Consider the following 59339-nt stretch of genomic DNA (forward strand, 5'->3'; position numbering starts at 1 on the left):
GAGGTTTAGGATCTTCCTCCATTTTGCTTAGTAAGTACAGAACCTTGCTGACTTGAAGGACCTCCCTCTGTAGTGCCTAGTACAGGACCATGCTAGAGGTAAAGGACCTCCCTGTCTAGTGCCTAGAAAGTACAAAACCTTACTGGGGTGAAGGACCTCCCTCCATAGTACCTAGTTAGTAGAAAACCTTGCTGGGGTGAAGGCCCTTAATCTGCAGTGCCTAGTAAGTACTAGGGCCTTTCTGGGGTGAAGGATCTCCCTTGTAGTGCCTAGTATATACAGGACCTTACTGGGGTGAAGGACCTCCCTCCATTTTGCCTAGTAAGTACAAGACCATGCTGAGTTGAAGGACCTTCCTCTATAGTGCCTAGTAAGTACAAGACCTTGCTGGGGTAAGGAACCTCCCTCCATAGTGCCTAGTAATTACAGGACCTTGCTGGGGTGAAGGACCTCTCTCTGAATTGCCTAGTAAGTACAAAACCTTGCTGGGATGAAAGACCTCCATCTGTACTGCCCAGTAAGTAGTAAACCGTGCTGGGGTGAAGGACCTCCCCCTGTAGTGTCTAGTAAGTACAAAACCTTGCTGAGGGGAAGGACCTTAATCTTTAGTGCCTAGTAAGTACTAGGACCTTGCTAAGGTGAAAGGCCTTCCTCTGAAGTGCCTAGTAAGTACAGAACTTTGCTGGGGTGAAGAACCTCTCTCTGTTGTGCCTAGTAAGAACAAAACCTTGCTGAGGTGAAGGACCTCCCTCCATAGTACCTAGTTAGTACAAAACCTTGCTGGGGTGAAGGCCCTTAATCTGTAGTGCCTAGTAAGTACTAGGACCTTGCTGGGGTGAAGGATCTCGCTTTGTAGTGCCTAGTATGTACAGGACCTTACTGGGATGAAGGACCTCCATCTGTACTGCCCAGTAAGTAGTAAAGCTTGCTGGGGTGAAGGACCTCCTCCTGTAGCGTCTAGTAAGTACAAAACCTTGCTGGGGTGAAGAACTTAATCTTTAGTGCCTAGTAAGTACAGGACCTTGCTGAGTTGAAGGACCTTCCTCTATAGTGCCTAGTAAGTACAAGACCTTGCTGGGGTAAGGGACCTCCCTCCATAGTGCCTAGTAATTACAGGACCTTGCTGGGGTGAAGGACCTCCTTCTGTAGTGCCTAGTAAGTACAAAACCTTGCTGAGGTGAAGGACCTCCCTCTGTAGTGCCTAGTAAGTACAAAACCTTGCTGGGATGAAGGACCTCCATCTGTACTGCCCAGTAAGTAGTAAACCTTGCTGTGGTGAAGGACCTCCCCCTGTAGCGTCTAGTAAGTAAAAAACCTTGCTGGGGTGAAGGACCTTAATCTTTAGTGCCTAGTAAGTACTAGGACCTTGCTAGGGTGAAGGACCTCCCTCTATAGTGCCTAGTAAGTAGAGGACCTTGCTAAGGTGAAAGACCTTCCTCTGTAGTGCCTAGTAAGTACAGGACCTTGCTGTGGTGAAGGACATCCCTCTATAGTGCCTAGTAAGTACAAAACTTTGCTGGGGTGAAGAACCTCTCTCTGTTGTGCCTAGTAAGAACAAAACCTTGCTGAGGTGGAGGACCTTCCTCTGTAGTGCCTAGTAAGTGCAAGACGATGCTGAGGTAAAGGACGAGAAGTAGATTCTCCTCAGTATATACACATAGAGGTGACGTAGTGTTACGTTCCTGTGGGCAAATAAGCACAGAGCCCACACTAACGTGCCCAAAACAGAAGTTAGGGACCACCAGAACAGTGTGAGGAAACGGACTCAGACTGGACAAACTGTCAGAAGACACAAACAGGAACCAACTGACAACACACACTCGCCATGCAGACCTGTACACATAGGCAGATGATATAGCTATAAAGTACGAGGTATTGGTTCGCACATTGCCAATGAACTTAAGCCACAAAGCCACGACAAGGCTCCTTGTGTCTTGCGGTCCCTACACTAGCAAGACACATCTACTAGAGGACCCTAAGGGCCACCCTAGTGCAATGGCAAACAAACTCAGCAGAGCAAACTGACACACAACTGACAGAAAATAAATGTACAAACGGACATGAACCAAAAACACACCAAACACACTACAAGCTGCAACGGACAAGGAAACATTACTCAGCAGCACCAGACACAGTTCACACAGCAAGCAGCAACAGCACAGATAACAGGACACAAGTCACACCACAAGCTGCAACACAGAAGTAACAGGACTGCTCACACTGGACACCAAACAGACCCTGATAGGAGCTGGGTATATATGTGAGCAAAGACCCAGGGGATTGGCTAACAGGCGATCACCACACCCAGCCTGCTCAGTCATTCCACACCTGTGGGCCTGTGCTGCTAGAAACCATAGTACTACAGGTCCCAGCCAGCACAAACCTAACAGTATCTCCCCTTTAAAAAAGGGGCCTCTGGACCCTTTAAGCATAAAAGAAAATTATGCAACTCCTCCTGAACAGTAGCCTGCACAGAAATGCACCAGTCCAGAGGGGAAAAAATGGAAACCCTTCCTACTGACATAGCGTGCATAGGACTTATCACTACAGGCCTGATGCGGACGCCAGCCAGTCAGCAGGAGAAGGGAAAAAGCTCAAGTACATACCACACAGGGGACTGTGGAAAACGGAAAGGCTGGTCATTCATTACGTCCGGTGGGCGCACCTCGCCGCAGGATGGACACCGGGACAGAGCTAGAACTCTGAACACAGGATGGGAGACTGACCCTATGCTGCAGGGAGAATGGCAAGGTCCCTACCTAATAGGCAGAGCGATCGCCTCGATACAGGCAGCCCCACGCTGGAACCTCAGGCCTGCTATCCCTGAAAGGGTGATACTTGCAACCAGGCGGAACTGACACATTATGCATACAACATAGCAGGACCAATACCCCTTACACCAAAAGGCAACCGTACAGTAGCCTGCAAACATTCAACATAATCCACATACTGCAACAACATTATGCATGCCACCTAGGCTGTATGGAGCCACCACACCCACCGTACAAGGGAAGGAAAAACATGGCCGGCATCACCTAGCCTGCACCACACACAAGAAAATCAGATGTTTGGAGGCCGCACCTGCCAAGGGGAGAGAGAGAAACCTGCGAGTGAAATGGACCTGTGTCCCACTGTACCACACACTACTGTGGTCACTACAGCTCCCCCCTACTTAAAAACACAGCCGCCCTTGACTGTACTAAGCTGCAAGGGGCGGAAAGGTGTGCCTACCAGGTAAGTGTGACAGTACATAAGTTGATGTTTTGTTAGGTTAGTGGTTTGGTTGTGTAAGGACGGAATCCTAACTCTCAGCTTGCTATGGGGCACTTACATAGCTCTTCTTCCCAAAGGCACAAAGAAAATGCATTACATTTGATGCAGTAAACATGTAAGAAATGTACTATATGGTAGGCAACCTGTAAGGAAGGGAACAAACGCGGCACAACATTACTTTAGAGTCCTGTTCAAGGTTCAGCATGTGCATCCTGGAAGAAAATATGCAACAACAGCTTAATTCTTGACAAACCTTCTGTTGACGGCATAACAGCTGGCAGGATGTGCAAGAGTCCATTGGAAATGTATCGCGTCCACAATGTGATGGTGCGGTGCACTACTACAAGCGTCTCAGGAAAGAGGGTAGAAGGATGTGAGCAACAACAATAACAACAAAACTGGAAGCAAACTTCAAGTAGTCTCTTGAGGCACATATCTTAAACGTTGCAATAACTTTTAAACTTGGAACTAGTAGGACACTCTGAGTAGTCTCTCAGGGCACAGAGCTTGGATGCGGTAAATGTTGCAATAAATAAATAAAGGTATTTCTGAATCCATAGGATTAATAAACTGAAGCTTGTAGAACAAGTTTATTCCTGAAATCTTGGTGGTGGTAGGCCACATGTGGACCTTGTGGATCTTATTAGGTCTGTAGGCAACGCTGGTAATCTTCTAGGAGTTGGTGATGGTGTTGGAGAAGCTGGCGTGGAATTGGATGAAGTGGACAAACTTGGGGGTGAAGAACTCGAAGCTGAGGGACTTGGTGATGTTTCTGTGGAATTGGGTAGTGGTGCTTGGTATACTAGATGCGAGAATGGATTCAAGTACCAGAGCAATTGACTTTCCAGGCTAAATGGAGAAGGACATTCTTCGGCTGATTGGGAAGTAGATTTGGTGTTTTCCACTTCTTCTTCTGAATCTGTAGGTGAAGCAGGTTGGGCACGGCAAATTCTAAGACGGTTACGGCGGACAACTTGAATTTTTCGGTCCGGATAGGCTATACGGTAAAGTCCTTTTTCTGGGGATATGGCTGTGATGATTGTATAGGGGGTGAGTTCCGAACAGGTATTTAATTTTCTGATGTGGTGTTCTTTCTTCAGCCAGAACCGGTCTCCAATTTGCTTGTCTGACGCGTGGGCATGTTTGTCAAAATCACAAGCTTGTTTTTCTTTTTTCCTCCAAACCGGTGTCGACAATTTCTTGGGCTTCTTTGAGTCGTCTTTGGTGATCCTGGATCCAGTCGGATTTGGGCATTGGGTTGTGATCATCAGCTACTTGGATTCCTAGTTTTAGGTCTGAGGACAATCTTCTTTGGCAGCCGAACATCAGATAATAGGGAGTGTATCCGGTGGAACAATGTGGGGTATTGTTGTATGTGTAGATCAATTCTGGTAATAATGTGGGCCAATATTCTCTCTGCTTGGTTGGGATGGTTCTGAGTAACTCTAGTATGGTCTGATAGGCTTTTTTACAGAGTCCATTTTCTTGAGGGTGATAAGTGGTGGTACGAAGCTTCTTACACTCATAGCTGTCACATAATTCCTGGAAGAGTTGGGATTGGATCAGGGCATCCACAACTGAGAATGAAGTGTTTCCAGATGATGGCGGCAGTGGTTGGGGCGGTGAGATCTTTGATGGGGATGGCAACTGTAAATTTTGTGTAGTGATCAATTAACGTGAAGACATAGCTATACCCGGACTTACTGGTTTCGACTTTTAGATGGACAATGGCGAGGATTTCCAAGGGCTTGGTGGTAATGATGGGATGTAATGGGGCTCTTTGATCATGTTGGGCTCTCCTTTTGATTTCACAAACTGTGCACTCCTGACACTATTTTTCTATTGCTCTTCCCCTTGCAGTATTTGACCTGGAAAGTACGGTCGTAATCGTATTTCGGTCGCACAAATACGCTGCATATTTGCGCAATCGAAAATCGCTTAGGCCTGTATATTTGGGCATGCAAAAAAGAACGCAGATGGGCCCAGTGAAATGGTGCGCAAATATGCAGTGAATACATAGGTCTCCTGCGCATTTACCACATATTTGCGCAGCCCATTCACCTCAATGGCCCCTTTTGGTGTGTAGTACGCGACAAAATAGGTCATGCTGTGTGAAAATATACATCATGTGAATAAACTTATTGAAATCAATGGCTTCTTTTCACTGCATATTATGTACGCAAATACGCTTGTGTGAACAGGCCATTAGTATACTGTCTTACAATCATCCCTTTGAAGGCCCCCATAAGCCTGATGTGGGCATCGGTGAAAAGTAGTTTGACACCCCTGCCATAGTGGGTGAGGTAGATTCTCCTCAGTATATACACATAGAGGTGAGGTAGATTCTCCTCAGTATATACACACAGAGGTGAGGTAGATTCTCCTCAGTATATACACATAGAGGTGAGGTAGATTCTCCTCAGTATATACACAGAGAGGTGAGGTAGATTCTCCTCAATATATACATAGAGGTGAGGTAGATTCTCCTCAGTATATACACATAGAGGTGAGGTAGCTTATCCTCAGTATATACACATAGAGATGAGGTAGATCCTCCTCAGTATATACACAGAGAGGTGAGGTAGATTCCGCTCAGTATATACACATAGAGGTGACGTAGATTCTCCTCAGAATATACACATAGAGGTGAGGTAGATTCTCCTCAGTATATACACAGAGAGGTGAGGTAGATTCCGCTCAGTATATACACAGAGAGGTGAGGTAGATTCTTCTCAGTATATACACAGGTGAGGTAAATTCTCCTCAGTATATACACATAGAGGTGAGGTAGATTCTTCTCAGTATATACACAGAGAGGTGAGGTAGATTCTCCTCAGTATATATACATAGAGGTGAGGTAGATTCTCCTCAGTATATACACATAGAGGTGAGGTAGCTTATCCTCAGTATATACACATAGAGATGAGGTAGCTTCTCCTCAGTATATACACAGAGAGGTGAGGTAGATTCTTCTCAGTATATACACAGAGAGGTGAGGCAGATTCTCCTCAGTATATATACATAGAGGTGAGGTAGATTCTCCTCAGAATATACACATAGAGGTGAGGTAGATTCTCCTCAGTATATACACATAGAGGTGAGGTAGATTCTCCTCAGTATATACACATAGAGGTGAGGTAGATTCTTCTCAGTATATACACAGGTGAGGTAGATTCTCCTCAGTATACACACATAGAGGTGAGGTAGATTCTCCTCAGTATATACACATAGAGGTGAGGTAGATTCTCCTCAGTATATACACATAGAGGTGAGGTAGATTCTCCTTAGTATATACACACAGAGGTGAGGTAGATTCTCCTCAGTATATACACACAGAGGTGAGGTAGATTCTCCTCAGTATATACACACAGAGGTGAGGTAGATTCTCCTCAGTATATACACACAGAGGTGAGGTAGATTCTCCTCAGTATATACACACAGAGGTGAGGTAGATTCCCCTCAGTATATACACATAGAGGTGAGGTAGATTCTCCTCAGTATATACACACAGAGGTGAGGTAGATTCTCCTCATTATATACACACAGAGGTGAGGTAGATTCTCCTCAGTATATACACATAGAGGTGAGGTAGATTCTCCTCATTATATACACACAGAGGTGAGGTAGATTCTCCTCAGTATATACACATAGAGGTGAGGTAGATTCTCCTCAATATATACATAGAGGTGAGGTAGATTCTCCTCAGTATATACACATAGAGGTGAGGTAGCTTATCCTCAGTATATACACATAGAGATGAGGTAGATCCTCCTCAGTATATACACAGAGAGGTGAGGTAGATTCCGCTCAGTATATACACATAGAGGTGACGTAGATTCTCCTCAGAATATACACATAGAGGTGAGGTAGATTCTCCTCAGTATATACACAGAGAGGTGAGGTAGATTCCGCTCAGTATATACACAGAGAGGTGAGGTAGATTCTTCTCAGTATATACACAGGTGAGGTAAATTCTCCTCAGTATATACACATAGAGGTGAGGTAGATTCTTCTCAGTATATACACAGAGAGGTGAGGTAGATTCTCCTCAGTATATATACATAGAGGTGAGGTAGATTCTCCTCAGTATATACACATAGAGGTGAGGTAGCTTATCCTCAGTATATACACATAGAGATGAGGTAGCTTCTCCTCAGTATATACACAGAGAGGTGAGGTAGATTCTTCTCAGTATATACACAGAGAGGTGAGGCAGATTCTCCTCAGTATATATACATAGAGGTGAGGTAGATTCTCCTCAGAATATACACATAGAGGTGAGGTAGATTCTCCTCAGTATATACACATAGAGGTGAGGTAGATTCTCCTCAGTATATACACATAGAGGTGAGGTAGATTCTTCTCAGTATATACACAGGTGAGGTAGATTCTCCTCAGTATACACACATAGAGGTGAGGTAGATTCTCCTCAGTATATACACATAGAGGTGAGGTAGATTCTCCTCAGTATATACACATAGAGGTGAGGTAGATTCTCCTTAGTATATACACACAGAGGTGAGGTAGATTCTCCTCAGTATATACACACAGAGGTGAGGTAGATTCTCCTCAGTATATACACACAGAGGTGAGGTAGATTCTCCTCAGTATATACACACAGAGGTGAGGTAGATTCTCCTCAGTATATACACACAGAGGTGAGGTAGATTCCCCTCAGTATATACACATAGAGGTGAGGTAGATTCTCCTCAGTATATACACACAGAGGTGAGGTAGATTCTCCTCATTATATACACACAGAGGTGAGGTAGATTCTCCTCAGTATATACACATAGAGGTGAGGTAGATTCTCCTCATTATATACACACAGAGGTGAGGTAGATTCTCCTCAGTATATACACATAGAGGTGAGGTAGATTCTCCTCAGTATATACACATAGAGGTGAGGTAGATTCTCCTCAGTATATACACACAGAGGTGAGGTAGATTCTCCTCATTATATACACACAGAGGTGAGGTAGATACTAGAGATGAGCGAACGTACTCGTCCGAGCTTGATATTCGTGCGAATATTAGGGTGTTCGGGATGCTCGTTACTCGTAACGAGTACCACGCGGTGTTCCGGTTACTTTCAGTTTCCTTTCTGAGACGTTAGCGCGCTTTTCTGGCCAATTGAAAGACAGGGAAGGCATTACAACTTCCCCCTGTGACGTTCAAGCCCTATACCACCCCCCTGCTGTGAGTGGCTGGGAAGATCAGATGTCACCCGAGTATAAAAATCGGCCCCTCCCGCGGCTCGCCACACATGCCTTGTGAGTTAGCTGAGGGACAGTGGTATCGTGCTGGAGCTGCTGTAAGGAGAGCGTTAGGAGTTAGTGTAGGCTTCAAGAACCCCAACGGTCCTTCTTAGGGCCACATCTACGTGTGTGCAGGCTGCTGTTAGCAGTGGAGAAAATTTTTTTTTTTTCTCAAAATCGGCAGTGCAGAGCATTGCACCCGGCATTAGGGACAGAAGTGGTGCTTAGGCAGGGAGAGTGTTAGGAGTGAGTGTAGCCTTCAAGAACCTGAACGGTCCTTTCTAGGGCCACATTTAACCGTCTGCAGTACTGTGCTGGCTGCTGTTAGCTGTGTTCCTTTTTTTTTTTTCTCAAAATCGGCGGTGCAGAGCATTGCACCCTGCATTGATACTACAGGCACAGAATTGTGTAGGCAGGGCCACAACACAGTTATCAGTCATCGAATAGGCACAGTGGGCCTTTCCTTTTAAACAAAAGGGAAAAAAGTATATTTGCCCTGCCTCTGTCAGTCCTAAGGGCTCTGGGTACGTGTGTGCTGCGTGGAGAACGTAAAAAAATCAGACGCAACCAGCTACGGTTGAGTGCAGCCTTGCGCCAATTTCTTTCCTGCCTGGGAAATACCTGCTCTGCCACAGTTAGTAACTCTGCAACAGTAAAGTTCTGTGACAGTTTTGCAAGGCCGCAACACAGTTATTAAAATTATTATTCAGTGAATAGACGCAGTGGGCCTATCCTTTTAAACAAAAGGGAAAAAAGTATATTTGCCCTGCCTCTGACAGCCGTCAGGGCTCTGGGTACGTGTGTGCTGCGTGGAGAACGTAAAAAAATCAGACGCAACCAGCTACGGTTGAGTGCAGCCTTGCGCCAATTTCTTTCCTGCCTAGGAAATACCTGCTCTGCCACAGTTAATAACTCTGCAACAGTAAAGTTCTGTGACACTTTTGCAGGGCCGCAACACAGTTATTAAACTTAGTAGTATTCATTGAATACACGCAGTGTGGCTTGTCCTTTGAAAAACAAGGGAAAAAATTGTATTTTGGCTGCAGGCTTGCGCCACTTTCTTTCCTGCCTGGGAAATCAAATCACTGGTAATACACCATGCTGAGGGGTAGGGGTAGGCACTATAGGACGTGGACGCGGGCGAGGACGCGGAGGCCCAAGTCAGGGTGTGGGCACAGGCCGAGCCAGTGTGGTGGCCAGGGGTAGAGGCAGGGCCAGACCGAATAATCCACCAACTGTTTCCCAAAGCGCCCCCTCGCGCCATGCCACCCTGCACAGGTCAAGGTGCTCTACGGTATGGCAGTTTTTCACAGAGACGCCTGACGACCGACGAACAGTGGTGTGCAACCTTTGTCGCGCCAAGATCAGCTGGGGAGGCACCACCAACAGCATGCGCAGGCATATGATGGCCAAGCACCCCACAAGGTGGGACGATGCCCGTTCACCGCCTCCGGTTTGCACCACTGCCTCTCCCCCTGTGCCCCAACCTGCCACTGAGATCCAACCCCCCTCTGAGGACACAGGCACTACCGTCTCCTGGCCTGCACCCACACCCTCACCTCCGCTGTCCTCGGCCCCATCCAGCAATGTCTCTCAGCGTAGCGTCCAGACGTCGCTAGCGCCACAGTTTGAGCGCAAGCGCAAGTACGACGCCACGCACCCGCACGCTCAAGCGTTAAACGTGCACATTGCAAAATTGATCAGCCTAGAGATGCTGCCGTATAGGCTTGTGGAAACGGAGGCTTTCAAAAGCATGATGGCGGCGGCGGCCCCGCGCTACTCGGTTCCCAGTCGCCACTACTTTTCCCGATGTGCCGTCCCAGCCCTGCACGACCACGTCTCCCGCAACATTGTACGCGCCCTCACCAACGCGGTTAATGCCAAGGTCCACTTAACAACAGACACGTGGACAAGCACAGGCGGGCAGGGCCACTATATCTCCCTGACGGCACATTGGGTGAATTTAGTGGAGGCTGGGACAGAGTCAGAGCCTGGGACCGCTCACGTCCTACCCACCCCCAGAATTGCGGGCCACAGCTCGGTGGTGGTATCTGCGGCGGTGTATGCTTCCTCCACTAAAGCACCTTCCTCCTCCTCCTCCTCCAATGCAACCTCTGTCTCGCAATCAAGATGTGTCAGCAGCACGTCGCCAGCAGTCGGTGTAACGCGGCGTGGCAGCACAGCGGTGGGCAAGCGTCAGCAGGCTGTGCTGAAACTACTCAGCTTAGGAGAGAAGAGGCACACGGCCCACGAACTGCTGCAGGGTCTGACAGAGCAGACCGACCGCTGGCTTGCGCCGCTGAGCCTCCAACCGGGCATGGTCGTGTGTGACAACGGCCGTAAGCTGGTGGCGGTTCTGCAGCTCGGCAGCCTCACGCACTTGCCATGCCTGGCCCATGTGTTTAATTTGGTGGTTTAGCGCTTTCTGAAAAGCTACCCCCACTTGTCATACCTGCTCGGAAAAGTGCGCCAGCTCTGCGCACATTTCCGCAAATCCCACACGCACGCTGCCACCCTGCGGACACTGCAACATCGGTTTAATCTGCCAGTGCACCGACTGCTGTGCGACGTGCCCACACAGTGGAACTCTACGCTCCACATGTTGGCCAGACTCTATGAGCAGCGTAGAGCTATAGTGGAATACCAACTCCAACTTGCGCGGCGCAGTGTGAGTCAGCCTCCTCAATTATTTACAGAAGAGTGGGCCTGGTTGGCAGCCATCTGCCAGGTCCTTGGAAAATTTGAGGAGTCTACCCAGGTGGTGAGCGGCGATGCTGCAATCATTAGCGTCACCATTCCTCTGTTATGCATCTTGAGAAGTTCCCTGCAAAGCATAAGGGCAGACGCTTTGCGCTCGGAAACAGAGCCGGGGGAAGACAGTATGTCGCTGGATAGTCAGAGCACCCTCCTGTCTAAATCTCAGCGCGTTCAGGAGGAGGAGGAGGAGCATGAGGAGGATGAGGAGGAGGGGGAAGAGACATCTTGGCCCACTGCTGACGGTACCCATGCTGCTTGCCTGTCATCATTTCAGCGTGTATGGCCTGAGGAGGAGGAGGAGGAGGATCCTGAAAGTGATCTTCCTAGTGAGGACAGCCATGTGTTGCGTACAGGTACCCTGGCACACATGGCTGACTTCATGTTAGGATGCCTTTCTCATGACCCTCGCGTTACACGCATTCTGGCCACTACGGATTACTGGGTGTACACACTGCTCGACCCACGGTATAAGGAGAGCCTTTGCACTCTCATTCCCGAAGAGGAAAGGGGTTCGAGAATGATGCTATACCACAGGGCGCTGGTGGACAAACTGATGGTAAACTTCCCATCCGACAGCACTAGTGGCAGAAGGCGCAGTTCCAAGGGCCAGGTAGCAGGGGAGGTGCGGAAATCGAGCAGCATGTACAGCGCAGGCAGGGGAACATTCTCCAAGGCCTTTGCCAGCTTTATGGCTCCCCAGCAAGACTGTGTCACCGCTCCCCAGTCACGGCTGAGTCGGCGGGAGCACTGTAAAAGGATGGTGAGGGAGTACGTAGCCGATCGCACGACCGTCCTCCGTGACGCCTCTGCCCCCTACAACTACTGGGTGTCGAAGCTGGACACGTGGCCTGAACTCGCGCTGTATGCCCTGGAGGTGCTTGCTTGTCCTGCGGCTAGCGTCTTGTCAGAGAGGGTGTTTAGTGTGGCTGGGGGAATCATCACGGATAAGCGTACCCACCTGTCAACCGACAGTGCCGACAGGCTAACACTCATCAAGATGAACAAAGCCTGGATTTCCCCAGACTTCTCTTCTCCACCAGCGGACAGCAGCGATACGTAAGCAATACGTAGGCTGCACCCGCGGATGGAAGCTACGTTCTCTCTCACCATCCAAAACGGGGACATTTCTGCTTCATCAATCTGTGTATAATATTCCTCCTCCTCCTCCTCCTGCTCCTCCTCCTGAAACCTCACGTAATCACGCTGAACGGGCAATTTTTCTTAGGGCCACAAGGCTCACTCATATAATTTTTCTAAACAATTTTTATAAGTTTCAATGCTCTTAAAAGCGTTGAAAGTTTAACTTGAACCAATTTTTCGTTAAACTGGGCTGCCTCCAGGCCTAGTTACCACTTAAGCCACATTAACCAAAGCGATTAATAGGTTTCACCTGCCCTCTTGGTTGGGCATGGGCAATTTTTCTGAGGTACATTAGTACTGTTGGTACACCAATTTTTGTGGGCCCTCGCCTACAGTGTAATCCAATTAATTTTTTGCCCACCTGCATTACAGCTGACGTTACATCAGCTGTGCTGGGCACTGCAATGGGATATATTTATGTACCGCCGGTGGGTTCCAGGGAGCCACCCATGCCGTGGGTCCACACGGAGTTGTAACTACATGTGTCCACTTCTAAAGAACCCCAGTCTGACTGGGGCATGCAGTGTGGGCCGAAGCCCACTTGCATTAAACATGACATTACCTCAGCTGTGATGGGCAATGCAATGGGATATATTTATGTACCGCCGGTGGGTTCCAGGGAGCCACCCATGGTGTCGGTCGACAGGGACTTCACAATAGGGAATTGTACCTGCCTGTATCTATGAATTAAAAAGCCCGGTCTGACTGGGGCATGCAGAGACACCTTGACAGAATGAATAGTGTGTGGCACATAGGTTCCCCATTGCTATGTCCACGTGTGCAGCTCCTGATGGCGGTGGCACAGGATTCTATTTCTCATTGCTTCTGTACAGCATTGTGGGCTATCGCCCCGCCCCTTTTAAAGAGGGTCGCTGCCTAGCCGTGCCAACCTCTGCAGTGTGTGCCTGCGGTTCCTCCTCATGGCAGACGCACTTCTAAATAGACATGAGGGTGGTGTGGCATGAGGGCAGCTGAAGGCTGCGCAGGGACACTTTAGTGTGCGCTGTGGGGGGGAGGGGGGGCGGTTGGGCATCATGTAACCCAGGAGAAGTGGCAGCGGAGTGTCATGCAGGCAGTGATTGTGCTTTGTTGGAGGTAGTGTGGTGCTTAGCTAAGGTATACATTGCTAATGAGGGCTTTTCAGAAGTAAAAGTTTTTGGGAGGGGGGGGGGGCACTCTTGCCGCTATTGTGGCTTAATAGTGGGACCTGTGAACTTGAGATGCAGCCCAACATGTAGCCCCTCGCCTGCCCTATCCGTTGCTGTGTTGTTCCCATCACTTTCTTGAATTGCCCAGATTTTCACACAAGGAAACCTTAGCGAGCATCGGCGAAATACAAAAATGCTCGGGTCGCCCATTGACTTCAATGGGGTTCGTTACTCGAAACGAACCCTCGAGCATCGCGAAAAGTTCGTCCGGAGTAACGAGCACCCGAGCATTTTGGTGCTCGCTCATCTCTAGTAGATACTCCTCAGTATATACACATAGAGGTGAGGCAGATTCTCCTCAGTATATACACACAGAGGTGAGGTAGATTCTCCTCAGTATATACACACAGAGGTGAGGTAGATTCTCCTCAGTATATACACAGAGAGGTGAGGTAGATTCTCCTCAGTATATACACATAGAGGTGAGGTAGATTCTCCTCAGTATATACACATAGAGGTGAGGTAGATTCTCCTCAGTATATACACATAGAGGTGAGGTAGATTCTCCTCAGTATATACACAGAGAGGTGAGGTAGATTCTGCTCAGTATATACACATAGAGGTGAGGTAGATTCTCCTCAGTATATACACATAGAGATGAGGTAGATTCTCCTCAGTATATATACACATAGAGGTGAGGTAGATTCTCCTCATTATATACACACAGAGGTGAGGTAGATTCTCCTCAGTATATACACATAGAGGGGAGGTAGATTCTCCTCAGTATATACACATAGAGGTGAGGTAGATTCTCCTCAGTATATATATACATAGAGGTGAGGTAGATTCTCCTCAGTATATACACATAGAGGTGAGGTAGATTCTCCTCAGTATATATATACATAGAGGTGAGGTAGATTCTCCTCAGTATATACACATAGAGGTGAGGTAGATTCTCCTCAGTATATACACAGAGAGGTGAGGTAGATTCTCCTCAGTATATACACACAGAGGTGAGGTAGATTCTCCTCAGTATATACACATAGAGATGCGGTAGATTCTCCTCAGTATATACACAGAGGTGAGGTAGATTCTCCTCAGTATATACACACAGAGGTGAGGTAGATTCTCCTCAGTATATACACATAGAGGTGAGGTAGATTCTCCTCAGTATATACAAATAGAGGTGAGATAGATTCTCCTCAGTATATACACACAGAGGTGAGGTAGATTCCCCTCAGTATATACAAATAGAGGTGAGATAGATTCTCCTCAGTATATACACACAGAGGGGAGGTAGATTCTCCTCAGTATATACACAGAGCGGTGAGGTAGATTCTCCTCAGTATACACACAGAGGTCAGGGAGATAATCGAGTTGTGACGGCTTACTTAGCACGTAAAGATTGGTCGTCCCATATGTCACTCCTTGTACGTGATGTTATGGCGCTGTGGAATAAGTTGGCGCTATACAAGATTATTATTCTAGAATTGGTGGTCGCCTTTCTATCTATAGATGTGTATACAGTTGGGGCTAAGGATGGCAGGGGGCAGTCTGAGCCAGATGCCATGCCATAGACACACACTACAGCCACCCTGAGCAGGGTGATACCAGAGAACAACAGCACTGTCCTTGCTCCCTCCCCTGTCATGCCTCCTCCCTCCCGCCCGGTGACGCTGTGGTGACATCGCTGCTCCTCCCCGCTGACATCTCGCCGGTGCCGGCTGTCTCCCGCCGTCTCCCCGCCGTGCTGTCTCTCCCCGCTCAGTATGTCTCTCCTCCCCGCTGCCTCTACTACTCGGACATGAGCTCCAAGAAAGGTGAGGACCGCGGGCCGCATGTGCCCGGTGAGCCTGCAGTGTGTGGGGGGACCGGGAGATAGTCTCATTAACCCCCTCCTGCCCGGCTCTGTATATAGCGCCCCTTCCCCCCAACATACAGGCGGGAGCCATTGTAACGGTATCCCATGTGCCCCGCGCTGTATGAAGTTCCCACAGATCTCCTGGTAGTATCACAGTGTACCATGATATCGGCCCCTGCCTGATATTATCCCGTGTATGATATTGTAGGTCATGTCATAATATACTGTGTAGGATATCCGGTGTATTATATTGTACGTGGTGTCATTATATCATCCTCTGTATAATATTGTACGTGATGTCATTATATCATCCTCTGTATGATATCATTATATCATCCTCTGTATGATATTGTACGTGATGTCATTATATCATCCCGTGTATAATATTGTACGTGATGTCATTATATCATCCTCTGTATGATATTGTACGTGATGTCATTATATCATCCCGTGTATGATATTGTACGTGATGTCATTATATCATCCTCTGTATGATATTATACGGGATGTCATGATATCATCCCGTGTATAATATTGTACGTGATGTCATTATGTTATCCTGTTTGATATTATCCAGTGTATGATATTGTACATGATGTCACTATATCATCCCGTGTATGATATCCGGTGTATGATATTGTATGTGATGTCATTATATCGTCCCGTGTATGATATCTGGTGTATGATATTGTACGTGATGTCATTATATCATCCTCTGTATATTATACGTGATGTCATGATATCATCCCGTGTATGATATTATTCAGTGTATGATATTATAGGTGATGTCATAATATACTGTGTATGATATTATCCGGTGTATGATATTGTGCGTGATGTCATTATATCATCCTCTCTATGATATTATCCTCTGTATGATATTGTATGTGATGCCATTATATCGTCCCGTGTATGATATCCGGTGTATGATATTGTACGTGATGCCGTTATATCGTCCCGTGTATGATATCCGGTGTATGATATTGTACGTGATGCCGTTATATCGTCCCGTGTATGATATCCGGTGTATGATATTGTACGTGATGCCGTTATATCGTCCCGTGTATGATATCCGGTGTATGATATTGTACGTGATGCCGTTATATCGTCCCGTGTATGATATCCGGTGTATGATATTGTACGTGATGCCGTTATATCGTCCCGTGTATGATATCCGGTGTATGATATTGTACGTGATGCCGTTATATCGTCCCGTGTATGATATCCGGTGTATGATATTGTACGTGATGCCGTTATATCGTCCCGTGTATGATATCCGGTGTATGATATTGTACGTGATGCCGTTATATCGTCCCGTGTATGATATCCGGTGTATGATATTGTACGTGATGCCGTTATATCGTCCCGTGTATGATATCCGGTGTATGATATTGTACGTGATGCCGTTATATCGTCCCGTGTATGATATCCGGTGTATGATATTGTACGTGATGCCGTTATATCGTCCCGTGTATGATATCCGGTGTATGATATTGTACGTGATGCCGTTATATCGTCCCGTGTATGATATCCGGTGTATGATATTGTACGTGATGCCGTTATATCGTCCCGTGTATGATATCCGGTGTATGATATTGTACGTGATGCCGTTATATCGTCCCGTGTATGATATCCGGTGTATGATATTGTACGTGATGCCGTTATATCGTCCCGTGTATGATATCCGGTGTATGATATTGTACGTGATGCCGTTATATCGTCCCGTGTATGATATCCGGTGTATGATATTGTACGTGATGCCGTTATATCGTCCCGTGTATGATATCCGGTGTATGATATTGTACGTGATGCCGTTATATCGTCCCGTGTATGATATCCGGTGTATGATATTGTACGTGATGCCGTTATATCGTCCCGTGTATGATATCCGGTGTATGATATTGTACGTGATGCCGTTATATCGTCCCGTGTATGATATCCGGTGTATGATATTGTACGTGATGCCGTTATATCGTCCCGTGTATGATATCCGGTGTATGATATTGTACGTGATGCCGTTATATCGTCCCGTGTATGATATCCGGTGTATGATATTGTACGTGATGCCGTTATATCGTCCCGTGTATGATATCCGGTGTATGATATTGTACGTGATGCCGTTATATCGTCCCGTGTATGATATCCGGTGTATGATATTGTACGTGATGCCGTTATATCGTCCCGTGTATGATATCCGGTGTATGATATTGTACGTGATGCCGTTATATCGTCCCGTGTATGATATCCGGTGTATGATATTGTACGTGATGCCGTTATATCGTCCCGTGTATGATATCCGGTGTATGATATTGTACGTGATGCCGTTATATCGTCCCGTGTATGATATCCGGTGTATGATATTGTACGTGATGCCGTTATATCGTCCCGTGTATGATATCCGGTGTATGATATTGTACGTGATGCCGTTATATCGTCCCGTGTATGATATCCGGTGTATGATATTGTACGTGATGCCGTTATATCGTCCGGTGTATGATATCCGGTGTATGATATTGTACGTGATGCCGTTATATCGTCCGGTGTATGATATCCGGTGTATGATATTGTACGTGATGCCGTTATATCGTCCGGTGTATGATATCCGGTGTATGATATTGTACGTGATGCCGTTATATCGTCCGGTGTATGATATCCGGTGTATGATATTGTACGTGATGCCGTTATATCGTCCGGTGTATGATATCCGGTGTATGATATTGTACGTGATGCCGTTATATCGTCCGGTGTATGATATCCGGTGTATGATATTGTACGTGATGCCGTTATATCGTCCGGTGTATGATATCCGGTGTATGATATTGTACGTGATGCCGTTATATCGTCCGGTGTATGATATCCGGTGTATGATATTGTACGTGATGCCGTTATATCGTCCGGTGTATGATATCCGGTGTATGATATTGTACGTGATGCCGTTATATCGTCCGGTGTATGATATCCGGTGTATGATATTGTACGTGATGCCGTTATATCGTCCGGTGTATGATATTGTACGTGATGCCGTTATATCGTCCGGTGTATGATATTATACGTGATGCCGTTATATCGTCCGGTGTATGATATCCGGTGTATGATATTATACGTGATGCCGTTATATCGTCCCGTGTATGATATCCGGTGTATGATATTATACGTGATGCCGTTATATCGTCTTGTGTGTGATTAAATCCAGTACATCATATAGTCTATACTTTTATTGCACAGTCTGTGATTATATCATACAGTCTGATTAGACTGCACATGATATGATTATATTGTACATTGTATGATTATATGGCAAGATCTTTGTATATCAGACGTTACATGTTTATATCATATAGGCCGCCTGCAGACGGCCAGGTCGGATCCGGCTGCGAGAATCCCGACCCAAGCGCCTGCAGAGAGCAGCGTAACACTCACCTGCTCCCGCGGCCTCGGCTCTTTCATGTACCGGCTGCCGGGTAGCTGGCGCATGCGCAGAGCGGAGCCGGCGGCCGGTAAGTGACGTTTCTGGGCGGGGCTCGCATATAGTATGCCGCGGTTTGTTTGCCGCGTGAAATTTCACGCGTCCAAATCGCGGCCGTCTGCATAGGATTGAGTTTGTTAACGCAATCCTATGGCAGCTTTCAGGGGCGGGAAATCCCACCGCGGAATTTCCGCCCGTCTGCAGGCGGCCATAGTCTGATTAGATCGCACATTGTATGATTAGATCGCACAGTATACGATTATATTTTACTGCCCATGTATATGATACCTGATTATATTGTACATTATATGACCATATCCTACAGTATCTGAAATTGATCATTATTATTATTTTGTACGGTCTGCGATTATATCGTATGTTATATGATATACAGTCTGATTATATAGTATACTGTATGAGTATCGTACAGCCGGTGATGATAATGTACACCCTATGATTATATTATGAGCTCTAATAATAACAAATAAAGATATTTATTATGATGTGATGATATTGTACATTATATAATTAATCGTACAGCTGGTGATTGTATTGTCTATGATTAAACTACGGTATATGATATTATACAATGTATGATGATGTTGTGCGCTCCGTGATGATATTGTACATTATATGATTATATCGTACAGTTGGTGATTGTCTTGTTGTCTATGGTTAAACTGTACGATATATGATATTATACAATGTATAATCATGTTGTGTGCTCTGTGATTATATTGTATATTATATGATTATATCGTATATTCTTCGCCTGAATGTTGGTTCCCTCACTCTTTGGCTTGTGTGAAAGGAGTGTATTGTACGTAAGAGTGTATTGTACCATCCCCGCTGATATCGCCTGCAGCAGTCGGCACGTATGTGTTATCCATCGGCTGAAATCCTTTTAGTGGTTGTTCGCGCTTCCATTGATGTATTATTATTGGTGACTGGCATCTGTGCCCGCTCATTTACCGCTGCCCGCTTCTAGTTTCAGGTAATAGTTCAGGAAAGAAGAGCAAAAAGAAGCAAAGAAAACACAGGAAGGCGTCTGAGCGGGAGATCGCGGGGGCTCCGGAGGCGCGCAGCCCCAGCCTGGACAGCCAGACCGGGTATGTACTGCCACCAGTCACTTCACACAATGCTATCTCTTATGGCGTGCCAGCTGATACCAAGGCTGAGAGCAGCGTGCTGACCTCATCCTTAGGAATTCACATGCACCCCGCTGACAGAAGTATTGGGACACGTAGAAGGTGACCACATTCGATTTTATTCACATTTTCCATCCGCTGTTGGCCACCTTTGGCCTCCATGATGCAGTAACAACTCGGCCGCTTCCCACCAAACTCCAGTAGATGTGTGCTGGGATTTACCTCCATTCCTCGAGCTTAAGATAGTGAGGGGGGGAAGATGGCCATGTTGGGTGTGTATGGATACGGCATTCTAGTTTGTCTCAAAGATGCTTGATAGGACTGAGATCTGGACTTTGGGCTGGCCAGTGAAGTCTGCAGACAGTCTGCTCCTCAAACCAATCCTCAACACTGCGAGCCGTATGCCATGGTGCTCAGTCATGTTGGTGGAGACCCAGAGCTGTACCAGAGTATTACCACTGGGTAGGTAATGCCACATTGACCAGAATGTCTATGTAGTACCCATTGGGGTTGAGGGTGGGCTTCACTATAACCAATGGCCTTAGTCCCTTCCCAACTCCATAACAGAAACTCCTCCAAACTCTACTGTTGGGACAATGCAGTCACGTTGAAACCTCTCTCCAGGCAACTGCTACACCCAAGTGCGACCGTCTAAGTACCATCGCAGATGTCGCTGTGCATCATCCGTGGTAGCCCTTCACAAGCTGTTCCCTATGGATGGTTGTGGTGCAGGTGGATTTTTCAATGGCTTGTGAGCCCCCCTGAGTGAGTGCTTCAGCAGTCGCTATACAGAATTCCTTCACAGCTCGTACAAGGCTTCGTTGTCCACGTTGTGTCAGTATACAATGTCCCGCTGTTCGTGGCTGCACTGCGCATACCGTACGGTTTCCATTTCCGAATAACGGGGCCAACTTTAGACTTTGGAAGGTCCAACAATGCTGCAATGTCCCGTACTGATTGGTTGCTCAGGTGACGTCCCACTGCCGGATCCCGCGGGAAGCCTACCAACTCTATAAGGTTGGGGTCACACGGGGCGTATTCCCGCCGGAAATCCCGCGGTTTGGCCGCAGCAAAAACCGTGAGATTTCCGCCGGGAGAACCACCGCGGAAAAACCTGCGGCGGCTTTGAAGCGGCCCGGCCGCTCGCTCTTCCGCTGCGGCCGGCGCTTTCATAGAGGAGAGCGCGGCCGCAGCGGAAAGAAAAGATAAATAGACATGCTGCATATTCTGAAACCACGGCTGCGGCGGCCGCAGCCGCGGTTCCAGCCTGACTTACCGCAGCGGATTGGCCGTCCCGTGTGGATGAGATTTCTGAGAAATCTCATCCACATGGCTGGCTAACCCCCGAGATTAGCGGCCGTGGGCGGATTTGCTGCAGCGAAATTCCGCGCGGAATTTCCGCGGCAAATCCGCCCTGTGTGAACCCAGCCTTAGTGTGGCATTCTAATGGTTTCTGTACTTTATACCTAATGCCCACACATCTGGTTTACATATCCCCTTCGCGGGACACCACAGGATCAACACTGTGTATATTCTGTGCATGCATGCGTGCGTGCGTATGTATGTATGTATGTATGTGTGTGTGTGTGTGTGTGTGTGTGTGTGTGTGTGTGTGTGTGTGTGTGTGTATATATATATATGTGTATATATATATATATATATATGTATGATCATGTATACGTGCACTTGTATATCTGTTGTGTACATGTATGAGGGTGTTTATATATATATATATATATGTATGAACAGATGCATATATGTACATTACATATGTCAAGTTTCCATGTGGATATACAATATGGCATGTGTTCATCTACACACAGTGCACATACATGCTTGTATATCTAGAAATTTGGTTACACATATCTGCTAGTTTGTAGAAAATGTATACATACGTGTTCTGAGGTTACGTTCGTGCATTTTCCACCGGCAGAGTCGCATCAAAATCAGCGTGAAAATCTGCCTGTAAGCTTATGTTCACGGCTAAAGCATGAAAAAAAGTTATGTCCTCCAAAAAAAATGTTTTTTCCTACTTGTACAGCTCCGTGTGTCTGTTTTTTTTTTCTCCTCTGTATGCCATGAGTTTTTTCACACAGTCGGTGAAAAAAAACAAAACAAAAACGGTAGTATGGGTCCGTAGGCTATACGAGTGTCGTCCGTTTCTTTTACATTTGACATACGTTTAAACAAAAAGAACCGCTGGCGTGTCGGAGGCCACGTATTTCTGTCACATATTTAGGCCCGTTAGTGGACAGAATCCCTGCGCCTCCACATGTCACCGCTTCATGTGTATCTGCGCGGAATCGTGTCAGAAATCTGCATGCCGTTTTTGCTCGTTAACAAGGCTAAATCCGCGTGCAGACAGATCCGCAGCAGAAATACGCAGCTCAGCCACAGATTTCTGCCGCGGCTTTACAGGTGGAATCCGTGCTGCTAATTCCGCCATGTGAATATACCCGATAATGCGGATTTCACCCCCTCATATGAATGGGTGAAATATGTGCCAAATCTGCGTTAAAATCTAGTGTGTGGAACATTCGCATTCAATCCGCTATGTGTGAGCAGACCGTAAAAATGCCTCTAAACTGGACATATCCCGCAATGTACAGTGCGATATATTAAACGAACGTGTAAAATAAACCGCATGCATCCTACACTAGTTTGCTGCCGTCCATCATCCATAAACCCCACCGGAAAAAAAGTATACTTTTTTTTTTTTTTTAACTGAGCTTTGCAAGATTGTATTAACTTACCAAGCAAATCACAAGCAAAGGTAAGTGAAGACACATCTGTATATAGACCAGCGGCGAGAAACGTCCGGGATTACAGTAATACAATATAAATGAAGCTGGTATGTGGGCAATATAATGGGCATATATGGGTAGCGTGATAAGTCAGACAGTATATTGCACCTCTCATGTTCATCTGTATAGCAGCAGAGTACGTAGTTGCAGGCAGTATATAGAGGTAACGTTGCTGGCACGTGTTCGCATTACTCGGTGCCTGGAACGCGGTCTGTTGGTTGCCCAGGCTTTGCACGCTGGAGCTCTGCACTGGATCCCAACCCCCACCGGCCGACGGCAGCTGCTGTGTATTTATAACCCTGATGCCGCTGCCAATCTATCTGTGAGCTGTGAAATCATCACAGACCCATTCAGAGCCAGGAGACACATTGCAGTGATACAGGACGGTGTCAGGGGCTCGTCGGCGGGCATTGTGAGGGCATGTAGCACGGGTTGGGGCATGGGTTGGAGGTATCCTTCACAATTAGGTCTCATTCACCCGAGTGTATATACGCCACAAATTTACTTATGCTTTTTTTGCGCATTTAATTCTTGCGAATAGAACTGATTTCAAAGACTTCATTCGTATTTGCGTATTTTTACAGCGTATTTCGGTCGCATTAAAAAAATCGTGTCCTATCTTTGGAAGTATTTATTAGCTGAAATACTGTATTAAGTATATGGAGCACGTAAATACCGTGCGCAAACAACGCATGCAATAGCGTATATACACTGCATTTTCGCGCAATATTCCTGTGAATGCACCCTTAAGGGGGGTCCCACATGAACGGATTTTAATTGTGCAATCCGTGATCACTGTCCACCGCAAAACACGGGCAATTGAAAAGCATGTAGTTTTTTTTTCATTCACATTCACAAATATGAATTGCGTATTGGGCAACCGGAAGAAAAATCGCAACATGCTCCATTTTGCCACGGACTCTGCACGGACAGCCACCATTGAAGTCAATGGGGGCATTCGAACCGCAGCCCATACACAATTAACATTGCATATGGGCTGCGGGGACCCAAAATACAAAAAAAACCCAAAAAATCTGTACTGCGCATGACCGCCTGGGAGCCTAGGCGGCCATACACAATACAGGTTAGTGCCGTATATAGGGTCAGCAGCCGGGCCTCCTGCATGCGGAATCTGATCTGGTCGTGTGAGCCCGGCCTTATACACAGTATATGGCTACACAGTTGCTACTACACTATGTTGATAGAAGTATTGGGACACAAAGATGAAATTCGATTTTAATCACATTTTTCACTCATTGTTTGGCAGTCCCATTGACCTGACCATTACTGCACCTTCATTGATGGTTGGAGATCCTTGAGGTCAGATTCCACCACCGGTTCTAAGGATAGACCAGTAAAGGGGTTGTACCCCAATGGCTTTTATCACTTATTCATAGCTCATTGCTGAGACCACCATCGATCTTGAGAATGGGAGGCTCATGTCCCCCTCTCCTGCTCACTGCGGAAGGTGCAATAAGTCCATAGTGACCAGAAGAGGGGGCACAGGAACCATTTTCCTGGGATTGGTGGCGGTCTCCGCAGTGAAATCCCCACGATCACCTATTCTATAGTGCAACCATTTTAAAGGCACTTATCCCACCAAAAACATTTATCACTCAGCCGTAGGATAGTTGATGAATGATCGCTGGGGTCTGACCAGATAGGACCCCTAGGAATCATGAGAACTGCGCCCCAATTTCCCAAGGAGGATTGAGCAACAACCGCCCCTTCACTGTCTATGGAGATTACTGAACGGTGCGCTCAGCTACCTTCCTTCCATGTGACTAGAGAGCGGTGTGCAGGCGTGACCACCAGTTCTTGACCAAGCGCATCAATCTTCGCCTCTCCCATAGAAGTGATTGAGGCAGTGATCATGCATGCACACCTCTGCCTCAGTCTTAAAGGGGTTGCGCCAAGCTTTAAAGTCATCCCTATCTAAAAGATAAGGAATAACTTTATGATCATGAGCGTCTGACCGCTGTGACCTTCACTGACTCCAAGAATGGGGTCCGGTCAGTTCCCGAGTGAATGGAGCAGAGGTTGCGCATGCACTTCGGCAGTCACTGGCACTCTCACTGAAGTGCTTGATTGCAGGAGCAGAGTTTAATCCTGCGCTGTATTTTTGCTATCGACTGGGATTAAAGTCCAGGACAAAGCGCTGTATATTTACCGCATTTGGTCCTTAAGGGGTTAATTTTCAATCCCTTTTACATGGGCCGATTATCGTTCAGTATAAATGCATGCACCGACCGAATGACGCATGAGAACTCATTCATTTTTTCTTTCGCCGTTCAGTTTCTGCACGCATTCCTGTGAATGGAGGCGGTCAAGCCGGAATGATCCCCAGCCCGCTCTGCCGCCATTCACTGAGCGATGGTTGTTCCTGCGTACCCTGAAAATAAGACCTAGCATGATTTTTCAGGATTTTTGAGGATGCTTGACGTGTAAGCTCTACTCCAAAATTGAGCCCTAGTTACAGTTAATAAAAAGACAATATAAATAGTGTCCAGGCAGCTATACATGTAAAAAAGGAAAATCAGTTGGAGCAAAAATTTATAAGACACGGTCTTATTTTCGGGGAAACAGGGTAACAGTACATGAATGATTATCTCTGGGCATCTACGCCCAACTTGTCGCCCCATGTAAGAGGACCCTTGCATGGAACCAAATGTCCCCATGTAGCCCTCCAGTCTTGCGGCTCATCGGTGCCTGCAGGTTGCTTTGACTGATTTGGGAGGGCTTGTTTCCTACTACGTAATAAAACATGTAACATGTAAATGCAGCCGAACTCAGTGTGTCTGGGGAACGTGGGGTGATATTTTGTGTAGATTTATCGCATCTCGTTGCTTTTCAATCTCCGTATAAATACGAGTGCAGACAGAATCTCATCACCAGTAAAGTCTCCATAAGCTGCTGACTGCATCACACCATAAGCCAAGTGAGGAGCGCCTGCAAAATACGTCCTTCTCACCCTATTATCAAATTAAAATAGCCCTACATGTGAGACGTGTTATTGTGCCTGCACACTAATTAGTCATCTTCTCATCTGCGTTGGATCCTCCGTCAAAAAGCCGGGCAGCTGGGCAGAAAGTGGGCAGGCCGCATTATAGTCAATGGAGTCTGCCTGGCACTGTTCGGTTCCGTCCAGATGCAGGGATTCCCCAGAGCAGGAAAGCAGAATCCCCAACGCAGATGGGAAACCACCCTAAGTCCCTTTTGGTTATCCCATATGGGATTCCAATAGAGCAGGTCTGCAACAGCAAGAGCATTGGTGACCCATATCTGGTAGAGGAGAGGACAGTCTGAAATTGGTTTGTCCCACTGGGCCAGCCATTTTATGTAACAATGGAAGAGGGGTATCCCTGCACCCTACAAACTATACTAGGTGTATGGCCCCACTTTATTAGAGGCCCCCATCTAGTAGGGCGTTGAACCTCCTTTGGCCTTCAGAACCAGAGCAATTCATTGTGCCATAGATTCCACTAGGCATTGAAATAATTTTGTAAGAATATTGGCCCCTGCGGACAGGAAGTTTCCTGTAGTTGCTGTAAATTAGATGGAGGTACTGATATGTTCTGAACAGCTGACAGAAATGGTTCGGCGATTCATGCTGCCTGTGTCAAATTCTGACCTCCCATCAGCACGGTGGAACAGAAATTTGGATTCATATGACCAGGTGATTTTTTTTTTTCCCCGCTGCTCAGTGATTCAATTTTTGCGCTCTTTTGCCCTCTGGAGTCTTGTCCATCTGTTTCTCTTAGACAGAAACGTTAGTTGGAGCAGCAGTGTTGTATTTGGTTGTAACTTGTTTGACTGTGCACTGCCTGTTCATCAGAGCAATTCCCGACATCCTCCTCTGACCCCTTTTGTCGATGAGTTGTTTCCATCCACAGGATCCCCTTTTGCTGGATGTTTTTCCTCGATCACACCATTCTCTTTATACTCTCCACACCGTTGCATGAGAAAACCCCACAACCTTGGCAGTATATAAAATCCTAGGTAGTCTAGCACCCATGACCAGGTCTCAGTGGAACTCGCTCAGATCGCTGGATCCGTACTAATGTGGATTCATAATGGTAATTTTCCCATGTAACCGTGACGGACAGATCTCACATGGGATAAAAATCCAAGTATTCAATGGGTTAATTCACACGAGCAATTTTTATCTTTGCTCTATAGATCGCCATCTTTCCTCCACCTAGGTAGGTGTTTGCACCTTAGTAACCCAGGTCCAGACTTGGTGGTAAACTTAGGAAGTCTGTCTATTATGGCAGCAATAATTCATAACAAAAGGTAACAAGTTTCACGCTGTTGTGTTTAGTCACAGTACGCACATGCATGAAATAATATCAAAATCCTAGCCATCTGGCTACTAACTGACATAGGATGCTCTCCTCTCTAACATGGTGGCCACTACACGGCACAGCACTGTCCATCAGCGTAGCCAAATTGGTGTCAGTCTAGGGGCGTCCTTCCCTGTCAGACCCGTGACCGTACCACAGCCTGGTCCACCACTGACCTCAGGCTTTCAGCCTGCTCCCAGCTTTGCTCTGGCTTTCAGCAGCCAAACTCAGTGTGTCTGGAGGTTTTACTTCCTTCAGACTCTCCCATACAGCTGTCCCTGCTGATTAGCACCTCCACATACTTGTTCAATGAGTGTGGGGTGGGAGGAATGTGCGCGCAATACGCAAGAACATTCGTGAAATGCTGCGTGATTGCGCCGAAAAAAAAGATATCTGGAACTCATCAAGACTATCATTTCAATCGGTGCGTCTTCGTTTGCTGCGCACAAATCATAAACAGTACAGTAAAATACCCCAATGCGTGCACAAAAAAAGCACCGTTCATTTCTCAAAAACGCTTAACTCAGCCATGTGCAAAGACGCGTACGTCCGTGTGAAGGGGAACTAATGGCAGCTTTACCAAGACAGAAGCGGAGATCTGCGAGCATCACGGAGCGGCCATACCGTAAGGATCCTTTTACATACGGCGGATTGTCTGCTCGTGGTAACGATTGCGGACGGACAATAAGCATGGCGGTCAGCGCTGGTTAATAATGATCACACGGGCGGTAGTGTAGATCGTTCACCCCCTTCTGGGTACAGTTGGCGGGCTGCACCTCTCCCCGTTTGCATGTAGACATATAGAGCCGACCCGCAAGCATTTTATGTTCCTAAAAACTAGAATATCGGGCAGGCGGGCGTTTGCGTGTGAATAGCGGGGCGCTGCTTTGGCATATGACCCACATCCAGAAAGTCGATATATATATGGCTGCTCTGATTCCTTCCTACTCGACTACATTTGGGCTTTCCATGATACTTTCTGCAGAGAACACATGTTGGTGTCCGGGACAGGAAAATTACATCTCATATCCATGCGCTTTTGTCTTTATTACACTTACTGGTGTGAAACCTCATATCCCCCATGTAATAACACTCCGATACAGAAACGTGATATCAATGGAAACAGAAACCCAAATATTTTCATTTAACAAACCTGTCTAACCGTAAGACTGTCCTCGTTGCCCATCGCAGCCAATCACAGCACAGCTTTTATTACTCAAGCTGATGCAGTAAAATGAAAGCTGCGCTGTGATTGGTTGCTACGGGCAACAAGGACAGTCTTACGGCTAGGCAGTTTTACCAAATGAGGCCAAAAACGTGTTCTTATTTAGAAGGACACAATGGTGGCCAGCGAAGTCAGGAGAGCGTTTTGTATGCTTGATTTTCACGGCTACCAGTCTGCGCAATGTTATTTTCGAATAAAGTCTGGTGAAGACACCCCCCCCCCCCCCCTGCGGACGCACAATTTGCAAACGGTAATTCAACTTTAAGGAAAAAGGTTACATCTGTAAGAGAACCTCATCCGGGCCGTCCACCAGTAAGCGTGGAAACACTGGAGCGCGTCCGTGCAAGTGTCACACGAAGTCCTCAGAAACCCACCGTCAGAGCGAGCTGAGAATTGGACGTCCCACTGCCGACTGTAGGGGAGATTCTGCGCAAATGTTTGTGATGTTATCCCTACCGATTGCAATGGTTACCGGCCCTGAAACCGGGCGACACAACGATGAGACGTTCTTTCTGTTACAGTCTGTAGACTATACTAGAAAGCGATGGCTTCATGGAGTCTTGAGTGCTTAGTAATGAAGCCGCTGTCCATCATAATGTAATGTCAGAATCTGGAGGGGAACCCACCTGTCTACGTGGAGCGAATGTGCGTCTCCACCCCCTAGGTTGAATGTGTTTTGCGCTATGAGCTTTAGGAAAGTCTCCGGCCCTTTCTTCTTCCATGAGGAAACAATCCCGGGGATTTCGTACCTGGACCCTACAGATATGGCTTCTGCCGCAGCCGGAACAGGAAATCCCCGGTTTCATCTTCCAACAGAATGGGGCATCCCTTCCCCCTCCATTGTCACAATGAAGTCAGAAGTCAGCGGCGACTACCAAACAGGTAGAGATGATAGGGAACTTCTTCCTTGACCTCCACGTTCCCCGGTCCTTAGACCTTGGGATTTCTCTCTCTGGGGGAGTGTTAGTCTACATGCCCCTCCTACCACCCACCATGATGATCTGCGGCATCCCAGAAGCCATTGCACCAGTCATTCGTGAGCCGCTACAACATGTGTGGCAGGAACTTGATCGATGTGTGTTGAGTGACAAAGGGGGTTACATTCATCACCTCTGATGTGGAAAACTTTTTGAGTTTTTGTTTCCATTGATACCTCATTTCTGTATCTGAGTGTCATTAAACGGGAGTCATAAGGGGTTCATATCATGAAGATCATCTGTAACGACCCTGTAAATAACGATCACATAAATGGACAGGTATGAGTTACCGGGTCAAGCAGTAGGATCGTGTACAAACATTTGGCCTCATCTATCACAACTGACTAAAAGAAAAACTTTCTCCGATGCCCAGAGCAACCAATCACAGCGCGGCTTTCATTTTATCATAACCATGTAAGCAACGAAAGCTGAGCTCTGATTGGTTGCTTTGGGCAATGGAGACAGCTTTTCCTTTAGTCAGTTTTGATAAATGAGGCCCGATGGCTGTGAAATCGCATTGGTTGAATCAAAATAACCGACTAATCCGATGGCAATCCGATTAGGCTTTTTAATTGGACGTACCGGCAAATCTGATCAGCCAATAACTGCCTTTGTGCGTCGGCATCTGGGCGCGCGGCTCGCTCTAGTACTCAGTTGTTTATAGAAATCTGGATACGTTCCATCTTCTTCGCTCACCGCAGCCAAATTGGCCGCGAATCAAGACTCTCGCAGCAGCCAGACTACATATAATAGTAGACACTAGCAGGGTTTTCTCTCTGTGTAAATCGCCTTAGTGTAAAAGCATGAAATATAACGGGCAACTAAATAATGCTTTATACTGCAGTGAATAAATAGAAGGGGCTTTATGTAATCGTGGAGAGGGGTTTTCCAAGGCTAGAAAATTGATGGTCTGTTCTTAGGATATCAGATCGGTGGGGGTCCGACACTTGGCACTTCACTGATCAACTCACACCAGTGAGTGTCCTGTCCCCGTCATTGTTTATCAAGCACAGCGCCGTATCTATTGCGCTGGCTGTGCCTGGTATTACAGCTCACTCTCCTTCAATTGAGACGGAGATGTAATACCAGGCACGAACACGACCAAAAATATGGCGCTATGTCTGGTAAACAATGAAGGGGACACAGTGTTTTTTGAAGCACCGTGGTCTCTTCAAGCAGCTGATTGGCCAGGCACCCACTAATCTTATATCGATCACCTATCTCAAGGAAAGGCATCTATTTTTGAGTCCTGGAGAACCACTTTAACCCTTTCCAATCCACTGTCTGACGTCTGCAGACATTCTGATCGAAGGCTGTACAGCTTCGATGTAGGAAAACGTCCGGCAGGGTATTCTTACTGTATATTACTGGCTGCTTTATTGTCGGGGGGCCTCTCCAGCATGTCCCATACTGCAGTACTGGCTCTAGCCAGCAGATGGTGCCATTGTATAATGGAGGAAAGAGGGAGCCCCCTAGGAAACCCTGAATCCAAAATTGGATTGCAAAGGGTTAATTGATCCATAACCCTAAATGGTGTTAATTGTGTCTCCAATGTTCTTCTGGTGCACTTGCACAAAGTCAGGGATTTTGTAGCTTTTTAGTCAGGCGTATGATTACCGAATTATACCTGACCGGCGATAACGATCATCATTTTCATATGTAGGTTGAAATGGTCATTAATTAAAGGAGAAACAGCTGTGTAGGAAGCCTAAAACTGGGTGAGGAACAGCCAAACCTCGTTGCAAAGGTGAGGTTGTGGAAGACAGTTTTATGACACAGGTCATACACCAGGGCAAGACTGAGCACAGCAACAAGACACAAGCTAGTTATACTGCAGCAGCAAGGTCTCTCCTGGGCAAAGATTTCAAAGCAGACTGGAGTTTCAGGATGTGCCGTTCAAGCACTTTTAAAAAAGCACAAGTCAGCCAAGGAAACATGCTTACTTCCCTTAGAAATTAGAAGATGTCCAGCAGCGCCATCAGCTCAGAACTTGCAGAAACCAGTGGAAAAAAGGTACACCATCTACTGTTCTGGGAAGTTCGACAGAAGTGGTCTTCATGGAAGGATTTTAGCCAAAAAGCCAAACCTTTTACGTAGAAAAAAGGCCAAGCGACTCAACTATGCACATAACATAGGAATTTGGGTACAGAAAAATGTCAGCAGGTGCTCTGGACTGATGAGTCAAAAATCTGAAATATTTGGCTGTAACAGAAGGCAGTTTGTTCCCCAAAGGGCTGCAGAGCGGTACAATAATGAGTGTCTGCAGGCAGCAGTGAAGCATGGTGGATAGCGGTACAATAATGAGTGTTTGCAGGCAGCAGTGAAGCGTGGTGGAGAGCGGTACAATAATGATTGTCTGCAGGCAGCAGTGAAGCGTGGTTGAGAGCTGTGCAATAATGAGTGTCTGCAGGCAGCAGTGAAGCGTGGTGGAGAGCAGTACAATAATGATTGTCTGCAGGCAGCAGTGAAGCATGGTGGAGAGCGGTACAATAATGAGTGTCTGCAGGCAGCAGTGAAGCGTGGTGGAGAGCGGTACAATAATGAGTGTCTGCAGGCAGCAGTGAAGCGTGGTGGAGAGCAGTACAATAATGATTGTCTGCAGGCAGCAGTGAAGCATGGTGGAGAGCGGTACAATAATGAGTGTCTGTAGGCAGCAGTGAAGCGTGGTGGAGAGCGGTACAATAATGATTGTCTGCAGGCAGCAGTGAAGTGTGGTTGAGAGCTGTGCAATAATGAGTGTCTGCAGGCGGCAGTGAAGCATGGTGGAGAGCGGTACAATAATGAGTGTCTGCAGGCAGCAGTGAATCATGGTGGAGAGCAGTACAATAATGAGTGTCTGCAGGCAGCAGTGAAGCATGGTGGAGAGCGGTACAATAATGAGTGTCTGCAGGCGGCAGTGAAGCATGGTGGAGAGCGATACAATAATGTGTCAGGCAGGAATTGGTAATTTGGTCAGGTTTAATGGTGTCCTCAATGCTGAGGAATACAGGCAGATACTTATCCATCATGTAATATCATCAGGGAGGTGTCTTATTGGTTCCAAATTTATTCTGCAGCAGAACAACACCCCAAACATCCAGCCAATGTCATTAAGAACTATCTTCAGTGGAAAGAGGAACAGGGAGTCCTGGAAGTGCTCATTTGGCCCCACAGAGCCCTGATCTCATAATCATCCAGTCTCTCTGGGATTACATGAAGAGACAGAAGGATCTGAGCGAGCCGACATCCACAGAAGATCTGTGCTTAGTTCTCCGAGTTGTTCTGAGTTCCTTAAAAAAACTGTGTGAAGGTGTACCAAGAAGAATTGATTCAGTTTTGAACACAAAGGGCGGTCACACCAAATATGGATCTGATTTATTAGTTTCTCTTTGGTTCAGTCACTTTACATTTTGTGAATTGACAAAAATACACTATTAAAGGGGTTGTCTCGCGAAAGCAAGTGGGGTTATACACTTCTGTATGGCCATATTAATGCACTTTGTAATATACATCGTGCATTAAATATGAGCCATACAGAAGTTATTCACTTACCTGCTCCGTTGCTAGCGTCCCCATCGCCATGGCTCCGTCTAATTTTGCTGTCGTCTTGCTTTTTTAGATGCGCTTGCGCTGTGCGGTCTTCTCCCCTTCTGCTCGGTCCAGGCACGAGCGGCGTTCTGGCTCTGCCCCCTTCTATGCGTCATCGCGTAGCTCCGCCCCGTCACGTGTGCCGATTCCAGCCAATCAGGAGGCTGGAATCGGCAATGGAACGCACAGAGCCCATGGTGCACCATGGGAGAAGACCCGCGGTGCACCATGGGAGAAAACCGCAGTGCATCCCTGGGAAAGGACCGGCGGCCATCTTTGGGAGTAGATTTTTTAAAGTCCTTATTTCGTCGGATCGGTGAGTAGCAAGCGGTTTAAAAACCGCTTTAATTTGCTATTTTATGCCAGGGGGAATGGGGTAAGGTAAAATTTTGAGGTTTGCCGCGAGACAACCCCTTTAATACTTCTATTTCTGAAAGCGTTCTTACAGAAATAGACCATTTTCCCCCACCTGCCTAAAACCTCCACCCATTACTGTATCTCCGGTCTATTCTCCGCACTCCACATCGCCGGCCCTGTACATCGGCCAATTCTATCTGATCACATTAGTAATACAACTAGACCTATGAGCTGCGGGTCACATGATATTATTGTCTCCCATTTTTTAAAGGGGGTTCTGTTTTTTTCTTCTTTTACCAAAGGGCAGTAATTTAAGCAACACCAAATCTTCTCAGTCTTTTCATCATGTCAAAATTTTTACCCCTGAGCTGAGATATCGGCGATGGCGGCCCGAGACGGTCTCTCTACGTTGGGTACCTAGAAGCTAATTATACTTGGTGCCTGTGTGCACATACATAGGAACCCTATTAAGTAAATAGTAAAGCTTCGGTATTTCTGATCATTTTGTAGAAAAATTGCAGATTTTGTCTTGTTTTCTTCTAGCATCACTGACCCTGGCCTACAGGATGTGCCCATGTCCCCGGGACCCCCTCCTACTCCACCTACACCAGTATTGCCGCCTCCGGGGCCACTAGGCTCGGACAATGAGGAGCAGGAAGATCCTGGAGATTATTGTAGAGGCGAGTACAGACCTTAATCATTTGTTAGGACGTAAGAACATCATAGATGGAGCTCCCCACTTGAGGTCCTCTGTTTTTGGCCACAGTGAAGAGCATCTACAAAAGAGTGACTCGCCCTAGCAGACGGGACTCAACCGTGTATTGTGTGATTGCCCGTTACCTCCATGATTGCCTACCAGATGCTAAATGGCAGATCTCTGTATGTACAGTAACACAGAAGGACCTGTCAATCAGCATCCGGAGGTAGGAGAAAGGCGGAGGAGTGTGTGTGTATATATGAATATACATGAGCTTCATTGGACTCCTCTCCAGTCCGTCCCTGCAAAGTTTCAAAATGAGATTTGCAAAACCACTGAACCGATCGTTATAAGGAACAGACGACTGAAATCAGTGGGTCTATCATTATAAGTCCATACAGCTTAGGGAGTGAGACAGGTTCCCTTTAAAGGGGTTTTGTCATTAGAAAAAAAAAATCTATTGTTACCTATTCCCCCCCGGGCAATCTTCTTACCACATCTTCTCCTCCCTGATCTTCTCCAGTCCCCTGGGTCATCTCACCTCCAGCCGGCGTGACGTAGCGTTCGCTGCCTAGCAGGAAATGCCGAAACATCGGCAGCCTGCAAGATATCTCACCACTAGTGTTTCAGATAGTATATGAAACACTAGCAGCGAGACATTGCGCATGCGTAGTCGTGCTAAAGCAGACTGCCGAGGATACAGCATTGGCTGTGAATGCTATGTCACTAGTGACTAGTACATTGCCCTGCAAAAAGGAGACTGTCGGCGATATCCGCTCCATCACCAGAAGAAGAGGATCTGAACGGCTGGAAGTTAGATGACCCGCGGGACTGGAGGAGCCAGGAGAAGATCTGGTAAGAGGACTGCCGGGGGAGGAATAGGTAATTGTTTTTATTTTTTTATTGACAAAACCCATTTAAGTGGTGCTATGCAGGACCACTTCCACAGCTAAAGCGGTGAATTCTTATAAAGATCAATCTCTGCTTATGCAGTTATAGGGGGGTGGACAAAAATATGGAAACACCTATGAAATGCATGGGGTTTTAATCATTATTTACTGCCCTTTTGACCCCTATTTGGCTGAGAGCTTTGCCACCAAATTTGTGTTTACTTCACCTCTCACCCTGCTCTGGGGTGGTTTTGGGAGCCAGCTGGTAACAGCAGCTGAGTGGCTCAAACTCTTGACCAATAGGACCTTGTTGGTCAGGCAGATATTCACTTCTGCCCGGCAGCATTCATGTCATATTACCTCCACCTAAAATCGGTCTCTACGTGTCTTATTGATATATGATTTATAATTCCATGTAGCTGAAAGCAAGCATTTTGTTGGGTGTTTTCATATTTTTGCCAAGCCCCTGTATATAATGCATTGTTTATAGGGGCTTCAGAGGTGGGTACATATATGATAAGACAGCGATTCTCCGGTATAAAATACTGAAACGCGTAGCTTTCACATATGGATAAGTATTACTGTATGGTGGTGAATAGACCTCTACAGGATCTGTAATCTCAGTAGTCACCTGCACAGTTCGGTTCTATGTCACGTGGCAGTCTCTGCTACGGGGGATTCGGTATCCAGCACTATTCTTGCCAGCATGCCACAGAAGGCGACAGACCCCGTTATAAGTTAGTGGGGTCCAGCAGCTACCATTCGGATCCATTGTACAATGAATCTGGCACGTCGTCATGGCTTCCCTTATGAACAGAAGCCATGACATCAGGTTCATCATTCTGAAATGTGACATAAACTTGTTTTTATATGTCTTTTCCCATCTTTTAGGAGGCTATTACCCAGTTAAAATCGGGGACCTTTTTAATGGCCGATACCATGTAGTGCGAAAACTTGGCTGGGGCCACTTCTCTACCGTATGGCTGTGCTGGGACCTCCAGTAAGTTTGTGACTTAAATCTTCTCTTTTAGTATGAAGTAGGCTCATCTCACTGATAAGTAACTTGTATTCAGTCTCTCTAGTCGTGCGTCATCCGTAGCCGTTTCCATTTCATTCTCCTCAGATTAGTTGACAGCACTGAGAAGTACTTCTTGTATTTTGTAATCGTTTCTATTAAGGCGTATAGACAGGAGATGTCCCTTTAACCCTTTCCAATCCACTGTCTGACGTCTTCCTACATTCTGATTGAAGCTTGTACAGCTCCAATGTCAGAAGACATCCGACATGGTATTCTTACCGTCTTATTGCCAGCCACTCCGCTGTCGGAGCCTCTCTGGCGCGCACACACTGGCTTTAGCCAGCAGATGGCACTGTTGTATAACAGCAAAAAGAGAGAGCCTTTTAGGGAACCCTGAATCCAAAATTGGATTGGAAAGGGTTAAGTTCTCTTTGCTCTGAGGGTAGTTTCATACGGGCTAACAGTTTCCCCAAATAAATGCTCAAACGAGCGATTATGGGCGAATATCAGCCCATGTAATAACGGCACCTCATAGAGTGTTTGGTTGACCCTGACAGTCATATTGACAATCAATAGAGCAGCACAACGCATGCGCAACCGCTGCTCCATTTAATCTCCTCCTTATTGCTGGGGGTGCAGTGTGGGGGGGAGGAGAGGGGGACATGTGACCCCCATCCTGAGCAGTGAGACCCCCGCTAATCAGACTTCTATCACCTATTCTGTGGATAGGTGATCAAAGTCAATCTTGGTACAAGCCCATTAGGTGCAGTATTACAAATCTAGATATATATTGATGACCCTTACTGGGGTACCCGTTAGCTACACCTGTACTCTAATACCTTTTTGTATTTTTGGGTGCAGGAGGAAGCGTTTTGGAGCTCTTAAAGTGGTGAAGAGCGCCGTGCATTACACAGAGACTGCCATAGATGAGATTAAACTGCTGAAGTGTGTAAGTATCACTCCTATCGGGCTGCATGGACGGTGTCATCGATACACCGCTGACCTGGCTTACCCTCCTCCGGTCCAATCCGGAGTCGCTGGTTACAGTCTCCTCACCCCGTGACGTGGCAGTAAGTCACTGTGCCGCTTTCTCCACTGTCTTCTCAGGTTAGAGACAGTGACCCCAGCGACCCCAAGAGAGAGATGATTGTGCAGCTTATTGATGACTTCAAGATATCCGGTGTGAATGGTGTACGTATCCTTTATGGAGGGGTTTGCTGGATGCGATGCATAGAGGAGTAGTTTTGGGGGTCAGTGTCTATACGTGTATTGCCTTAACCAGCACAGATGTCTGCATGGTGTTGGAGGTCCTCGGACACCAGTTACTGAAGTGGATCATCAAATCTAACTATGAAGGGCTCCCCTTACCGTGTGTGAAGAGTATCATATGTCAGGTAAGTTCTTATCTAGTGGTAAGTAATGGTGCCTAAACACCTTCTAGCGTTTGGGCGATGGTTAATTCTCCCAATTCCCCTGAAATACATGAACGCTTAGTTCTGCTGAAGGTTCATGTGTTTTACAGTGGAGAAAGCTGCAACCGGACCGCTGTGTGGGCGGCTTATCTCCAGGGGTAACTAAAGGATCGGGCATTTAAAATTCATTGTATTCCATCCCACTTTCTCTGACCTCATCTGTTGGGACAGTTGGAAGGCCTCCAGACATATCCAACAGTCAGCTGACTCTGCCAAAATCGGCATGTTCCGACAACGTTTGTCTATTGCATATGGAGACCTTAAAGGGCTTGTCTAGGTGGAGATAATTTTTTTTTAACCACTTCAGGACTGCTGAACACGTCTAACTGTCCTGCAGTCCTGAAGTGTGTATGGAGTGGGCTCCGGTGCGGAGTCCAATGCATGTCCGGTAGCTATCAGCTGTTTCTGATCGCTGATGACAGCTAATGGTAACTACCATAATCGGTCAGCTGTGTTTAGATGTTGTGGTCAAAGCAGAAGGGAGGGGGGGGACTTTCCCGCATTTCCCATAGTGCAATCGGGGGGTGCTGATGGGCTTGCATGGCTGCCCGAAGCCTACTAAAGGCTGCCATCCACAGATACCTTTCATGCCCATGGCAGGGCTTGAAAGGCAACATCATAAATTACTATCTATTGCGATACTAAAGCATTGCAGTATATATTACAAGGGATTCAATGATGGCAACTTCAAGTTCCCTGTGGGGACCAAATAAAGGTGTAAAATCGATTTAATTAAACATTTTTAACAATTAATAAAAATGAAAATATTAAAAGTTCTGTTAATATTATCTTTCACATTTTTTACATGAACAACCAAAATTGTAAAAAAAAAACGCCCCAAAAACCACATATTGCCCTGTACTTAAAATTCCAAATTATTAAAATATCACTATATTTAATCCAAACGGTGAAGGCCATAAAAAATAAGATGGAATGCTAGAATTGCAATTTTTTTTTTTTGCATCCTGGCTCCCAAAAAATTGTATCAGAAAAAATGATTTACTTTTTAAAAATATAAAAACATTAAAAAACTATAGAAATTTGGTATCCCTGTAATCGGATTGACCCACAGCACAAAGTTCATATCTCATATTGACTGCACTTTGAACGCTGTAAAAACTAAACCCACCAAAAATGGTGCAATTGCTTTTTTTTCATTTCTCGGTTTCAAATTTTAAAAGTTTGGCTGCAGCGGTCAGGTAGTAGCCGTTTGTAAACAAAGGCCTTGGAAGCTGCAGCGCTGGACCGCCAGGGGAACTAACGGATGGGTCCGGCCCGCCAGGGGAACGAACGGATGGGTCCGGCCCGCCAGGGGAACGAACGGATGGGTCCGGCCCGCCAGGGGAACGAACGGATGGGTCCGGCCCGCCAGGGGAACGAACGGATGGGTCCGGCCCGCCAGGGGAACGAACGGATGGGTCCGGCCCGCCAGGGGAACGAACGGATGGGTCCGGCCCGCCAGGGGAACTAACGGATGGGTCCGGCCCGCCAGGGGAACTAACGGATGGGTCCGGCCCGCCAGGGGAACTAACGGATGGGTCCGGCTGCTTTCATGGTATTAACACAGTCGCGCCCATATTTAAAAAATTGTCTGCAGATGGGCAATTCCTTTAAGTCTCTCGTATTGTCAGTATTCCTCACTGCCCACCTTGAGGGAGCCTCACGGGGTAACTTGTAACTGTATGACTGCCCGCGGCTACAATAACTTTAATTCTCATGTCTCAGGTATTACAAGGCTTGGATTATCTCCACTCCAAATGCAAAATCATCCATACAGATATTAAGCCAGAAAACATATTAATGTGTGTGGGGGAGGGGTACATCCGGCGCCTCGCTGCGGAGGCCACCGTTTGGCAGCAGTCTGGAGAACCCCCTCCTTCTGGATCTGCCGGTGAGTGCTTCAGCTTGACCCGTGTCGCCCTTTCACTACATTGAAGCCTTTGGAAACTCTTTAGAAAAAAATGTTGGGAAATTGCTTGAGTAACAATTCCGGCGGATAACGTTACCCTCGGGCCACGGCATTGTCCCAGTGATTTCACTCAAAGCCAATGGGAATATCACCTGCCTGGGGTGGCAATGCAGAACTTTTGTCGTCTGCTGCCATAAACAGCTGTCTAAGACGCCGGCAACGCAACGGAGAAGAATTTGATATTTTAGGACTTTTCTGTTTAAAGGGGTTTTGTAACAGTTAAAAAAAAATTGCATTGGCAGTGAATAGGTTAAAAAAAAAAAAAAGAGCAATGCCCGTTCCCCGATCCCTACTGCTTCAGTCGGTCATGTACCGCTCACTGCACATGAGATCGCTCAGCCAATCGCTGGCTTCAGCAGCCACGTACTGTTCATGGCCGTATCGGCACTGAATCCTGCGATTGGCTGAGCAGTCGCATGTGCATTGAACACTACATGACTGCTGCAGCTTCTTCAGGGGTCCTTGCCCCGGACCAAGGGGAATTTTTTGAGAAGCCAGTATGGTTTCATTTTTATTTTAACCCATTCCTTGCCAGTACAATCTTATATCTCTACTGATGGAACACCTCTTTAAGGAATTCCCTATTCTCTTTTCTACAGTGACTCCAAAGGCAAAGCTTTACTGTAAATCACATACCCCCGACTGCGCTTCAGCGTAGCACCTCATGCACCCCAATACTAACTGCACCGCTGCGTTCTCTCTCCTTTTCAGTGGTAACGGGGTATTCATTGTTACTCTCCTGAACACTGTAGGCTAAGGGTGTCTTTCTTTGTGTTTTCTTAAATCCTGCTCCTTTCTGCTCTCCTGTCCTATCCGCTGGGTATAATCAGTCAGCTCTGCGCCTCCTTCACATCACAACATGGTAAGTGCTTGGGATAAGTTTTCACTAAGGTTTCTTGAGTTAATCACAGGCTGGATGACCTTTTTATGGGGACATAAGAAAGTTGTCCCTATGACAACACTGCCTATTTGGAGTTCTGGTTATTCAGGGTTATCATAGGATCATTTAGTTATGTTTAGAAAAAGTATCATTCACTTTCAACATGCGGCAAATTAGAAAGTACATCACATGGACATACGGGCATTCACTTGAACAATGAATATGTTATATGAACAATGAGGTTGTAGATGTCTGATGGATGCGTGCTTGGTTGCTTTATTGACTTCCATTAAAGCAAATGGAGAGATCTGCGGACATGTGCGGCCGTCTCTCCATTCATTTTTCCCTTGGATGCTGTGAATTACATTTAAAGGGGTTGTCAAAGACTTTCACTATTGATGACTTTAAGTCATCAGTAGTTGATTGGTAGGGGTTCGCTACTCAGGATCGCCGCCGGTCAACTATTCGTTGGGCCCATTGTCAGCGTGGACTGAGCTAGAAGCAGATAGGGCTGTCCACACTGCAGTGGCCCAGGCTGGTACTGCAGCACAGCTTCCACTAAATTCAATGAGAGCCGTGCCTGTAGAGCCAACCCAGGTGGCTGCAATACAGACAGCGCTATCTGCTTCCAGCACTGTCCGCACAGACATCAGCAACCAATCACAGCGCAGCTTTCTTTGACTAGAGTAGAATACAAAATAAAAGCTACCCTGTGATTGGTTGCTGTGGGAATCTTAAACAGTCCTAAATGTCTTAGTTTGCATTGTCTAACTTGTAGACAATATCAAAAGGAAGTCAAGGAGAGCGCCAAACACTTTTCCAGATGCTTGTTGGTAAATTATATCAACTCACCTGGTGCCAGACATGACACCCTAGGGTGAGCATGTCAGCACCTAGTGTCCAGGCAGGCATATAGCATTTTTCTTTCACAAGAAATCCACCGAGTTGTATTACAATGGAGAGCTGCAGGTGTCACCCAAAAAATCCGAGCCTCCTAAGAGGTCGGATCACACAGAGATAAATAAAAGGAAAAAAATAGGGCTCCTGCGCTACTTTATATGGAACAGGGACCGATTCTTTTTTAAAAAGAATTGCAGCGGTCAGTAATGATTAATAATAAAAACATTTATTTAACATTACAATCTAAGGTCACAGCCTTATATAAAGAGTATATAAATACTTGCAGTACAAAATATGCGACGCGTTTCGACGTGCTAGACGTCTTTCTCAAGCATACATGAATACCAATCAAGCCGGGTATATATAGCTCAATAGTTAATTACATACCTTTCCCTGAAAGGTCACCGGAGTTGTGCATAGTTCCGGTGTGCGGCGCCATCTTGGGCCATGAATGATGACGTTATCACCTGCTATTCTATGGGGCTCCTCTCTGGGAGCCGACGTACAAGGTTTCGTCACATGACTCCTAATGCGGAGCTGCGCTGTATAGATGACACGCAGCGCTGCGTTCCATATAGAGGTGATTGGCCGGGGGCGGCATCCAAGAGCCGTACCACGTGTCAGCTCACTCACAACTTAAAGCCGTGTCACGTGACTCATATACGGAAGCCTACTGTGTGAAAGAAGACTTCCTTTATATACCGATTAGGGAGCTAACCTCAAAATGTAACAAACGGCTATTTTTGATAAACCAATATATTGCAGAACTATTAAAGATATGAAGGACCGCTATGACAGATGTTTTTTACATGTAAATGGCTATTAATTCTACCGTTGTACTGATAAATTGATTTGAATTAATATTTTCCTTAGTGCAATAATTACGGCTATATTTGGCATAATGGTAGGAATATTGGGGAGGGGAGGGGGAAGAAAACTCAATAGGGGAGGGGAAGAAAGGGGGGGGGGAGGGGAGGGGGGAAAAAAAGGGGGGTTCCTTTAAAATTATTCTCATAAACAAATATATCACTATAAAATATAAATACATATAAATATAAAATTTGTTACTGACCCAATATATATAAAATATGAATTCGTAATTACCAATAAATACTCGTCTAGAACTATTACTTTTAAGAAAAAGACAAGAAATGACCCTATCCTTCACAAAAGATACCGATTTGTCTAATTATCAAAAAATCTTTTCCAAAGATTCATTAAGACCTCTTGGATAGAGGGTGTCCATACGGAATATCCAGAACATTTCTCTCGTTTTGAGGCGAGAAAATTACCTAGAAGTAATGCATTCTACAGGGGTGACTCTTAATAGAGAAGCGTTTTTTTGATGCTTCTCTAAAAAGTGTCGTGAGACGCTATGTTTTTGGAAACCCTTTACAATATTATACCTGTGTTGATTTATTCTAGTTCTGAGTGTTTTGGTGGTGCGTCCAATATATTGTAGGCCGCACGGGCATTCCAAAAGATAAACAAGAAAAGATGAACCACAGTTCAAAAATTGGTCAAATGCTAACTGTTTTTTCTCCCGGTTTAAAAATATATCTTTCTTGCCCTGTGTTATTACTGGACAACACTTGCAGCGGGCCTTTAGGCATTTATAAATGCCGACTACTGTATTGGCATATCCAGAATTATGTTCTTTTAGATGGTATTTATCAGGGAATCTTAAACAGTCCTAAATGTCTTAGTTTGCATTGTCTAACTTGTAGACAATATCGGCAGATTGCCTCAGTGGCTCTCATTTATCAAAACTGTCTAACAGTAAGGCCAGCTTCACACGGCCGTATTTGCACACGTATTTGTCAACTTTGCATGTGCAATATCCAGAGAATAGAACCCATTTACTTCAATGGGATCATTCACATGAGTGTATTTTTACTGCAATTTCCATCTCGCAAAAAAACCCCAAAAAACTTGGCATGCTCTATTTTCCTGCGCATTTTCACGCCAAAAGTTCCCTTAGAAGTCAATGGGGATGTGCAAGTGCGCACGTAATTATGCCAGGAGACGTGTGAAACACTGCGTACTTACACAGGAAAAAGAACACATCCGGAGCTCATTAGACTATTTAGCCATTTCAATGGCTGGGAGCTTCAGCGCATATTCTTTTACGCGTACAACTTGTGCGCACAAAAAGTACAGTAAAATACAGCGATGTGCACGCCAAAAAAAGTGTAGTTCATTCCGCAAATATGCGGGACTCATGCATGCAAAAATATGCATACGCTTGTGTGAAGCCGGCCTAAGATTGTCTCTTTAGCCCATAGCAACCAATCAGAGCTCAACTTTCATTTTACTACAGCAGTTTGAGAAATGAAAGCTGCACCGTGATTGGCTGCTGTGGGCCACAAGGACATTACTATTAGACAGCTTTGATAAATGAGGCCCAGGGCTTAGAAAAACCACGTACATGAAAAGGACATCCAGTCTGCGACCTCTGTGAGTTTTTGGGTGTGTTGTATGTACGATGCAGGGAAATTCTTTTAATCTGGCATCACCAGTGCAGTATTGCCAAATATTCTGGACTATCAGATAGAATAAAAAAAAAAATCAATCATTATTGAAGGATTTTCCCATTAAATACATTTATTCTCTATGCACAGCATAGGGGATAAGTGTCTGATCACTTGAGGTCTGACCGCTAAGACCGCCCGCTGATCCTGAAACCTGGGCTCTCAAACGCTCCATGTGAATAAAGCGGCGGTGCGCATGCGTTTCAGACACTCCTTTCACTTCTGTGGGATGGAAATAGATTCCCGATCGCATCTATCTCCCATAGAAGTGAACGGAGTGGGGGTCATGCATGCACACTGCCGCTCTGTTCCCATGGAGTATTTGGGTTACCAGTCTTGGGGAATCCCCAGCAATCAGCCATTTATCCCCTTTAGAGTTGGATGACAACCTATATGGTCGCCATTACATCTCTCACTCCTTCGGACTAACAAATTAGCTTAATTAATTATCATCTCACTGCTGTATTGCTCAGTAACGAGGTCCGCCATTCATAAAAGTCACAATCTGTGTTGCCGAACTGAATTTCTGCACTATAGGATGCTGGATTAATGGAAGTTGTACTTTTATTTCTTTCTGTTGTATTTTCTGTTTTGCTTTACTTCATTATTTTGCTAGACCTCATCAATCATCTGCTTATTATTAGGGGGGGCATATATGAAAATGGCTGATATTAGAGGGGTCGTGCCATAAGACAACCCATGTCCATGTGACCAGTAAAGGCATATTGATGTCTTGTGGGGTCCTCCGCTTCTATTATGCAGAGCAGAGAGACCTCACAAATAGCAATTTTTCATTCCTGATGACTGGGCGTGACCAAGTATTACAGGGCGGGTCCTTGACTACATTGGGCACCATGTCACTCTACATATCTCTTGGACTCTGACAGCTTCTCCTGGTGATGAGCATTGATTGCCTGGGACTCCATCAGCTCCAACCAGCATGTGAGCTGCTTCATTAAAGGAGCTCTGATGAACTCCCCTTAAAGCAAAGTTTGCTTAGAAAGCTGTAATCTAAATTGATTCCAAGAGGTGGCGGCATATCCAGACACAAATCCAACAGCCATTTCATAAGTGCCCCCTATGTGATTTCTCTGTTCAACTTGGTGCCTTATTTTAATTTTCACCTTAGAATGGGAAAGTCTCTAAAAACAAGAAGAAGAAGTTAAAAAGGCAACAAAAGCGTCAGCAGAAACTTCTGGAAGAGAGACTGAGGGACATCCATAACATGGAGGAGCTGGGGTCGGGTAATGGCTGTCTAGGCTCTCCCATCCTAGATCAGTGTCAGCAGGGACACAATGAACAGTCATGGGAATCCCAAAGAAGCCATGAAGCTGCAGGCAACAGAGAGAGTGAGTATCTCCTGGTTCAGGTACGCCACCCTCATCCAGGGCTAGAAGGGCCTTGTGCTTGTTCACCCTGTACTAGGGCTGCTAGATGGCTAGTAGTAAGTTACTGGCCCATTCAGTAAGTCCAAAGGCTGGTGATGGTATTAATTTTTTTACTAGCCAGTAAAAAGTAATTGTCAGCTGCAAGCACCTCCGGCCGGGCAACAACCCCACACCGTCATGCATTTAACTCACTTTGTAGCTCTGGTCTGGCCACCATTGCTGTAGTCAGAGACTGGACCCCTGACCTCTTTCCCCAGCGTTTGAGCTATGCAAATGAGCGATGTCAAGAATCGCAGTCTCTCATTACAACAGTGACGGCCGGACCGGAGCTACGGAGTGAAATAAATGCACGATGGTGTGTGATTCCCACCCGGCCGGAGGCTCAGGGTGGAGAAGGCATAAAGATGGGGTCCTATTTACATTGGGCTCACCAACGGGGACACTATTAATACGGGAGCCACTAACAAGGGGCACTTAATGCTGGGGCCACTAAGGGGGACACTATAACTAAGGGGATACTATAACTACTGGGGCCCCTAAGGTGATTACTATTATAACTGGGGGCCTGTATGGGGTACATTAATACTACAGGGGTTATTAATGGGGACGCTATTAACACAGGGGCCACTAAGGAGGGCACTGTTACAACTGGGCCCACTAAGGTGGACACTGTTAATACTGGGGCCACTAACAGGGGACACTATAACTACTGGTGCCTCTAAGGGGGTCACTATTACAACCGATGCTGGGCCAGTAGGGGGTGCATTATTACTGTGGAGCATTATTACTATTGGGGCACTGAGAGGGCACAGTTACTAGTTGGAACCACTAGAATAGTGGACTTAAAAACATACGTTGTGATAAGTCACTTACCTAGCCTCACTGAACTCGCACCCATTTTATCTTGGCCAGCGTTTTGGGGTTTTTTTCGTAATAAAGGTGGGAACCTTACCCTGTACCCACATTTTGTCCCTGGTAGGTTACAAAGCAGTGTGATCCTCAGATCAGGAGTGGAGCCCACACAGGTTATAGGTAGCAATACACATTAGATGAATGTGGTCAAAATTGTCCATTTTCTTGGGACTGGATGGCCATGTGATATGTATGGGGTCCCTATCCTCTCCCCGTGATGGTAGATGTTGGCATTATGGATTTTAAAGGGGTTGTCCCGCGCCGAAACGGCTTTTTTTTTTTTTTTCAATAGGCCCCCCGTTCGGCGCGAGACAAACACAAGGGATGGGTTAAAAAAAAAAAAAGTTTAGTACTTACCCGAATCCCCGCTCTGCGGCGACTTCTTACTTACCTTACCAAGATGGCCGCCGGGATCTTCACCCACGATGCACCGCGGGTCTTCTCCCATGGTGCACCGTGGGCTCTGTGCGGTCCATTGCCGATTCCAGCCTCCTGATTGGCTGGAATTGGCACACGTGACGGGGCGGAGCTACGCGATGACGCGTAGAAGGGGGCGGAGCCAGAATGCCGCTCGTGCCGAGACCCAAGAGAAGGGAGAAGACCCTTCTGCGCAAGCGCGTCTAATCGGGAGATTAGACGCTAAAATTAGACGGCACCATGGAGACGGGGACGCCAGCAACGGAGTAGGTAAGTGAATAACTTCTGTATGGCTCATATTTAATGCACGATGTACATTACAAAGTGCATTAATATGGCCATACAGAAGTGTATAACCCCACTTGCTTTCTCGGGACAACCCCTTTAACATGCAGATCCTTTTGTTTTCAGGGAAGATAAGTCGCCATAAGAGGTGTCTAGCACCATTCCCCTTTCATTATTAACACATGAACGCTCACTCGAGCCAAGAGTGCATGTGTGTGGGGCGGTAGGGAAGAATAGCTGTCTGCCATATGAACTGCCGGCTTAAGACCACGAATAGATCTGGTATCTTTATTTTACCACCATATTAGATCCCATCCCATCCATCCCTGCGGACAATGAAGGTGCAGACTCCTCCTTGGGAAGCGGAGGAACCAATTATCTCGCTCAGAGTCCTCAGTCCTCCGACACATATGAGAACTGCAACGGATACAACGGTGGTCCTCGGGACACCAGTCCAGATACACATACGTCCGGTTTCTCCAGCTCTGCCTTCTCCATCACCTCAGGCTCTGCCATATCAGGGTTCTCTGGAGGACGAGAACGAGGAGGCCTTCTGTCCCCAAACTGTAAGTCCAGCACGGACACAACTTTAAATTCACTTACTGCAAACGGGAGAGAAATGGAAAAACTATTTCCTTTTCTACATTTCCAGTGTCCATCAAAGCTGCGGATTTCCTGACTAACCCTCTGGACCCACAAAATGCAGAGAAAATATCAGTGAAAATTGCAGATTTGGGCAATGCATGCTGGGTGGTGAGTATACCAGTTATGTGTATGGTGTAAGGGTCTCTGTCCACAGGCGGGTTGGACCCTGTATGTGGGATTCCCGCAGCAGAGTTCGAACCGATGCCCGACCGGTGACTCCAACGTACCTGTCCAGCGTCTCTTCTCTGTGCTGCGGATGTGCTGGCCTGCGCTCCGGCACGCATGCGAAGTACAGAGGACGCCGTCGCTATTGCGATGACGCAGCTCCTGCGGCCATTCTGCAATGATGATTGCAGAATGGACGCGGAACGGATGGCTTCCATTGACTTCAATGGAAGTCGTCAGTGCGTAGTCCGCACAAAATCGCGGAATGCTGCGATTTCTTCCCCGTGAGCAGAAAATCGCAATCGATTTCCGCTCGTGGGCAGGAAATTGCGTTTCTTCATTGCATGCCATGGGGCTGGATTTGCTGCAGAGTCCGGAGGCGGAATCCCGCTCCGTACTCCGCAATACAAATGCATCCGTGGACAGGAGCCCAAACTCGGTCTCAGTGACTGTGTAGATAACTAAGGCAGTGTTTTTTGTCTTTTTGCAGCACAAACACTTTACTGACGACATTCAGACACGGCAATATCGTGCCTTGGAGGTTTTAATTGGTGCCGGATATGGAACCCCTGCTGATATTTGGAGCACTGCTTGTATGGTAGGTTGTGATGCAAAAGCCTGAACCTGTTTCTTTTTTAAGAACTTGTCCCTTTAAATTATTTAGTTGGTTTTCAAGATGGTGGCAATATAATATTACTAATGATGAGATCAGTACTATATTATCACAGTACGTAGGATGGCCACAGGAAATTCTCAGAATCATTTGGCCTTACAGTTCAAATTTCCAAGCATTCCCTGCTTGTCAGGGAGGGTATCGTTTCTCCTTAGGGAGAGCACCTAGAAGGTGTGAAGAGACTTATAAGGTCATCCATGCTCATCTGGGAAATATGCAAATAGAGGAATGGAACAATGCCTCTACAGCACCACCTATTGGCAGCATTCCTGCAAGTCAATATCAGACCTTTTAACAAGCTTTGTAACAGTGACTGGGAATATAAGTCAAAGGCAGACTCTTGCTTTGGCTTGCATTTCTAGTTATTATTACAAGGCTTGTTAAATGGGGTTTCTACCCTTTTTTAAGTTGATGGACAGGGATCCACTGCTCAGTATCCATGTCCATCAGCTGATCGTCCGACCCGCTGTCCAGTATATCAGCGGTCAGGGGAGGAAGTGGGAGCGCCGGCTTCACGGTCATTGAAATCAGTGGGTGCACCGTGCTGCTCCTGTTACTGACCTCCTGTCTGAGCAGGAAGTAATATCTGAGCAGGAAGTAATAGCAGTGCGGCATTCCCATTGATTTCAATGGGAATGAAGCCGGTATTCCCACTTCCGCTGATGACAATGCCGAATGTTCACCTGATGGACAGGGATCTGTTAAAAAAGAAAAGAAAAGGACAAAAAACCCCTTTAAAGGTATGACTTGCAGGAATGCTGCCTGCCAATACGTGGTGCTGTAGAGGCATTGTTACATCTTTCCATCTGCTTATTCAGAGTCTGCACAGAGCTAGTATTCAAGGAAGTGCAGTTATTAAATCAGATTCTGTACAGTAATCTGATATAAGAAGAACTGAACAGGTTTTCCCATTAAAGGAGCCTACCTACTTCTAGCTGTCCTCAGGATAAGTCATCAATAGCAGATTGGCTGCGTTCTGCTGCGCAGGTTTATTGGTGATCAGCTGTTCCCCCGGGTCAGTCTCTTTGTGTACTGAGCTGTTTTGCTGCAGGAAGCATACAGCTCTGTACATTACACAGTGATCCGGGTTAGTAATATAACGTGAGTCCCATTCACGTCAATAGGACTCAGCCTGCAGTACCAGCCAGAGCCACTGCGCAGTGTACAGTGCTGTCTGCTTCCTGTAGCAAAACAGCTCTGTACACAGTCACCTGGGGAAATGGCTGATCCCTAGGGGTCACAGGTGGTGGACTCCTGCCGATCTGCTACTGACGACCCAGGCTGTGGATAGGTTATCAATAGCTAGAAGTGAAACAATCCCTTTAAAGGCATTTATCTTCTAAATGTCCCACAGGATAGACATTTCTTCTTCGTCCCAGAAGAAAGACCCACAGTGATCCCGAGACCGGCCTACTTGAATGTCCTATGTGATTGGAGCGGCGGGACAGATGCTTGACAGCCGCGCCATTCACTTTGTGGGATGGAGAAATATTGCCAAGTGCATCGATCTCCATGTGTCCAGTATAAGAGAATGGAGCTGCGGTTGAGAATGTGCCCTGACACTCCTTTCACGTGGGGCATTGGGGTGGGCTGGTCTGAGGATCACTGGGGGTCTTAGCAGTCGGACCCCAGCAATCAGATATTTATCCCTTATTCTGTGGATAGGGAATAAATGTCTTTCATGGAAAAATCCCTTTAACTGTCCCACTCAATCAAGGTGATTTTTGTTGACAAACTTGGTGATTGTTTCCAGTAAAAACTAGCAGAATTGTGAATGCAGCTCTTGGGCTATAATGCAGGCTGGAGCGCAGGATTGGTACAAGATAACTAAGGCAATGTATTTGCTCTACCCTTTTATGTAGACTTTGCAGGTGTAGTTATTTGGGTGGTTCCTAACTTGCCAGCTGCCGTAATTATTGGGTTTTGGGCTCGTCTTGCAATGAATAATGTAAATCCCTCACGCTGGTTACTCTCCTGTGTTCCCCCCCATAGGCCTTTGAACTGGCGACCGGAGATTACCTCTTTGAGCCTCATTCAGGGGAAGATTACACACGTGATGAAGGTATAGCGCTACCCAAAATATGTCTTCTAGGAGAAAATGCTTATACCAATGTTCTCGGGACATGTTTTACCTTTACAGGCATTTTAACTCTTGCACTGCCAAGGACGTATACAACTTGCATTCAAGGGAAATGTATCGCATATTTTTTTTTTGACTAATTAAAGCAAGATCGTGATTGTAGATTTTTTTTTTTTATTTTAGTCTATTGTCCGTTTATAACTAGAGGGTGGCCATCTTGCCTGAGCTGCCGTTAACAGCATTTAGAGAGATGCTTTACAGCAGCTTCATGGGCCATTCACACAGAGGACATGAGCTGACCTACTGAATTTTGTGAGTGTGTCCTAAGCATGCTGTTTGACCAGTGAGGTGGTCATTGTGCAGGGAGGGGGAGGAGGTGAGCTGTGACTGCACATACAGGGGTAGCTGCCAATCACTGATAGGACCACCCATTGGACTGTTCAGCTCAGAATGTTGCAGGGGTTTAAATAAATAAAACACAAGTTCTGCTGAATGTTTTCCCATACAACTCAATACAATCTGCTCAGCTCCTCCTACTCTGTAACATCATGCCTGCAGATTGGACAGCCGACAGATCTCCTTTTAAAGTGGTATTCTCAAAATTGACTTTCATCACCTATCCCCAGATAAAAGTATGATCATTGGGGGGCTCATTACTCAGAACTGATCCTGACAACAGGGGTTCCTATATCCCCCTCTCCAGCTCACTGCACACCTCACAGTGAGGAGGATATTGAATGCAGTGGCGGTCGAGCGTGCATGAAATCCGCAGAATTGGTGCTGATTTTCCACAGCAGGAAATCCACATCAAAAACTGTGTCAAACTCCACACCATTGGTCCAGATTTTGACACTGATCCGCAGCAAACCTCACCCCTTCAGAGGGAAATCTGCTGTGGATTAACATCATAATCCGCCATACTGCATGTGAGTGCCCCCCCCAGGGTTTGATGACACGGCAGATTCTGCCACACAACTGCGCCTGTAAAGCCGCAGCAGAGGTCGACGGCTATCCTGCGAGGTTTTTGCCACGGATCCACATGCGGATTTAGCCCTGTCAATGGGCAAAATTTGCATATGGACTTTCCAACGCATTTTCGCACGGATCTGCAAGGAGATGTGAGCTGTCACTTCTTTCCATCTGTCTGTGCAGAAAAGTGTCATTAATTCCACATGTAGATTTTCCCATTGACAGGGCTGAAGCTATGTGCGGATCAGCGTCAGTCTAGCCATGAACTTTGATGCGTTTCTTGAGGGGTATTTGCTGTGGACAATTCCACCCTCTGAACGTACCTCAAGGTGCTAATAAATAATTCCACGAGGTTGCCCATTGACATTTATTACCTCAATGTCTTTAGTGAGACAACCCCTTTAATCCCATGCAGACCTCAATAATTTGGATCCAGAATGCCCCTCCTTATGGACTTGGCTGGGCCGATGGATATCTTTTGAACCCTCAGTAATATTGGACCCCAACAACAATGTCGTCGTGTTCATTTATACTTAGAACAGATGTTTTTTTGCCTCCTTGTAAATTGATGTCCACCTATTTTAATAGCAGACTGTATCACTCAGTAGAATTCCGGTTCAGGGTATGATGGGTATTGCATTTAAATAGATCCTGATATTATTGATGTAGCAGAGCTGATTGTGTCATTCAGCTTCTCAGATCTGCATTATGATCACACTATGATGCTGTAGGTTTGTCTGCAGTCTTATGTAAGGGCGGATACCCACTGGCGTTTTTTTTTTCTCTTGCGCTGCGAGAGCAAGTGAAAACACTCGCCTCACAGCGCAAGAAAAACGCTGGGATATCGCCAGTGCTTTCAAGGGGGCCAGCGGCAGCAGCGCTAGCCCCATTGAAAACATAGGGAGAATATTGCGGACTTCTGTGACAGCTGTGGAAGAAGTTTCCTTCATCCCCGTGGAAGCAATGCAGGGGAGCCAGCCGGAGGTCGTGTCTGAGCGGCGGAGAGGTGAGTAAAGTTTTGTTTTATTTTTTTTAACCAGCTAATGATGATTTTCAGGGAAGGGCTCATATTTCAAGCCTTTCCCCGAAAATCATGCTGCGGGGTTTGCCACAAACCACTGCTTTCAATGGGGCTGGCAGCAGCGCCAACCCCATTGAAAGCTTTGGGATAGCATGCTGGACTTCTGCCACAGCTGTCACAGCTGTGGAAGAGGATTCCTTTATCCCTGCGGTCCCCGCGGGGATGAAGGAAACTCTGCCCACAGCTGTGGCAGAAGTCCGTGGTATTCTCCCTATGTTTTCAATTGGCTAGCCCTGCTGCTGCTGGCCCCGTTGAAAACACTGGCGATATCACAGCGTTTTTCTTGCGCTGCGAGGTGAGTGTTTTCACTTGCTCCCACAGCGCAAGAGGAAAAAAAAACGCCAGTGGGTGTGAACCCAAGTCAGCAGATATGATGAATTTTGACAAACTATGCAGTGCTGCATCTGACAGTTCCGTGGTCAGCAGCGTGGCCTCGTGGCACTGGGGTCCTGTGCATAGGATCTCATCAGGAACAACACCTGCATAGCATTTGTATGTTCTTTCCTTATGTATGCGAGTTTCCTCCCACATTCCAAATACATAGTAATAGCTTAAAAGGCCACTCCGATGAAAACACATTTTTCCCTCTCTGTCCCCCATCACCTGATTGCCTGTCACACTCTGGAGGTCTCCTCTCTATATTCCAGTCATTTCCATGTAGTGCAGCTCCCTGTCTGATACTTATCAGGCACCATCAAAATTTTTTACTTTCACTATCAATCAATCCCATGATGCATCAGCACAGCATTAGCTAATGTTATACCATTCTGCCTGCACAGTTTAACTATCATTACCTTCTATAGTCAACTATATTATCTACAGAGTAGACAGTCAAGAGGATGAGCTGTGGTCTCCTCTATTATACCTGTGTGATCACCATCAGTAACTGTGACAGGAGTGTCTGTGTCCCCCTGTAGGCAGTTTCTGTGGTAGGTTCATGTAACGGCCTCTCACAGACTGACACTCTGACTAAAAAATGAATCCATGACACCAAGTAAATCTGAGCTGGTCAGAGTTGAGATCACAAGATCATCTGAGGAAAAAGAGGCCAAGAGGTTCAGACAGAAAGGAATAACTAACTAAGGTAATACTAGTCACTTATATATACTGAGGGGACATAATGAATTTTGAAAAAATCACCGGAGTGGCCCTTTAAATAGCTTCCTATGAAAATGAACATAAGTAATTACATATAATCAGTGTACAACACTGCGGAATATGGCAGTGCTATAAATGCAAGTGAAAATAGTTACAATTGCCATCTAACTGTCAACTCTGTCTTCTTCCAGATCACATAGCACATATCATTGAGCTTCTAGGAGACATCCCCCCACATTTTGCACTGTCAGGCCGTTACTCCCGAGAGTACTTCACTAGAAGAGGTAAGTGACAGACACACAGTGACGCTCATGAAGCCATGTCTGCTATTGCAGCTCCAGCCCATGCACATAAATGATGCTGAGCTGCAATTTGAGATGCAGACAATAGATAAGAGGTGGTATATCTGGGGGTAAACATGTCCCTCTTCTTAAAGGGGTTGTCCCCTGAACTTAATGATCGGTAGAAACTGACCTCTCTCGGACCCCCACTGATCCCGAGAGCGGGGGGGGGGGGGGGGTCTGAAGCGTCCTGTAATTGGGGCTGCAGCAGTCAATAGATGCACTACTGCTCTATTTCAGTGGGATAGCACTGCAGAAGATGGCAGAACTTTTGAACTCTAGCTCTAGTGGTGGCAATGACTTAAATAGAGCAGCAGCAGACTTGTGTGCTACCACTGCCTTTATTGTGGGATGCTTCAGACCCCTGTTGGGATCAGTAGCTAGACGCTAACCATTCAGCAAGTTACTTGCTTCCATGGAACAACCCCTTTTAAGAAGTTATATTACTTTTGGATAGGGGTTAATCTACTGATCGACAGGGATTTGACTGCTGGGACCCCCACCCATCCCAGGAATGACCATCTGGAGCATCCTTGAATGAAAGAGAGATGGTTGCACATGCTCAGCAATTTCCAGTACGCTCACTGAAATGATACCAGCAGGAGCTCCCATGTGTGAGCACATTCAGGGACACTCCAGGCTCCTGTTCTCAGGAGGTTCCAGTGGTCAGACCTCCACCGATCACCAACTTAACTTGTTTTTGTGGGACAACCTCTTTAAGAAGTTCTGCTACATTGGGAGTGTGGTTGTTAAAGCGACCCCCCGGTTTTGGGACAAATTTCAGGTATATTACCTGTAGTTGTTCTTTGCCGTCTCTCTGATCCACCGATTTCTCAGTAATTCTTTATCTACCTAATGCACACGGTGCACTACTCCCTGATTGGCCAGTGCTGATCACATGAGCAACTCTGGCCAATTAGAGAGCAGGTATAGTGCATTAGTAGTGTAATGGCCCATTTAGACACAGCGATAATCGTTCTGTCTAAACGCACTGCCATCGTGCACTGTTCGTTCATCGGTGAACTAGAAATAGAATAGCAAGCTAGAAATCACCGATGACTCTTATCAGCGCAGCACAATGATTTTCTCAGCAGGTGGCACTGATGGTATTCTTTCAGGTGTTATCCCACCAGCAGTTCTAAGCAGGGCACCAGCTGAAAGCTCAGAAAACAATGCAGCTGTTTGCATATACAAAACAGCTGCTTTGTTCTCTGAGCTATTGCGGTGGTGTCCCGCTCCGCCTGCATTAACTTTTAAGCAGCTAATTAGCTACTTAGAATAATGCAAAGATGATCGCTCAATAAGGTCACTCAAACTGTCATTTGAGCGATTATCTTTCAGTGTAAATGGGCCTTAACACTACCAATGCACTGTGGCGGTTTAGGTGGTCTGAAGACTGAGCCAGCCATCTTGGATGGCTGAAAACAGGATCTAGAACTGGCAGATCGGAGGGACAGAAGAGAACAACAACTGCAGGTAATGTATCCTCCCTCCCTCTGGTCCCGAGACAGAATTTTGTCTTATAACCGAAGGGGTTACTTTAACTCTACTTTCATTCTATTTCACAGGGGAACTTCGGCACATACAGAACCTAAAGCACTGGGGCCTGTTCGAGGTCTTGGTGGAGAAGTATGAGTGGTCGCTAGAAGAAGCCACTCAGTTTTCAGACTTTCTGATGCCCATGTTGGAGTTTATTCCAGAAAAAAGGGCCACAGCCGCACAGTGCCTGCAGCACCCCTGGCTTAACTCCTAACCCTAGCTACGTGTCTGCTGTTTGGGAGGCCTTGGCACGTCCCGTGGACATCTGGCTTATAAAGGACCCAATTCTATTGGAAGACATTTTGATATGACTAATGGTTAGTGGGTACAGGTCGATCGATACGAGCCAAGAATTTGCCATCTATCAGCCTGGAAACCAGAAATGCCTGGTATTATGGGGGTTCTTTTACTTTCCAAAGTTGTGGAACGGATCATATTTTGTGTAGCTCTGCAGTCTGTAAGATAATTACCCATTGCCTACACATCAAGCTACAGTATAAGTAGGACCTTATTGTGAAGTAAGACCGTTACATCATTAGGTAGGGATAGACTAAGACTTTGTTTTCACCGCATTTTCACCCATGCTATGAGATTACGTTTTGGGGTTCTTTCAAAGATGCCAAAAACGTCCTTGAGACGGAACCCCCAAATGGAACCATTCCCTGTCATATAGTAGGTAGTGGACTACGCTATTCTGTACTATAAATAAGGTGACATTTTGACTGACAGTGGATGATTCCATTCAGGGGTTTCATCTCCGTGCCATTTCTGGCCTTGTGGCGGAATCCCGCAAGTAGTGAAAAACGCTATGAAAACAAAGCCTAAGCTGATGGATACTAAACCGTTGCCAAGCGCATCAATTTCCCTCTGTCCCATAAAAATGAATGAAGTGATGCACACACATGTCCCTTGCTGCTCCATTCACATGGTACTTTGGGGGTAAGCAATTCTCAAGATCAACGGTTGGACTTCCAGCGATCAGCTTATTTATTATGAACAGGGGCTAACCATCTCCAATGGGAAAACCCTTTTAAGGTAATATATTGCAGTTGCAGTACCACTAACCACCTTTAGGAGTGCTGTGATTTACCATACACACCAAGAGCTCTGTTCCATGTCAATTACAAATGTTTTTTCTTCTGTAATGCTAAAAAAACATTCTCCTGGATGTGGCTCTCCAGCTATTGGGATTCCACAACTCCCAGCAAGTGGGTGACTAGGCATGCTGAGCACAAGCTAGAAGGTGCACGGCATTGCCTATTCCAATTTATAGCAAAAAGGCTCCATTAGAGCAACTTCGTGCAGAAGACAAGAACTCAAAATAAGCAGAGCCTCTGCGCGTCCAACTGTGTTCACGCACTGCGGTCACTTTTCTGTCTTCCACCTGCCAGTGTACTCTATGAACAGTTCTATTTTGCTTTGGAAGGATCTATAGAAGATGTTCTATTTTTATGTTGGGAATTACCATTCTTTACTTTAATGAATACAGACGTTTATATTGTGCGATACATACTGTATGTGGACGGTTGCAGAGCTTTTCACTCGCATCCAATAGATACAGCCATCTTTAATCATCAGGTATGAAGTTATGAAGAACATGTCCACCTAAAATCCCCAAAAACCTGCCAGCAAACATTACACACATGACCCTGCAACCACTCCTCACCACCCTACCAGCTCCTATAAGGACTGTAACTCAGCGTTCCCAGGCCATGAAGTGCCATATCTGTCTATTCCAGGATAGTCTAGGAGTCTTACAAAAAAGCGGAAAGGGGGGGGGGGGGGGGGGGAAGGTTTCTTGGAAGAGTGTGAAAGTTTGTGAACCCTTCAGAAATTTCCATATTTCTGATTATATTTCACCAAAAACGACATCATATTTTCACACAAGTCCTAAAAGTAGTTAGAGAACCAAATCAAAGAAATGAGTCAAAAATATTAGACTTGGTCATTATTTATTGAGGAAAATGTTCTAATATGACATGTCTGTAAGTGGCAAATCTATCTGAAACTTTAGGATTAGTAGATAATTTGAAGGTGAAATTAAAGGCAGGTGTTTGCAACCAATGGAATGACAATGGAATCAGGGGTAAGGCCTCCTGCACACGGGCGGGATTTCCCTCAGAACTTCCACCTGTGCCCGCTGCCAAAGATAATGCAATCCTATGCAGACAGCCGCGATTTGACCACATGAAAACACGCGCGGAAAACAAATCGCGGCATGTCCTATTTCTGTGCGAGCCTCGCGGAGGTCCGCACAGAAACGTCACTAGTGACTCGCCGGCTCCGCTCTGCGCATGCGCCCACTGGCCACATGGCAGAGCGGGGAGATGCCGGGAGCAGGTGAGCTGCAGTGGTCACTGCAGGGGCACGGGTCAGATCCCGTTGCGAGAATTCTAACTGCGGGATCTCACCCGGCCATCTGAAGGAGGCCTAAATGAGCGATATGTTTTAGTCAAAAGAATTTTAATGTTCACCACCTTCAGGAGGACTCTGAACAACAATGGTGTGCACGGCAGAAGTGCTACAGATCACCTGGACAAGCCAGAAGCCTATTAGAACAATGTTATGTTGAGACAAAAATCGTTTTTTATGAAGAAGCATTAGAAAGAAATGTGTAGATGCAGTTATTGCTGCACAAGGGGGTCAAATCAGATACTGAAAGCAAAGGTTCACATAATTTTGCTACTCACAGACATGTGATATTGGATCATTTTTCTCAATAAATGACCAAGTCTAATATTTTTGACTTATTTCTTTGATTTGCTTCTCTTTATCTACTTTTAGGACAACACTGGTTCGCCAAGCGGCATTTTAATAGATTTTATGGAAAAGTTTTGTGACTCATGCTTAAAGAGATTCTCTCACCTACTTTTAGCTATGTGAGCTAAGCCTATGGGCTACAAGTAGGTGACCCGCTGAGTCCGGAGAGGTAGGTGTTATACTTACCTTCCCCGTTGTTTTCTCGGTGTGAGCGATGTAAGCCCCCACAGCCGTACATTGGGCATCGCTACTAAGTAGTCCGCCCATTGTAAAATTAGAACGGGCGGACTACTTAGCAGGCCAGCTGCATGCAATGAGCGGCGGCTTCCAGCGCCAACATCGGGGAAAGACGGGGAAGATAAGTATAACCTTCCATCCCCGGACTCAGCGCTTCACTTACTTGTAGCCCATAAGCTTAGTTTGTTGGTTGCAGAGTCCCTTTATAAATGTTGTACTCTATGCACGATGACGTCCTGTTTAAGCCAAGGGAAGTAAAGCTATTCTTATTAATTAGGGTTATTAACCACACAAGAGTTGGACTATTACGACGGTTCCCAGGAGGTGGATGGACGATTATGAAAGATAGGTAGATGTTGAAGAACTTGTGTAACTTTTCTGCTAATCGAATCGTTTGAATTCTGAAACTTGCATTCTAAAGAGGAATCATTATAGCTTAAGAAAATATAAAGTTTGGATGAACAGGATGCAGAATTTTTACAAACCTGCATATATTTTTAAGAAATGGGAGCCAAATTATTATGAAAGGGGGTACTACATTTTTTGGACATTAGTTTCCATTGACTTCAACTGTATATGAATGCAAATCGTGACCTATTTCTATAGTGGTCATTTTATGCAATGCAATGGCTGTGTGAAGTGGGGGAGCACTCTGCTGGCGCTGGTTAGAGGTGGTAACTAGAGATGAGCGAGCACGCTCGTTTAACCCTTTCCAATCCACTGTCTGACGTCTAAAGACATTCTAATTAAGCGGCTGTACAGCTCCGATGTCAGAAGATGTCTGGCAGGGTATTCTTACTGTATATTACTGGCTGCTCTGTTGTCGTGGGCCTCTCCAGCATGCCACATACTGCCGCCCTGGCTCTAGCCAGCAGGTGGCGCCATTGTATAATGGCAGAAAGACAACGCCCCCTAGGAAACCCTGAATCCAAAATTGAATTGCAAAGGGTTAAGGCTGATGCTCGAGCGAGCATCGATCTTGTTGAGTAACTGATTACTCAACCGAGCGGCGGTCGGCGAGGGGGGTATGGGGGGGGGGGGGGAGAGGGAGAGATCTCCCCCCCCCCC

General features: G+C 46.3%; 1 protein-coding gene across 1 annotated transcript; it reads left to right on the top strand.

Moving 5' to 3' along the window:
• The first annotated feature begins 15305 nt into the window (after window positions 1–15305).
• SRPK3 (SRSF protein kinase 3) lies at window positions 15306–56802 on the top strand. Its single transcript, XM_066580769.1, has 16 exons — window positions 15306–15396; window positions 19892–20012; window positions 33868–34004; window positions 35803–35911; window positions 36791–36878; window positions 37037–37124; window positions 37217–37323; window positions 39127–39292; window positions 40201–40232; window positions 44811–45030; window positions 46992–47249; window positions 47336–47436; window positions 47984–48091; window positions 50159–50228; window positions 53586–53678; window positions 55304–56802. The coding sequence occupies exons 1-16, from the start codon at window positions 15381–15383 to the stop codon at window positions 55486–55488; spliced, it is 1899 nt and encodes a 632-aa protein (XP_066436866.1). The 5' UTR covers window positions 15306–15380; the 3' UTR covers window positions 55489–56802.
• Window positions 56803–59339: the final 2537 nt, after the last annotated feature.

The sequence above is a fragment of the Eleutherodactylus coqui genome, chromosome 10, assembly GCF_035609145.1.
Source record: "Eleutherodactylus coqui strain aEleCoq1 chromosome 10, aEleCoq1.hap1, whole genome shotgun sequence".
Taxonomy (NCBI): domain Eukaryota; kingdom Metazoa; phylum Chordata; class Amphibia; order Anura; family Eleutherodactylidae; genus Eleutherodactylus; species Eleutherodactylus coqui.

What these genes read in the sequence shown, in the direction of transcription:
- SRPK3 (XM_066580769.1), top strand. An exon ending in AGGCCTTCTGTCCCCAAACT is followed by an intron (nt 47,250 to 47,335) that starts GTAAGTCCAGCA and finishes CTACATTTCCAG; the next exon opens with TGTCCATCAAAGCTGCGGAT. An exon ending in AGAGTACTTCACTAGAAGAG is followed by an intron (nt 53,679 to 55,303) that starts GTAAGTGACAGA and finishes TCTATTTCACAG; the next exon opens with GGGAACTTCGGCACATACAG.